General features: G+C 38.7%; 3 protein-coding genes across 3 annotated transcripts in view; 1 reads left to right on the top strand and 2 right to left on the bottom strand.

Annotated features, from left to right (window-relative positions):
• The window catches only part of LOC130214487 (arf-GAP with Rho-GAP domain, ANK repeat and PH domain-containing protein 1), a 40,602-nt gene extending 28,403 nt beyond the window's left edge, over positions 1 to 12,199 (bottom strand). The window contains exons 1-7 of the mRNA XM_056446226.1: positions 12,105 to 12,199; positions 9,632 to 9,729; positions 7,914 to 7,975; positions 5,522 to 5,771; positions 3,651 to 3,755; positions 2,917 to 3,036; positions 960 to 1,020 (exon numbers count right to left, since the gene is read on the bottom strand). Coding sequence (XP_056302201.1) covers positions 960 to 1,020; positions 2,917 to 3,036; positions 3,651 to 3,755; positions 5,522 to 5,771; positions 7,914 to 7,975; positions 9,632 to 9,729 — 696 coding nt within the window. The 5' untranslated portion in view covers positions 12,105 to 12,199. The remainder of the gene's footprint in view (positions 1 to 959; positions 1,021 to 2,916; positions 3,037 to 3,650; positions 3,756 to 5,521; positions 5,772 to 7,913; positions 7,976 to 9,631; positions 9,730 to 12,104) is intronic.
• Positions 12,200 to 15,251: 3,052 nt separating this feature from the next.
• Positions 15,252 to 34,384, bottom strand: oatx (organic anion transporter X). Its single transcript, XM_056447111.1, has 10 exons — positions 33,952 to 34,384; positions 29,691 to 29,794; positions 27,665 to 27,819; positions 27,307 to 27,475; positions 27,018 to 27,141; positions 26,528 to 26,643; positions 25,264 to 25,478; positions 24,837 to 24,945; positions 18,908 to 19,114; positions 15,252 to 16,343 (listed from the first exon to the last, which is right to left on the bottom strand). The coding sequence occupies exons 1-10, from the start codon at positions 34,330 to 34,332 to the stop codon at positions 16,211 to 16,213; spliced, it is 1,713 nt and encodes a 570-aa protein (XP_056303086.1). The 5' UTR covers positions 34,333 to 34,384; the 3' UTR covers positions 15,252 to 16,210.
• Positions 34,385 to 43,570: 9,186 nt separating this feature from the next.
• fgf1b (fibroblast growth factor 1b) lies at positions 43,571 to 47,485 on the top strand. Its single transcript, XM_056446710.1, has 3 exons — positions 43,571 to 43,779; positions 45,175 to 45,278; positions 47,105 to 47,485. The coding sequence occupies exons 1-3, from the start codon at positions 43,611 to 43,613 to the stop codon at positions 47,306 to 47,308; spliced, it is 477 nt and encodes a 158-aa protein (XP_056302685.1). The 5' UTR covers positions 43,571 to 43,610; the 3' UTR covers positions 47,309 to 47,485.
• The last annotated feature ends 24,604 nt before the right edge of the window (positions 47,486 to 72,089 follow it).

Here is a 72,089-nt window from a genome sequence, read left to right as displayed (position 1 = left end):
ATAACTTGACTTCTAGTTGATCATTTGGAAAGAAGGTTGATCTTTCAGATGAATCATCTGTTGATCTGCATCCCAATCATCACAGACACTACAGAAGACCTACTGGAACCCGCATGAACCCAAGATTCTCACGGAAATTAGTCAAGTTTGGTGAAGGAAAAATCATGGTTTGGGGTTACATTCAGTATGGGGGCGTGCGAGAGATTTGCAGAGTGAATGGCAACATCAACAGACTGAGGTATCAAGACATTTGTGCTGCCCATTACATTACAAACCACAGGAGTACTGTTCGTTTTTAAGATATCTACAAGCTAGTGTGCTCCTAAAGAGTGACAAAATTTGGGTTTAGAAGATTTAAAACTGATGTAAACATGTAAAGTTTGCAGTTTGTCCCTTCCGCCTAAATGAATCAACGGCTTTGTTCATGTCACCTCATACTTCAGTTTCTCATCAAATCTTCTGACCAATCAAATGCTCTCTAGTCTCTGACATGCCCCGCCCCCCTTCAAGATGCTTCTCATTTGCCGTTCATTTGATGAGCTTGAGCTCAACCTCTCTCACTAGCAGAGCTGTGATAAAACAAAATGCTATTGGCCGATTTTAAAAGGGGGAGGAGCTACACTACGTCTATCTCAAAGTCTCTTCATGTTTTGGTTGAGATAACATCAAACATCGAATAAAAACGCACATTTTAAAGCACTTCACAGGACCTTTAAAGTTAGAAATACCCATAGCTCTTTTGCATTTTGTAATCTTAATAAAATAAACAATGTTAGAAAGAAATATAGATATTTGGGTTTTATTTATGCATCATTTTTAAATTGACGATAAAACTGTTTTGTAAGTTAGCTATATATTGTAAGAAATACAGTTATCACAACACTCAACAACATCATCGCATATTTTCCCAGTATTGTGCAGCCCTGTTCACTATCGAAGACAAAAGTAAGACAACTCACTGTGCGTTTTTTCCACATTGACATGAGATTCCCATCTAGAGTGGCCCAAAGTACCATGTGCCTACAAAACAATAAAGGTAACAAATCTAGAACTCTCTTTTAGCAACATTTTGTTAGTAATACTCATTTGCTTTACTTGTTTGTTTCTATGTTTGTTTATATAACTGCTATTTTCATTTACAGCACTTCATTTTGCATTGATATTTAATATCTCGTTTAAATACACTATCAACAGCAGCTACGCTAATTATTGTCTTTATCCTCCATTTCCACCTGGAGATACTCATCTCGAGGCCTCTAGAGATTGTGCAGCGCCAATGATGCAATCCAAGACCTGTGAAGAGATTATGTCAATCATAGAGGACTTCTAGAGGTATCCATAATCCTGGACCAGGCCGTATCCCGAGTAGATGCTGTGGTGGCCATGGAGGATTGGAGAGCATGAGACTGATTCCTGAAAGACCCCAGTGACATCTGCATTTATCCCGTGGGCCAGCCTAAACACCCGCCGGTGATCTACTCACACCTGCAGCTTCTCCATGATGGACGTCCAGCATTCTTCAGCCTCCGGTGCCTAGACTGCAGCTCTGCACAGGAAGTTTGGCAAGAGGAGAAATAGTCGTGCACAATTGAGCCTGGCTCAATTCTCGAGGTTTTTTCCTTCACTTTGGTCAATTGGTGAAGTTTGTTCCTCCACTGTCTCCACTGGCTTGCTTGGTTTGGGACTTGTGGAGCTGCACATCGATGGATTTGCTCTTCAGTGTTTGGACTTTCAGCAGTGAAAATTAAACAACACTGAACTGAGCTAAACTGAACTTCAACTCTGAAAACTGGACTGACATAGATTCAGTTTAATAGAACTTCAATGTTAAGCTGTTTCACACACTCTACATTGTAAAAGCGCTATAGAACTAAACATGAATTGCATTTCTTACTAGATCCTCTCTGTAGTGTTTTAAGGGGTGCCTATCATGCAAAATCAACTTTAGGAAGTTGTTTGGTCAGAAATTTGTATAGTATAGCGTGTCCACAGTCATACCGGAGTGAAATAAACTTTCCTAAAATGTCCTAACATTAAATAGGATCCAAATCTAAGCGATTTTGAGGTCCAACAGTTAGGAGTGCAGTTTTCCCCGCCCACTAATATTGATTGACAGGAGAGGAGCTTATCAACATGTCTAAGTATTAACGCATATAACCACATACGAATGACAGGACTTGCAAAGAAACTGGTACTATAAGATCTGTTCCAACTCTCTGTGCTCAAACCACTCTTCAACACTTAATTTTATAGATGAACTACTCTTTGAGCTATGTAATCACGTAACAGGAGTCTCGCTTTGTGGACATTAAATCAGGTTTATTTTGTACCTTAACTTAGCTATAATGGATCTCTCCACAGCAGCACATTTACCCGTTTGGTGGGCATCCTGCATTTTTAATCAATTTCTCAGTAAATAAAGAGAATATATTGTGTGTGCATTTAAACAAACCAGCTTTATTAAACTGTTTTATCCATTAAAATAAGAGTTTGGTCACAGAACATCTTTAGGAAAGGAAAGTTAATACATTTAAATTCTACTGCAAAAAAAGCTTTAAAACATGTGAGCGCTGGGCATGATGGGACAAGAATGTTCCTGGTTGTTGTTGAATCCCTGCATGTGCAGTAAAACGTGGCTTTGAAAACAACACACAGCATGCTTACAGCATATGACCATTTTGAAAACGATGTAATTCAGCAGAATGTGCACAGAAGATCTAACCAAATCTGTTCAGACTTCAATTGAAGATTTCCAAAACAATCAACTTTTTTTGCTCGCATCAACTATTGACCTTAAAAATAACAACATGAGCTAGCAAGATAAACATTGTAAATTCTGATTTCAAGCAGACTTTAATGTAAAGTCCACTCTTCCCCGAAGCTTTGATTTAAAGGATGATGTAAAAAGCTATTTACTTGCGTCCTTTCCACACGTCAAGCCAGCTGGACTGAGCCACGGCAAACTCACTGCGAGTCTGGTCTGATTTCTGCCCTGATAACGTCTGCTTCTTCCTACTCACACGAATGGTTGCAGCCCTGCAAACAGACAGATCACAAGATTGTCAAACTTTGCAAAGCACTAGGCTATAAAAGAGTTTACACAATGCTACAAATCTAAAACAAATCACTATTTTAAACATACATACATGCATATCCTCGGCTGGGTCAGTTGGCGTTTCTGTGTGGAGTTTGCATGTTCTCCCCATGTTGGCGTGGGTTTCCTCCGGGTGCTCCGGTTTCCCCCACAAGTCCAAACACATGTGGTATAGGTGAATTGGGTAAGCTAAATTGTCCGTAGTGTATGAGTGTGAATGAGTGTGTATGGATGTTTCCCAGTGATGGTTTGCAGCTGGACGGGCATCCGCTGCATAAAACATGTGCTGAATAATGAAGAATATATATATATATATATATATATATATATATATATATATATATATATATATATATATTACTCATTACTTCCTACTCTTGAGTACTGTTAGAAGGGCTACTTTTACTCATACTTTGAGTAGTATTTACAACATATACTTCTATTCTACTTACACTACATCTGTTGGCAAGCAATAGTATTTGACTGTTTTACTACTCATTCCACTACTACACATACTGTACTGTAAAATGAAGTGCAAACATATTCTGGACTGTACCGTGGTTTCTTGGGTCTGTCAGGTTTTTTCTGAAGGCTCTCTGATTGGGGATCTCCATGGATCTCTTCATTGGTCCACTGAACATGCGTCAGCTGATCTGATTTACTATAATGAAGAAAGTAAATCACCCACTGTTAAAAACTGTTGTTACACACTGTTGGGTCAAATATGGACAAACCCATCCGTTGGGTTTAAAGTTTGCATGAACTGAAAGTTGCAGAGACTTTTATTTCGTTATGTTAATGTATTTTAAACTGGACTTTCTTTGCATATTATTTGCTCTTAGTAAATTAATGGTAAGAGGGGCGTGGCTAAAAACAATGACCGCCACTCCAAATATGGATGCAAATGCTCAGATTTGATTGAAGATTACAAAAACAAACTTTTATTTTAGTTCAATTAATAAACTTGCACTGATTAATTGTTAATCTGGTAAACTTGGATTCCACACAGACTTTAAATGTGTGATTAAAATGTAACTGAAAAAATTAACCCAACATTTGGTTTGTCCAAATCTGACCCAACATTAGCCTAATTACGACAAGCAAGAATTTTGAGAGTGCAGTGACTAATGTGCAAATGCTAAATTTAGACACAGTTGAGATGGGAAACAGTAATAATAAACATTGCAATAGTTTATTTTTCTACGATATACACGAGATAAATAAAAATAAAATAAAAGGAGATTTTAGTGTCTTTGAACATGGCATGGTTGTTGGTGCCAGACGGGCTGGTCTGAGTATTTCAGAAACTGCTGATCTACTGGGATTTTCACACACAACCATCTCTAGGGTTTACAGAGAATGGTCAGAAAAAGAGGAAACATCCAGTGAGCGGCAGTTCTGTTGGCGCAAATGCCTTGTTGATGCCAGAGGTCAGAGGAGAATGGCCAGACTGGTTCCAGCTGATAGAAAGGCAACAGTAACTCAAATAACCACTCGATACAACCGAGGTCTGCAGAAGAGCATCTCTGAACACACAACACGTCCAACCTTGAGGCGGATGAGCTACAACAGCAGAAGACCACACCGGGTGCCACTCCTGTCAGCTAAGAACAGGAAACTGAGGCTACAATTCACACAGGCTCACCAAAACTGGACAATAGGAGATTGGAGAAACGTTGCCTGGTCTGAGGAGTCTCCATTTCTGCTGCCACATTCAGATGGTCGGGTCAGAATTTGCCATCAACAACATGAAAGCATGGATCCATCCTGCCTTGTATCAGCTGTTCAGGCTGGTGGTGGTGGTGTAATGGTGTTAGGGATAATTTCTTAGCACACATTGGGTCTATTAGTACCAATTGAGGATCATGTCAACACCACAGCCTACCTGAGTATGGTTGCTGACCATGTCCATCCCTTCATGACCATCTTCTGATGGCTACTTCCAGCAGGATAACGCACCATGTCATAAAGCGTGAATCATCTCAAACTGGTTTCTTGAACATGACAATGAGTTCACTGTACTCAAATGGCCTCCACAGTCACCAGAGCTTAATTCAACTAAGCACCTTTGGGATGTGGTGGAACGGGAGATTCGCATCATGAATGTGCAGCCAACAAATCTGCAGCAACTGCGTGATGCTATCATGTCAATATGGAGCAAAATCTCTGCACAATATTGCCAGTACCTTGTTGAATCTATGCCACAAAGGATTAACGCAGTTCTGAAGGCAAAAGGGGTCCAACCCGTTACTGGTGAGGTGTACCTAATAAAGTGGCCAGTGAATGTATAATTTTCTCTTTTATTATTTCAGGAAATAGGAAAAAAATTCACTGCACTCTATGTTTATCCAACTACGACGACTTCTGCTTCTGAGAAAGCTGCAAATGTAAAAAGGGTCCATCATGCAGCTCTAAATAACACATCACCTTGCTTTCTGTAAGTCGTGTTGGCCTTTACTGAGACGCTGCTGTGTTTTTGGCGAGTCTGAAGCCGCCGGGGAATCATCAGAATCAGCAGATCTCACTGCATCCACTGATAAACCGGAGCTGATGGAGATCGAAGACGGCCAGACTAATGTCTCACTGCTTTTAACATCTAGAAGATCAGGGGGAACAGAAGCGGACGTCGACTGATGAGATGAACCATCAACACTAGCCTCATGTTGGATGTCCGTTTCTGCAAAAAAATAAATGAATAAATTAAATAAATAAAGTCTCACTTAAGGACTCTTTTCACAAGACTGTCATGATGTATTTATGTATGCATGATATCATCTTTGCATCAAATTACAAAAAACCAATTGTTACAGAAAATTGCATTTGTAATGCAGTGTGCATTGGGGACAGGACAGTAAATCTGACATTATTCTCTCTTCTGGCTGCCGTTATCAGTCTCACAATTTTTTTCCTTTCCCTGAAAGTCTTGATAACACCATCGTGCAGTTCTTCTTTTATTATTTCAAGAGTTCACACTTAGCTGATGATTAATTATAAGCTTGTTTGGCATGCTGTCCCGGGAGAGAGCCCTGAGCTCATAAGATCCTCGAGCCCGGGGCTCCCTCCCATTGCAAGGCGAGAGGGAAGTTTGAGCTTAGGTAGATCTCGAGAACCCCCCGCTGTAATAATCAATGAACAGCCAGTGATTGCTCTTGAGAGATAACCATTTACTAGGGGCATGTCTATAGTGCCGGTTTGGATTAGTCAATTAACTTAAGTTGCATGTTTTTTGGACGGTGGGAGGAAACCGGGGAACCCGGGGGAAACCCACGTGAGCACGGGGAGAAAATGCAAACTCTGCACAGAAATGTCTGCTGGTTTGGTAAAGCCTAGAACCAGAGACATTCTTGCTGTGAGGCAACAGTGCTAAGCACTGGGCCACCGTGTCACCCATCTAGGAAGAAGGAGGAGTAGGGGTGGATGGGGGGATTCTTCAAAACGAAGATAGCGGTGGTACGTAACCCAGGGTATTTGTAGTAGCTTAGGAGTCGTCTGATTGGTGCATTGAGAATTGGATAATGCGGATCCAGCCGCTAGCAATCATAAGCACGTGATCCTCTCGAAATTAGTTCATAACTAAACTTCACTTCAGCAAATAGGATTGTAAATTTGTTGTTCTCCCCCATTTACTGCGCTCTAAGTTCACCAACTATGACGACATCCAATGCTGAGAAACCAGCAAATGTGAAAAGGGTCCATTAGATTACAACCCCAAACAGAAAAGTTGGGACAGAAACACAAATAAAAAAGAAAGTATTGATTTCAATATTTACTTTGACTTGTATGGCAATCGTTTATAATTCAAATGAACATAATGGAGTATATGCACAAAGACTTTTAATTTCAGTCAGTGAGCCCCAGGGCTTCTAATTAATCATCATCCCATGCAAAGTCACCACGTTTAAGAAAAAACAGCGATCTTCACTGCCTGGCTGAGATACGATATAGAGTGGGTATCAGACCAAACAAGAAGCGCTGTATTAAATTCTATTGTTCCACGCCATGTCTTTAAAACATGGAAATTAATTATACCTCAGTATTTTCAAGGAAATGTCTGTGCTAGTCTGCTGCTAATGACGGCGCCTGCGTTTAAATGGTCTTCTGTCTCTTTTTATGCTTTAACAATCAAATAGATGCTTAAGTCCAAGGGCGTTGCTAGACATAAAGCTCTACTGGGGCACAGCACCCCCTCCAAATTATATAGATAGTATAATTATAAATAAATAGCAGTACTATTGTAGTTATCCAATTATTATTCTAAATACATAACAGAAGTGAATCCTAAATGTAACTGGAAAACAATCTTGGTTTCAGCGCCAAGCAGAAGCAATGTGCGTGATGCGCGCGACGGCGTGGGTATGTTTTTTTTTCTGCGCACATGCTCAGTTTGTTCTTAAACTGCATTGCTTTCATCTTCGTTGGTTTGGTTGCACATAGAGAATAACGTCTTTATTCTGGGATTACCACTCTTAATAAATACACTTGCATATAAAGTAAGTTGTATCTCAAAGCATTTACTGGGGCACTGGCGATTTATACTGGGGCACGTGCCCCAGTAAATGAGGTCTAGCGACGCTTAAATAAGTCTATTTAACTGATTGTATTTTAATCACATCACAACATCCATGTTGTAAAAGGAACCTTGTGAAGATGAAAATAGTCACATAAAGCTTTAACCTCAAGTTCATCATTAGCTGAAAAAAACTCGCTGTGCATATAGCCCATTCAAATTTAGATAGTTTTGGCCTATTTTAAGCACCATAGCTTCCATATTGAATTGATTCTGTTAATTGACAAGAAAAAAACACTTAAAAAAAAGTACCTTGAGTTTTCATCAGTGTATTGATCTGAACATCAGGAGGAGGCAAAGGACCATCGCCATTTCTGTAAAAGATTTGAGCATAAAATGAGCTTGTTGACTTTGCAATAAAGCTTATTTAATATTAGACACACTCTCTCAACATTTTCTTACATGCTTTTTATTATTTATTACATTGTTGTCATATTATCTGGTCACTTAAAAGTACATAGTAGTGTAAATCTTTGATATAATTATATATTTTGCTTCACAGACATCATTTCTGACTAGGCTTCTGCTGGTCTCAAATTTTCAAGTTGCAATTAATTGGTAAAACTTTTATCACACTTAAAATAAAATAAAATAAATGCAAAATAAAATACAAATTTAAAAGTATAAAATATATAATTCCCGGAAAATAAAACTTCTAGCTGCAATTAATTGTTTTTTATTAATTGCAGCTAGATTAAAACTTTTAATCACATACACATTTGAAATGGAATTAAACTAAATTAACATTAATAAAACAAAACTTAAAATAAGAATATAAAATACAAAATGTAGATAAAATAAAAAATTAAATGCAAGCAAAATAAAATAAAAAAGTATATAATATAAAATATAAATAAAATAGATTTTCTACTTGCAATTAATTGCTAAAACTTGCTACAATTAAAATAAAAAATAAAAAAAATACAAGTAAAATAAAAAACAAAATAAATTAAGAAAATTCCTGTTAATAATTAATAATAATTTATTATAATACATTATAAAATATTTACATAAACAATTATTAAATAAAAATAAAAAAATGAATAAAATACAAATAATAAAAATATAACGTATAAAACACAAATAAAATATTTTGTTTCCATTAAATCCTAAATATTTTATTTACATTTAAAATACATATAAATTAAAATTTAAAACTAAAATAAAATACATTTTCTAGTTGCAATTAATTGCTAAACTTATATCACATTTAACATATAATAAAATACAAATATATAAAATAAAAACAAGTAAAAAATATGAAATACAAAGAAAAATTCTTGTTAAAAATTGCTGTTCACATTCACACATTAAAATAAATTTAAAAAAACGAATTAAATAAGATAATAAAATAAAACCAATAAAAATATAAAATACTAATAAAATAAACAATATAAATAATAATAATAATAATAATAATAATAATAATAATAATAATAATAATAATAATAATAATAATAATAGCATGATATTACATTAAAATAAATCCTCTAGTCGCAATTAAATGGTAAAACTTTTAGCACATTTACGGTATTATCACAAATTTGACCTAAGTTGCAAGAAAAAAGGATTAGTTAATGATCAAAAAATACTTTGTGTATTGCTTTATTGTATTTACATTCTTTGCTCGGAGTAAATAAATGTTTTCAACAAATTAAATTATATTAGGACGATAAAGTTTAATAGCTAACACTTCACAATACATCAAAATAGCCATATTATAGTAATATGTTAAAATTAATAAATAAAAATCTTATTTAAAACTCAAAGCAATACTATTTCGCTTGTTTTAAGGAAAAACGCACTTAATTTTGACTTCTTATTTCTGAAAACAAGACAATATTATATTTGAGTCTAGAAAATGCTTCTTGATTTAAGTAATTGTAGATTTTTGGACAAGAAACGAGACCAATTTTTTTGCAATGCATCACTTTATAGAGAACAAACTGCATATATTTCCTCGGGCTCACCTCTCGATGGAGGGTTGCTGTGGTAAAGATTTCCCAAATAAATACTTTGCTCGGGGCTTTGGCACAGGTACGACATCAGGTGGACCAGGCGCAGACATCTGCAATGTACAAATTATAAATGCTCAAGGTATGAAATATGCTGGAAACGTCAAGAATGCAAACAAGATTATCTGAACATGAACAAGACAAACAAGAATGTGTTGTTCTTTCATCTGTGCAATAATGTGACGCACTTAGCGGACGCTTTTACACTCGTGACTGCACACTTTCTGTCAAAGACAAAAACCACCTGGACATATGAAGTCATGGAAATGATGTGACATTGTATGAATTTGTAGAGTTTGGCAAACCTGGAGATTCAATATTTATCAATAAATCTCCTGATGATTATACTTGTACTGTAAATATACACTCACTGGCCACTTTATTAGGTACACCTTACTAGAACTGGGTTGGACCCCCTTTTGCCTTCAGAACTGCCTTAATTCTTCGTGGTGTAGATTCAAAAAGGTACTGGAAATATTGTGCAGAGATTTTGCTCCATATTGACATGATAGCATCACGCAGTTGCGCAGATTTGTCAGCGACACATCCATGATGAGAATCTCCCGTTCCACCACATCCCAAAGGTGCTCTATTGGATTGAGTTCTGATGTCTGTGGAGGCCATTTGAGTACAGTGAACTCATTGTCATGTTCAAGAAACCAGTCTGAGATGATTCACGCTGATGACATGGTGCGTTATCCTGCTGAAAGTAGCCATCAGAAGATGGTCATAAAGGGATGGACATGGTCAGCAACAATACTCAGGTAGGCTGTGGCGTTGACACGATGCTCAATTGGCACTAATGGACCCAAAGTGACCCGACCATCCGAATGTGACAGCAGAAATGGAGACTCATCAGACCAGGCAACATTTCTCTAATCTTCTATAATCCAGTTTTGGTGAGCCTGTGTGAATTGTAGCCTCAGTTTCCTGTTCTTAGCTGACAGAAGTGGCACCCGGTGTGGTCTTCTGCTGCTGTAGCCCATCCGCCTCAAGGTTGGATGTGTTGTGTGTTCAGAGATGCTCTTCTGCAGACCTCGGTTGTATCGAGTGCTTATTTGAGTTACTGTTGCCTTTCTATCAGATGGAACCAGTCTGGCCATTCTCCTCTGACCTCTGGCATTAACAAGGCATTTGCACCCACAGAACTGGTGCTCACTGGATATTTCCTCTTTTTTTGGACCTTTCTCTGTAAACCCTAGAGATGGTTGTGCGTGAAAATCCTAGTAGATCAGCAATTTCTGAAATACTCAGACCAGCCCGTCTGGCACCAACAACCATGCCACGTTCCAAGTCACTTAAATCCCCTTTCTTCCCCATTCTGTTGCTCAGTTTAAACTGCAGCTGATCATCTTGATCATGTCTACATGCATTGAGTTGCTGCCATGTGATTGGCTGATAAGAAATTTGGGCTAACGAGCAGTTGGACAGGTGTACCTAATAAAGTGGCCGGTGAGTGTTTATTTCTACTAAAAAATATGAAAATACAAAAGCAAATATTTAAAAAATAAGTGTTGCAATTAGCAGGAGAGCAGTGATGTATGAATTTGGTGAAAACACGATGGTAATTATTGACAATAACAATGAAAATTATTTTTTATATTGTTACACATTATTGTGACTATTACACAAATATGCAAAAGCAATTATTTTCACAATGAATCTTGTAGTACAACCAGCAGGTTACAGTAATTTTTTTAGCTATTTTCAATTAATAAAAATATGTAAACATGTAAAGTTATTGAGTATTTCATTTACGTTTGTTCGCGGTTCGCACTTTGCAGACGCTCCCTTCAGGTTTCTTGTCAAAATCAGCGTAATTTCTACTTGTTTCAAGGAAAACCTGTTTATGGCTCGTTTTCTAAACCACTACAAGTGAAAAGAGGACTCCTTTGTGAGGTAAAATACATTTTGCTCGTCTGTATTTATCCGCAAGTGTCGAATCCATGAATAATTTCGTCAACTTTACCGGTTAGTTTAGATTCTTTATGAAAACAACTGGGGTATTGAGGTCAATTTGGTTTTATATTTGCACATCCAGACTTTCACCTTCTTAATATAATTTCAGAAAAGTATTATTTGCTAATTCTAAATAGAGAAATCATATTAGCAGCCAGTGGCTATCAAAGTACAACATTGTTCACAGTTAATTATATAGTGCTAACTTGAAGTTGTAGCGTAAACAATAGAGTCCGTGTCACAAGTTGTGCTCATAACAGTATAAATAATCGCCTTTTACATTCTGCTTTACTATTTATGGGTGACGATAAAAACTTTACCTCAATTCCTGAAGGTAGATGTTTTTGTATTGAATTTCATAAAACAGTTTCACTTCTGTCTGTGAACGAGTTTGGTGAATAACTACTAGCATAATATAAGAAAATGTCGATTACACATGGCGTATCAGTAGGAGAGACTTGTAACTTACCTTCGTGATGATCTTGATGAGGAATGAACAATCAGACACCTTTATTTTTACCTTACCGCGAGATTTACCGGTTGATCCACTCACACATATGAGCATGTGGGTTGGGTTGTAATCAGGTGAACTTAAACCTACTAGACAAGAACTGAATGACAACCACGTGAAAAAGGAAAGTAATAGGCTACTTATTTCATAAACCTTATTTTTGTTTTCCCAACACAAACTAAGTTATTATTAGTAGTATTTATTTTTTACTAATTTAAGTATATTCAACTTAATACAATTAAGTTGTCCCAAATAAAACCCCTCAAGAATTGTGTTGTTTCAGCTCATTTTAAATAAGTACTTTGAACAAGCAGCAAAAATAATGTTTTCAGGGTGTCGGCAGAGTCCTAAAAAGTCTTAAATTTCTAAAACACAATTTTAGGCCTTAACAAGTCTTAAATTCACTAAAATATTGACTTGTAGGCCTTAAATCGTTTTAAATGGGTCTTAATTTTCCAATGTCCATGTAAAAGTACCCAATCAGGCCACAGTCACCAGCAATACATCTCAACCAAACTATTTACAACTCTATTTAACTACACGGTTCCTCACAAAAACATTTTCAGTAACAGTTCTCCTTGTATTTATAGACCATATGTGGTGAGGATGCTGACCTGGACAGACTGTTGTACATTGAGTTTATTGTAGTTTTGAAATCTTGTCAAAGAAACGTTTCATTGAGAAAAAAGTGCATGGTTTGCTTGTTTTGACACATTATTTAAGTATTAAAATAATTAGATTTTTTTTAATGGGGCAAGTAAAAATCCTTAGTGTTTAGTCCTGTATAAGTCTGAAATTTAATTAATAATGGTCTTAAAAATTTATACATTTGATTTGGTAAAACCTGCAGAAATCCTGGTTTTGAGTGTTCATTTTGTGGGCTAAATGTAAACACTTTTCCCCAAGATTTAAAAATGAAATGAAAAATGTGTTTGGAGTCTATTGAGGCATCAACAAACTTAAAAGCAATAAGAACAATGACATAAAGACTTAGACTATATGAAGATCAATGTTGTTTGATAGATTACATTTGTTACATCGAAACCAGAAACCAAACAGATACCATCTTTTTAAATGAGACGTATGCCCACTATAGCTTTGTTTAACACAGCAAACTCAGAGTCAGTTTTTCGCTGCTCAGAATGTAAACCACATCTACCATTAGAGCAACGACAAGGGTAACGAAAAGAGCTTATTTTTCTATATTATTCATATAAATTTTTTATACTTATTTATTTTTGCATCGATTTTTCTATACATATGTATGCGGAAAGTATTGATAGCGCTTCACTTTTTCCACATTTTTATGTTACAGCCTTATTTTAAAATGGATTAAATTCATTTATTTCCTCAACATTCTACACACAATCCCCCATAATGACAATGAGAAAAAAATTGTTTTTTTAATTTATTTAAATTTATTACAAATAAAAAACCTGTAAAATCACATGTACATCAGAATTGACAGCCTTTGCTCAACACTTTGTTGATGCACCTTTGGCAGTGATTACAGCCCTCATGGTTTTTTGAATATGATGCCACAAGCTTGGCACACCTGTCTTTGGGAATTTTTGCCCATTCCTCTTTGCTGTACCTATCAAGCTCTATCAGGTTGGATGGGAAGTGACAGTGTACAGCCATTTTCAGATCTCCCCAGAGATGTTCAATAGGATTTAGGTTTGGGCTCTGGCTGAGCCACTCAAGGACATTCACCGAATTGTTGTGAAGCCACTCCATTGGTATTTTGGCGGTGTGCTTTGGGTCATTGTCCTGCTGGAAGATGAACCGTTGGCCCATTCTGAGGTCAAGAGCACTTTCATTCAGGATGTCTCTGTACATTGCTGCATTCATCTTTCCCTCTATCCTGACTAATCTTGAAGTTCCTGCTGCTGAAAAACATCCCCACAGCATGATGCTGCCACCACCATGCTTCACTGTAGGGATGCTATTAGCCTGGTGATGAGCTGTGCCTGGTTTTCTCCAAACGTAATGCCTGACATTCACTCCAAAGAGTTCAGTTTTAGTCTCATCAGACCAGAGAATTTTGTTTCTAATAGTCTGAGAGTCCAAATTCCAGGCGGGAAGTGGCTTCTGTCTGGCCACTCTACCATACAGGCCTGATTGGTGGATTGCTGCACAGATGGTTGTTCTTTTGTAAGGTTCTCCTCTCTCCACTGGAGCTCAGACAGAGTGACCATCGGGTCATTGCTCACCTCCCTGACTAAGGCCCTTCTCCCCCGATCACTCAGCTTAGATGGCCGGCCAGCTCTAGGAAGAGTCTTGGTGTTTCCAAACATCTTCCACTTACAGATGATGGAGGCCGCTGTGCTCATTGGAACTTTCAGAGTAGCAGAAATATATCTGTAACCTTCCCCAGCCTTGTGCCTCGAGACAGTCCTGTCACGGAGGTCTTCAGACAATTCTTTTGTCTTCATGCTTGCTTTGTGCTTTGACATGCACTGTCAACCCTGGGACCTTTAATAGACAAGTGTATGCCTTCTCAAATCATGTCCAATCAGCTGAATTGACCACAGGTGAATTCCAGTGAAGCTGCTGAAACATCTCAAGAATGATCAGTGGAAACAGAATGGACCTGAGCTCAATTTACAGCTTCATCATAAAGGCTGTCAATACTGATTTACATGTGATTTGTCAGATATCGTTTCTCAATCCTAATATACAACTGTTTCTACAGATACACACTCAGATATCGGTTCAGTACTCGGTATCGGCCGATACCCTAAGTTCAGGTATCGTAATCGCTATTGGGAAGGGAAAAAGTGTATCGGAGCGTTCCTAGCTACATGTAGACCTACTCTTACATTTCAATCAGTTTCATATATTAGCATTATCTAATCATTGGTGCTATATCACACACTTAAATTAACAATGATTGTAAAACCTGATATTTGTCATGCATAGCTAACAAATGCATGCTCGTTTATGTGTTATGAATAAGGATGAATAATGAACAATGGTTTAAATTAACACCAACTTACAACATACACTTGTTCATAAAATGTTGATGATACCTAACTGATGTTAATCAACCTAAACGTGTTGTAAACCAAAATTTATTTACAATTTATATGTCGTACTCATTAATGTTATGATCACATTTTATTTTAAAGGGCACCTATTATGCAAAAAGGATTTTAAGACAGCTGTGTGGCTACAGTGTGTGAATATAAGCAGCTTCTAAAGGTAAACATGAATTAATAGTATTTTTTTTATAATCACACTTGATAAAAACAGCCTGCAGAAACACTTTGATTGACATTCTCCCTTTGGAAAGCCCCGCCCACTGGTGACAATGTCTCTCATTAGCATAGACAGCCCTGAGTGAGAAGCAGCCGTCTGCCATTAGAGTTTTGAATATGCCACTATACTGACACATGGGCATTTGCAGCTCCGCCCTCTTCTGACAGAGCACAGTCTCATTTAAATTTAAAGCGACAGTCACCAAAACGGCATAATTAGTTTCAAAGTCTATATGGGTCCATTTCAGAGCGTTATAAAACATTACCTGTGTGGTATTTTGAGCTTAAACTTCACATACACACTCTAGGGACATCAAAGACTCACTTCTCATCTTGTAAGTAGGGGTATAATAGGTCCCCATTAAGGTACAATTCTTTCTATTAATAAAGCATTACCTATGACTTTTATCTAAATAAACTCCTAATTTGCTGTATATTAATAGCAATTAATTGGGTTTAGAATATGTACTTAAACAAAAGTGTTACTAGTGTTTCACATTAAAAAACTTCTAACCTGAATGCAAATTAAATCGTAACAAGACCAATTTCTGCAATCACGCACTTAATTTAAGGTCCATTCATAGGGATTTCTCAGCATAATAAACATAAGTAAATGTCAAGATCATCCTTATATAACTTATGGAATAAATTTCTCAGATTGCATGTATGATATGTGCAGTACATTATGCATTGTACAACATAATGCATGTACCAAATTACTTGCTTGCAATCCAAATAATAATTATTTCGGGAAGTAAAAACAAAAGATGTGGTCCAGTGTTGTTGCTCTGTTTGATATAATAACTATGAGTTGAGGAGAACTGGATTTGCTTCAGCCGCTGGATGAGGTGTAGTTAAGTTGTTCTCCTCATGTGCTCCTCCAACTTGTTTGATGTCCTGTAAGGCCAGATCGTCAATAGTGTTGTTTTTCTTTTCCCTGTACAAGTCAAATTGAACAACACAGTGTCAATCAGATTTCACAAATCAATTCCATTCCACTTTTTGAAGTCAGTCACAAACTTCTTTAATTGTTCCCTTGGGGAAATCCCCAACAACCACTTTGATTTAACATTAACCCAACATTACCCAGGGTGTGAATAACAGGAGGGGGGTGAACAAAACAAGAAATATGGTGGGGTCAGCCCTTTAATACTGAGAAGTAGTTCGCTTTGATCTGTATTTTAAATAATAATATTAATAATTAAAATAATAGATATTATAAATACACATTTGACCACCCCTTAAACGGTTCATACCATTGTGAATGCCTAATCACGCCAATCAGTCAATGCAGAAAAATATTCAACAGTCTGAAACTGCAGATCTAGAGGACCTATAGACATTGTACTGTAAGGGCTCGGTGGAACGGTGGAAACTCACTCCACTGAAGACATCCATTAGCCTACATATTTAATTTAGTTTGTTAATCGCAAAGGTTTGGAACTCTAGCAACGCACCAACATTGTGCCTTAACACACCTCCTTTATAGACGAGCACACCCATGAGTCCACAAAGTGGCGCAAATGGATTTGCTATTTAAACAAACGTGAACTTTTTGTTGCGTTGGTCCAAAAATAGCAACAAAGTGTGCCGAACATGTCTTGCACCTTATTGGGCCGGGTGTATGATAGGGCCCTAAGTGTTCAAAAGATATTTTCTTATAAAATAGGAGTTCGTTTATAGCCTAAAAGTAGTCAAATTAGATGCATAGTTTGTATAACTTGACTTACAGGAACTTCTAAAATAGCTAATCAGCTAATCACACGAAATATCCCTCAAAACACTGAAAACTTAAGTACATTTTTTATCACAATATTAGATGCCATTTAAATAAATGCATAAATTTGATTCACTGAAGCTAACATTACTGAAGAAGTTAACCGCCCGATTATCAATGCATAATTTGCACTCTGGACATACCCTCGATCCCTTGAGTTTAACCGATAGAGCGAGGCGGCTTCACATGTGCACTTCTGCACCTTTATGTCCCAGAATGCAATGCAATTTTGATGTCACAACAGTGTAGATTCCAACTCCTCAAGGATTTAGGGCACTTCATTTAAACTCATTCAGATGTTCCACCATTAGTTGACACTTGTGTTACATAGTCAGTGATGTACAGTTGAAGTCAGAATGATTTATCTCTTTATTTTATTTAACTTTTTTAAATATTTCCCAAATGATGTTGAACAGATTCAGGAAATTTTCACAATATGTCTGATAATATTTTTTCTTCTGGAGAAAGTCTCATTTGTTTTATTTTGGCTAGAATAAAAGCAGTTTTTAATTTGTTCAAAATAATTTAAAGGTCAATATTATTAGCCCCCTTTAGCAATATTTGTTTTTGATTGTCTACAGAACAAACCACTGTTATACAATGACTTGCCTAATCACCCTAACTTCCCTAATTAACCTAGTTAAGCCTTTAAATGTCACTTTAAGCTGTATTGAAGTGTCCAATCAAAAATTATTTACTGTCATCATGGACAAGATAAAATAAATCAGTTATTAGGTATGAGTTATTTACTCTATTATGATTACAAATGTGTTGAAGAAATCTTCTTTCTGTTAAACAGAAATTGGGGGAAAAAATAAACAGGGGGGCTAATAATTCTGACCTCAACTGAACATCTGAGAGAATGAGACTGAGGGAAGTTAGCGAGTGAAGGGCATAAAAAATGGACTGTAATGCAGCCCTAGTGAGCTAGTAATCATGTGACATGATTCATAATGAAGTCCGATCATATTTAAAAGAATAGCACACCCAAAAATGAAAATGATGATATTAATTACTCATTCTCATGTCAATTTGCTAAATTATAAGACTTTCATTTCATCTTCTGAGCACGAATTAAGATATTTTAATAAAAAAATCCAAGAACTCTCTTATTTTGCATTTACAGCGCCCTAACATGTTTAAAGAGAAAGTTCACCCAATAAATGATCATTCTGTCATCATTTACTCACCCTTCACTTGTTCAAAACCTATTTGAGTTTCATTGTTCTGTTAAAAAACACAAAAGAAGATATTTTGAAAAATGCTGGTAGCTGGCACCAATTAACTAAAACATTTTTTTTCCTACTATGGAGGTCACTGGGTCAACCAGCATTATTTAGAATCGTATATATGTTCATTAGCGTTCAACAGAAGAAAGAAACTGATAAAGGTTTAAAATCACATGAGGGAGAATACAAGATGAGGTCATTTTCATGTTTGGGTGATCTTTTAAAGACTAGGAAATACCATTATTACAACAGTCATTGTGTCATGAGTGGTGTGTTCATGAGTCATTCATCTGAGTTAATTTGAGCACAAAATTATTCTTGTAGCTTCATAAAATTATGGTTGAGTTTAGATATAATACTGTCCTAGTGATTTTGACATATTTTAATGGAAAAAAAATACATATTGTGCCTTTAAATGTTAAAAATAAATGACGGTCTGCTTTAGAACAACATTTTTGGGTGAAGTATCCTGTTAAAGGGAGATTTTATGTTTACCATTTCTCCTCCACGTCATCAATGGTGTCTGGCAGAGGGATGTTGAGGGTTTCAGGGAGCAAAAATGCTATTAAACCAGCGATGACAGCCGATCCTCCGTATACAATGCTTGGCAGAGCTGGCAGGATATCGTCCAAGATGAGGACAGCAGGGGCAGCCATGGATCCTATTCTGGACATGGTGGAGACAAAACCCAAACCAGTCTGCCTGTGGGACAAACACAAAGACAGGAGGAAAAGCAAATTTGGGGACATTTAGCAAAACACTTTTCTCGATCTTTCTGAAATGCCTTCTTCACTACACCCAATCAGCTCACAGTAGAAAAAATAAGCCATGCCCACTGTTTTCTCATTTAATATTCAGTTTCTCTAGGAACTGCGTTACTTTATGGAAAAAACGGTCGCAGCTTCCGGTTCATGCGGACTTTTTGTTTTAACATAAGGTGAAAACAACCCTTGTAATTTCAGCTTGTGTAAAAACTAAGAGTGGTTCGATTTTCAGTGTTCAGGTAAGAAGAAGATGGACACTACCTGACAAAAGGCTTGTTTTCGAACTACAAATAATAGCTTGACTTCTTGTTGATCCTTTGGAAAAGTGGCAGAAGGTCAATTTTTCCGATGAACCATCTGTTGAACTGGATCCCAATCATCACAAATACTGCAGAAGACCTAAAGGAACCAGCATGAAGCCAAGATTCACACAGAAATCAGTCAAGTTGGTGAAGAAAAAAAATCATGGTTTGGGGATACAATCAGTATGGGGGCGTGTGAGAGATCTGCAGAGTGGATGATCAACATCAACAGCCTGAGGTATCAAGAGATTTGTGCTGCCCATTACATTACAAACCACAGGAGAGGGCAAATTCTCCAGCAGGATAGCGCTCCTCATACTTCAGCCTCCAGATCAAAGCTCCTGAAAGCAAAGAATGTCAAGGAGCTCCAGGATTGGCCAGCCGAGTCACCAGACATGAACATTATTGAGCATGTCTGGGGTAAGATGAAGGAGGAGGCATTGAATATGAATCCAAAGATTAACTCTGGGGCTGTTTTCTCAATATGCGTTCTTCAGCGATCTTGCGTCCTCGTGTTCTCGTATAACGTCATCATCAACTGCCAAAGTTCAGTTCCAATACTCAAGAGCACAGGAACGGAGGATGCGTGAAACTTCCCAGATGTGTTCTTGATAGAGGACGCATGGATGCAGACTTGTACACTGAACTCACTCTAGAGTCCCTGAAGTCATTGCGATTGGAGGTGGGAAGCGCAGCATTTCATATAGACTTACTATTGAAGTTCAGAGATAACTTATTTGTCTCAGGAGTTTCCCTAAATGAAACGGTGAATATAAACATTACCATGAAAGTCTTAATAAAGGAATAAACACATTAAGGGTGTTTATTTGTTAAAATTCATATTAAAATCTGCTTTATATTGTGCAACATATATTTGTAAAGTCTTTATGCATAGCATATATATTGAAAGGGGGAAAAACAATAAATCGTTGTATGAATGCTGTCATGTTGAAATAATTTTCGGTTAAAAACGCGTGAAGGTCATGTGACCATCAGGAAGAACGAGCATCTCATTTCTCACAGGACGCGTTCTCTGTTCTCACGGTCTGCCGAGTATGTTCTTCCGAGGACACCTGGCAAGACCGGTCTACACAAGAACGCAAGTCCGTTCTCTGCGTTCTTGGAATTGAGGAACATCCTGGGAGTCCTGCAAGAAGGCTTTCTTTGCCATTCCAGATGACTTTATTAATCAGTGATTTGAGTCATTGCAGAGATGTATGGATGCAGTCCTCCAAGCTCATGATGGAGTCAGACACAATATTCATTCTGTTTCCACTGCAGCATGACCACATATTCTATACTGGACATTATTGAAGGTTCAGTGACCAGACTTTAGTCTAAGCAAAATCAGACCTTTCAAGGCTTGATCATGTTTTATTTTGGTCAAATAAGCATCATTTAGAGGTCTTTGCTTTTCATATAAGCCACTTCTGATACCAAATGATCAACTAGAAGTCAAGTTATCATTTGTCGTTCCTAAAACTTGGATAGGTGACAAGACTTTAGTCAGGTAGTGTAAAGTCTGTGTGCACTTTTGCCTCTCATTTGATTGAAATCACTAATTAGAGATTAGTTATGTTTAGAAATGTGTTGGGAAAAAATCTCTCCATTAAACAGATATTGAGGAAAAAATATACAAGGGGGCTAATAATTCAGGCGGGCTTATAATCAGACTTTAACTGTGTCAAAAGTTTAAAACACAGAACAAAACCTGAGCTGCAAGAAGCTTAAAAATAGCCCTGCATTTGGCAACAACCTTCTTTCAGTTTGGTTTTACGACCTCAAACCCTGTTTCTCCACTATTAACTCCAAGTTAACTTTCAGATTCGCCTCTTTTATTAAGTGCAACACTTAAAATGTTGTCACCCCCTGTCACCACCCATCAATCCTCCTTTTCTTTTGATGAGTCCTTACAGATCTACATTAGAACGAGAAAGATCTGTGGCCACTTCCTTTTCTTTGTGACTTACACAATAAAAAAGCTTTTCTGAAGACGAGCTTGAGGCATGACGAGCATGAATACTAGTTGTTACTGTAAATGTCTCAACTCTGTGTGAATGCGGCTTTATTAAGTACTGAAAAACAGGACTGACCACAATGGTTTGCTGTCAGGGATATTGGGTGATAGCGCTGTATTTCACAACTGAATTCATGACGTATTGTTAAGAAAAACGGTGTGTGTGTTATCAGCACCATGTCATACAGTGGCTGACTCGAGAGCATAAATAGCTTGAGCACCCTCTGGTGGTGTGAAAATGTTTTACAATCGCTCCAAAAAATGGCTCCTACATTACCCATTGATAGTTGTCAGTAACGTGATCTGTGCGGAGACCTGGCAGGAAAAAAAAACAATGGGCCATAATGGCACCTACATTGGGATCTCCACAAAAAGGCAGCACAATCATATTTACATGCGATTCAAACTACAAATGTTTGGATCACATATCAACAGATTAGAGATATGATCACAAACTGTAAATTGTGGGCACTTGTGATCCATATTCTGCCCCCGCAGCCATTTTTCAGTCATTTAAATGCGTCATATCCCTGTCAGAGCTACAATTCAGTGTTTACATCTATCTTGTGGATATTCCTCAGAGATAGTTATTAGTGACTGTGTTATAGTGCCTAACGCAACCCAGGTAGCAAAGAATTCTGGCCCAGATTTGGCATAAATCTGGCACAGCAGGCATTTATCCGGCACTGGCATACAGCATGTGGGCCAAACTTGGCCCTGGTTTGGCAGAGGTGGCACCGTCTTTAAGGTGGCAAACAATACTCGGGCCAAAAGTAAAATGTAGTATTTGGCCCAGATGTTAATACTTGATATGTGGGCCATGTAAGTTTGGCCTGTCCTGACCCACATTTAAAATACATTTTTATTATTTTAAAATAAAGAAAAAAATTCTACCAATCAGGTCACTTTGAGAAAAAAGCTCACCCATAGCAAGCCTAAAATGCAATGATTTATGGCTTTATCACTTTCATTGCAGTTGTGACACACCAACATATCTGGCCCATTTTAGGCTCAGTTATGGGTTACTAACTTGGCTGAGACTTGGCCCAGATATGGTCCGTGTTTGGCCCTTGTCTGGAAGCCAGATATGGTCCAGTCATGTGCCGTAATTCACTGCGGCATGTGGGCCAAGCAAAAGCTGATTGTGTGGGCCAGAGCTGGGCCAGAGATATTTTGCTATGTGGGAAGTGTCTACTGTTATGTAATGTGATGTGTTTATTTACACAGCGCATTTATCCGTGTATGGCCATACACCCAAAGCGCTTCACAATCATGAGGGGGGTCTTTCCACACCGATGCGACGGCAGCCACAGGACTACAGCACCAGTGCACGCACAATACACCAGCTATCCAATTCAGTGGGTGGGGATGATTGGGAGGCCATGATTCAAACTCTCATTTGGCTCTCGGCGGAGGCAGTCACACTTTTTTTCTCTCTCCCTCCTTTATCTCTCCTGGTTGGCTCCTCTTGTCTCGTCTTATTCTATCTCTGAGGCTCTCCTTACCCTGCTCTCCAAACAAATAAGGAATTACGGATTTGATCAACTGATCTTCTATAAGATCTTCTATAATGATCTTCTCAATGAAAAGTTTGGGTTCAGGGGAACCCACCTGTCCTGCGGGGACATTTGCAGCTGGATATGTGATAGACAGGTGGGAGAAGAGGCGCGTCGTGTGTCACTGGAGGATATTGAAGATATCTATCTATTCTGAACTTTGACCTGGGGTATCGACGATTGATAAAAGCGGTCAGCATGGCTCAAAACCCCACCAAGCTGGCCGGCTGGATCGAAATGCTGGTGAGCAGGGTCATTACAAACCAGTATGTGGCCTTGAAACACAAATTGAAAAACATCGGGGTGAAACTAGCGGCTTTGCAACAAGATTTGGTCAGACCTGGAGACCTGTGACAGACATTAAATATCTGCGAAATAGGCAGATATTGGCCTAAATTTGAAAAAACTGTTCTTCTCTTTCGGCTTCCCTGTGACTCTCCTGCCAGACGGTCTCGGCTGGAGACAAACAACTTCCCCAGGATGGGAAGCAAAGTAGACTCTCTGAAATTCCTGTTCCCTGTTCCAAGGACACCTGTTGAGACTCTACAGGCTTACACACACACAGACACATACACAGCTACAGATGGACAATCACCACCTAGCCCCGCACCCCACATCTTCATGTGCTTTCACCTACCGGTGTGGGTAGGCGGGTCTGTGACCAGTGCTCTCTAGCGGCATGACCAGATGGCTGCCGCCCTCGGACTATATCCACATCCCCTGTTGCGATGTTATGTCTATGTTTATGTGCTTGGTTGCTAGGGCTTTCCCCCCCCCCCCCCTGATCTCACACTGCCCTAATTCAAGGACAATGTGAGAGGGTTTTTTTTGCCTCTCTCTTCCCAGATGTATCTTATTTCCTCTTTCTAAAAGCTACCTCTCGTCTGACCTGTCTTCCCCTGAAATATGTGATGTCGCTGCATGTAAAAGTGTATGTGACAAATAAAGGCTTCATCATCATCATCATGATGGGTAAGGGCCAATGGAGGAAATTTGGCCAGGACACCGGGGTCACACCCCTACTCTTTACAAGCAGTGCCATGGGCCAATAACCACAGAGAGTCAGGATCTCGGTCTACCTTTTCATCTGAAAGACACTGCTCACTGACAGTATATTGTCCCCTTCACTATACTGGGGCGTTAGGACTCAAATAGACTGCAGGTCGAGCGCCCCCTGCTGGCCTCACTAACACCACTTCCAACAGCAACCTAGTTTTCCCATGTGGTCTCCCATCCAGGTACTGACCAGACTCAGCCTTGCTTAGCTTCATTGAGTAACCGGTCGTGGGCTGCAGGGTGGTATGGTTATGGCCATATATATTTGGTGTTGTTGTTGGTTCACTTCAGCTATATATTTATACTTTTACTTTGCATTTCAATGCATACTTTAACTGCACCTGTAACCTGTAAATTAGAGTAGAAACTGTGTAAAAGCAGACAAGCCCACAGACAGTTACAAGTATCATGGATTATTATGGTCAAATGATGCTACCATTCGGCACAAATCCATAAATTTCTGCTTTTCTGGCTGTTCTTTCTCTAAGGGAATCCTGCAGAAACACAGCCTGGTGTGTCTCCTTGTTGTATATAGTAATGCTGTATGTTATTGCACAACAATTATTCTGCTTTTTGGCTAAAAAAGAGGAGAAATCACCCACTTTTATGCCTGCCAGAGTGGCATTCCCCTAATGGTGTGACGACACGTGAAAACTTTTGGTTCAAAATAACTTGTGAGATTTGACTGCTTCAGATAGATTATGTCGTCTATAGTTTGTGTATTCTGACCTGATGACAGTAGGGTAAAGCTCTCCAGTAAACAAGTAGACACAGGTGAAGGAGGCGGATGTGAATCCCTTTCCAAGAACGGCCAGTGCTGTCCTTGTGACCTGCATATCTGCAATGACAATGATATGAAGGTCAGATACTTTTACTGACCCTCATTCGGCAAAATGAATACATCTTTATTCAAGGCACTTGTTCATTTGAGCTACGTTAAATCAAATGCATCAAAACATCAAAAGTTATCACAGAAAAGATCAAGAAACCACAATGCTATTCAAAAGCATTATAAATTCGAATATTCGATACATTGCAGCCTGACGTTTATTTAGCAATCCACGTCATTGCATTAAGTCTATTGTCACAGATAGTTGTATTGTCAGTGGGATCATATACATATACATATAGTCCATATACACAGTCATTATCTAACCTTCAGGAACAAAGATATTGGCAAATATTATAGATGCTGACACCAGGAGACATGTGCCTTGAGTCAAGCGTCGGCCCAGAAAGCTCAGCATCAGAAGAGCCACAAGTTTAGCAGGAAAATCCACTGCCCCGAAGATCACCTGCATCAGATAGATGTTCACCCCGAACTTCTGCAGGTCCATAGCCAGACCATAATATGCAAAGCTAGTTGAAAACCTGTTAAAAAGAAAAATGAGACTTCAATGATTGATTTTTACATAGTTAAAACATTCTGTTAATACAGAGTTATACAAAACACTAGAGCTATAACCACCCCCAGATTTTTGAAGGTTCTGTCAGGACTCGTATATCTCTTTCTTTCATATTAGAAATATTTTAAAAGACCTGGAAAATTCTTCATTTTGGGAAGAAACATTATGTTTCATCTGGGTTTAGACAACTTCATAGGCTCTTATTGTTATATTGTTGTTGCTGCCTTTGACACTATTGACCATATTTATATATGTTTTTAGATAGTCTTTTTGAATATGGTGCCACAAGCTTGGCGCACCTGTCTTTGGGAATTTTTGCCCATTCCTCTTTGCAGTACCTCTCAAGCTCTATTAGGTTGGATGGGGAATAATGGTGTACAGCCATTTTCGCATCTCTCCAGAGCAGTTCAATAGGATTTTGGTCTGGGCTCTAGCTGGGCCACTCAAGGGCATTCACTGAGTTGTTGTGAAGCCATTCCATTGATATTTTGGCGGTGTGCTTTGGGTCATTGTCCTGCTGGAAGATGAACCGTCCTGAGATCAGGAGCACTCTGAAGCAGGTTTTGATTCACGATGGTTCCAAACATCTTCTGCCTTTGGATAATGAAGGCCATGGTGCTCATTGGAACTTTCAGAGCAGCAGAAATGTTTCTGTAACCTCCCCCAGCCTTGTGCCTCGAGACAATTCTGCCTCGGAGGTCTACAGGCAATTCCTTTGTCTTCATGCTTGGTTTGTGCTTTGAGATGCACTGTCAACCCTGGGACCTATATAGATATATATTCAAATCATGTCCAATAAACTAAATTTACCACAAGTGAACTCCAATTAAGCTGCTGAAACATCTCAAGAATGATCAGTGGAAACAGATTGTGCCTGAGCTCAATTTAGAGCTTCACGGCAAAGGCTGTCAATACTTATGTACATTTGATTTTTTAAAGTTTTTATATACTCATTCAGGATTCAATAACTCATTAATTTTAGATTTTTCTCAAACAGTACAAACATATTCTTACCAGACGACCATAAGGCACATGGAGATCTTCCTCATGGTTGGTGTTCTTAGTAAGTCAAAAACAGTGTAAATGCTCTTACTGGACTGAACTTCTTTCTGCATGTGGGACTCCAGCTCCTAAAAATCAGCACATACATCAAGCACATTCACCACCATTTACACCGAGCTTGGAGTGAGTGTTTATTTATTTATAATGGTTTTCAGCATGGGTGCATTAAACTGGCTTTTAACTATTTTGTGAAGTCTTAACTCCAATAAATGTTGCTCTTCTGAATCATGAATCCTGAAAATAACACTGAATACAGTGTCTACTAAAATAATTCAAAGAAAAATGATTTTCAACTAAGAGTTCTCCTAAGTAATAACATCTTAAAACTCAGCATATTAGAATGACCACTGAAAAATCATATGAAAACCCGATCTTATGATGAAACCTAACTATTTTGCATATTGCCAAAATAAATAAATAAATAAATAGACTGGTGAGAAACCTCTAAAGTGATCTTCTCTGTCATCTCAGGCCTGCCGTTAATTTTAGCTACACGGTGGAGAAGCTTCAGCGCCTCTTCAGATCGACCATTCAACACCAGCCAGCGGGCAGATTCAGAAAACCACCTGTGACAGAAACATTACTGCAGTTAAATTTGAATGTTTGCTGCATTGCCTTTGTTTGAATCCACCTAATTATCTCATGTACTTTTTAAACAGCCTTTGAGACTTTTAGAAATGCAGAAATAATCACTTTCAAATGAATGAAGAGTCATTTGAAGAATTCCTCACCAGCTGTACATGAAGAAGATGAAAAATGGAAGACAGACGGCCATTTGTATTTTACGCCAGTCCCGCAGACTGTATGCCACTCCAGCTAGAACCATCTGACCAAACGTGAAGAAGAAAGACGATAAGGTGCCCACCAGAGTCCGAGTCTTAGTGGGTATCCACTCCACCTCTGAGAAAACAAACATTTCAGGCCACCTTTATTTAAATACAACTTCAATTTCTGAAATAGAACAGCTCTGCAGAACATCATTATTCAGCGCAGTTTGCTTCAATGTTGATTCAGATCAGTTCAATAACTTCCAGTGTTCTGCAGTTTATCACTGTCCTATGTTGAATAACAGTGAAGAATGATACTCACTGAGGGAGACGGCATTGAGAATGACTCCAGAGACTGACATTCCTGTCAGGAATCTGAATATGCAGTAGATCACATAAGACGGAGCGAGAGCTGTGAATGTGCCCAAGAGAGCGAGCTGAAAATATGACCAAATCAACAAGGCCTTTCGGCCAAACCTACATGAGAATACAAAAACACAATTAACAGATTCTGAAATTTCCTTCACAAGTTGAAAATGGTAGGGCAAGGTTTTGGTAATTCATTATGATTGTGGTTTGCGGTTCAGATTATCCAATGCCAACCAGAAGAGCAAGGAAGCTTTAATACCTTATTCATCAATGCATGCAAGTTTGTGTTGAAGTTTAAAATGACAAAAAGTCTACAACAGGGGTGCCCAAACTTGGTCCTGGATGGCCAGAGTCCTGCATAGTCTAGATGTAGCTCTGCATAGTTTTGCTCCAACCCTAATCAAACACAGCTGATGCAACTTATCAAGGTGTTCAAGACTTTTTTGAGCTGCGGCCCTCCAGGTATTGAGTTTGAGACCTATGGTTTAGATCCACCCCAATCAGGCACACATGGGCTAGCAAATCAAGCTATTAGTAGGCTTGCTAGAAATGTCCTGGCAGGTGTGTTGAGGCAAGTTAGAGCGAAACTCTACAGGATTCCGACCGGCCCTCCAGGACCAAGTTTGGGCACCCCTGATCTACAAGGTACACATGTAAACCTGAAGGGAAAATTATACTACACCATTGTGTTATTGATATGGAAACAATTTCGCCTGTGTCTAAAACTGGTGTGCAATGCCAATTTTCTTGTAAACTAAGTGGTCAGCTGACTTGCCAGGGGGACAAAACCACAGTCTCTATATCTTGGGTTGGACTTCCATAATTAGCCTAGCACCAGAGACACAAGATCTTTCCTGATGGGACTCAAGAAGGCAACTGCCTACAGATATAAACATATCTACATATCCCTACATATATACTTTACAGATCTCTGTAAAGTAAGGGCTGTTGTTCAGTGGCCAACCTCTGACTCATTTAAGGCACTACTGCAGTTACTGGGGTTTGCCAACTTCAGTCAGATTGCGGGATGTGCATTCTTATGCTTTACTTTCCCACAACCTGAGCCCCTATAAACAGAATTGAGTTATTGCCAGTCAGATTGGCTCTGGGCTAGTGGCATCACTAGTTGGAGGACAACAGACAACACAAATCTGAAAATTCATTACTTGGAAAAACACCAAGCCCAATGCACTCCCCCATCTGTTTGAGCAGGCAAACAGGTTTTGTAATGGTATCTCTGACTGGCACCCCATAATTCTAGCTCCTGGTGTCAACAACTGTCCTGGGTCTAGTATGCCCATAATTCTAAACTAGGCTCTGCTACAGGTGTGTCACATTTTCAATGTTTTGTTGGCTATAAACCTCCTGTGTTTTCTTCACAGGAACTAGACGCTGTGGCTCTATCCTCCTTGGCTTTCTTTCAACAGTGTTGAAGGAGAGGGGACCTGAGGAAGCCTTGGTCAAGGCTAGAAGATGGACCAAAGCAACAGCTGATTATCATGGTAAATGGTTCACTATGTGTGTGGTCAAAGATTATGGCAATCCACCAAAGACCTGCCTATCAGAGTAGCCTTATTAAAGTTAAGGTCCTAAATGGAGGTAGATCAGCTCAAGCTTTCCTCAACACTTGGTTGGGCACACTCAGTATTTCAAGTTTCTATGGTTAAATCTGTGTGTTCTTGTTCACTCTATTCTGGCTCCTCTCATGAACTAACAAGTCAGCAAATGTGTTAGCTGAATGCTTTGTTCACTCTCCAAAATTTTCTACTGCGTTACTAAGCTCTGTCTAACTTCACAAGGTAAGCAACAGATACACAATCATGTGACTTCTTGAAGACTTGATGTCTAATGCGGAGATTATCCATCAAAACAATGATCATACTCACAGTTTACTAAACTATGTACTATGGTCCAAAAGGACTAATCAGAATGATGTGTTGTTCAAAGATGTTGCGAAAACATAGTTAGGGATGACTTACCTGTCTGATAACCCTCCAAATATAATGGCACCTGTCAACACTCCTCCCATGTAAATAGTCTGGCTCATTTGTTTGAGTGGACGAAGGGTACAAACCAAGTCCCACTAAAATAAAAATAAAAACATTACTTTTTAAACATCACACTTGACATTTGCTAGTTGTGCTGGACAAAAAAAGTGGTATTGACGACTCAAATACTTTTCTATTAATAAAGTTTTCATGACCTGTTTGTCATAAATTATATTTCTGGACATTATACTTCTGCCGTATTTCTCCTGCACCTTTAATTTCTTGCACAGAAAGAAGATCAATGTGTGCTTGTTGCTTGTGGCCAAAGCAGCTGTGCAAATCCAACAACCAACAATCAACCTCAGTTGTGCAAACCCAACAATTATCTGGTGTGACCATCATTTGCCTCATGCAGTGTAGCACATCTCCTTCCCATTGCGTCGATCAAGTTGTTGATTGTTGGCTGTGGAATGTTGGACCAATACTCTTCAATGGTTGTGCAAAGTTGCTAGATATTGACAGGAACTGGAACACAAACTGTTTTATATATTGATCCAGAGCATCCTGAACATGCTCAATGGGTGACATGTTCAGTGAGTATGCTGACCCTGCAAGAACTGAGCTTACAGGAATTGCTTACAGATCCTTGCAACATGAGGTGATGTTTGTGGATGAATGGCACAACAATGGGCATCAGAATCTTGTCCCGGTGTCAGCACTGCCATCAATAACATGCAGCTGTGTTCGTTGTCCATAACAGATGCCTGCCCATCCCATAACCCCACTATTACCGTGAGCCACTCTATTCACATGTTGATATTAGCAAATCTCTCACCCACACGATGCCATACTTGTTTGCCATCTATCCAATCAAGTGGGTTACGACAACAAAATTCAGTCAAGTCGAGAGCCCAGTGAAGATGACAAGCATGCAGAAGAGCATCCCTGAGATGGTTTCAGACATTTTGTGCAGAAATCCTTTGGTTTTGCAAACCAATTGTTGCAGCAGCTGTCGGGGTGGCTGATCTTAAATGACCTTGGAGGTGAAGATGCTGGATTTGGAGGTTCTGGGGTGGTGTTGTTAGACATGGTATGCTTTTGTGAGGCCGGTTGGATGTACTGCCAAATTTTCTGAAATACCTTTGGAGAGCTTATGGTAGAGAAACAAACCATCTGTGGACATTTCTGCAGTCAGCACAATTGAACGCTCCTACAAAACTTGTGACATCTGTGGCATTATGGCATGCAAGTAGGTATCGCTGCAGCCCGAAGTGGGAGGGATTACACCACAAGTAGGTTGGGTTTAGAGCTGGGATAGGTGTAGACATTAATAAAACACAGCAGGTTACGGTAAGGTTGGGTTTAGGGTTGAGGTACAGTAGGTGTAGACGTTAATAAAACATCAGGTTACTGTGAGGTTGGGTTTAGCGTTGCGCTAGGTGTAGACGTTAATAAAACACATCAGGTTACTGTGAGGTTGGGTTTAGCGTTGTGGTAGGTGTAGACGTTAATAAAACACATCAGGTTACTGTGAGGTTGGGTTTAGCGTTGTGGTAGGTGTAGACGTTAATAAAACACATCAGGTTACTGTGAGGTTGGGTTTAGCGTTGTGGTAGGTGTAGATGTTAATAAAACACATTAGGTTGCTGTGAGGTTGGGTTTAGGGTTTGTGGTGGGTGTAGATGTTAATAAAACACAACAGGTTACTGTGAGGTTGGATTTAGGGTTGAGGTAGGTGTAAACATTCATAAAACACAATAGGTTGGACTCTGTGTCACATATAAGAATTAAATAAATGAAAACTCCAAGAGGTTTGTACAGCACACTTGGAGCTCAAGTACCAGCCACTTGGAGATGGGTCCGTTTATACCTTTCTCAAGGCGTGTGACAAAACTGTTTTAGAGTGGCCTTTTACTGTGGCCAGCCTAAGGCACACCTGTGCAATAATCATGCTATCCCTGCTGAAAAATCCAGCTTAAACCAGCCTAGGCTGGTTGGCTGGTTTTAGCTGGTCAACCAGCCTGGTTTAAGAGGGGTTTTGGCCATTTCCAGGCTGGTTTCCAGTCATTTCCAGCCTGGTCTTAGCTGGTCAGGCTGGAAAATGACCAGCTAAATCCAGCTAAAACCAGCTTGACCAGCCAAAACCAGCTATGTCCAGCTTAAACCAGGCTGGTCAAGCTGGTTTTAGCTGGATTTAGCTGGTCATTTTCCAGCCTGACCATCTAAGACCAGGCTGGAAATGACTGGAAACCAGCCTGGAAATGGCCAAAACCCCTCTTAAACCAGGCTGGTTGACCAGCTAAAACCAGCCAACCAGCCTAGGCTGGTTTAAGCTGGATTTTTCAGTAGGGATCTAATTAGCATCTTGATATTCCACACCTGTGAGGTGGATGGACTACCTCAGCAAAGACAAAGTTCTCACTATGGATGCCTTCACACGTGGTTTCAATTGCCTGGACTGAACCCGAATTTAATTGTCCACCCTTGCCACCATCTCAGCTGGTTTGTGTTACATCGTCTTTTTTCCTTCTGAGCCCCAGTACACTTGCGTCATCAAGCTGCAGTTTTGTGTACAGCTGTTGCTAGGTGATAGCCATGAAAGCAATGGGCTAAAATGGAGACGTCCACATATCACAGTCATTCTGCATTTAATGAATCTTTTGGTTTTGTTACCAAAACCAAGCTGGCAAAATGGAGACAAGCAAACTTTATTAATTTTTGCATTGGGTCAGTCTTGCTTGTCACCAAGGTAGGTGATGCACAGACACACACACACATGAATGAATGAATGAAAACTAAAGTTTGTTGTACAGTTGGAGGTTCACTTCCGTTATTTGGTCAGATTGCATTCATATTAGAAGTGAACCGTACCAGAGTTCGCACGAACCGTACCCCAGACCACCTCTTTCAGGCAGACTCGGGTACGGTTCACGGGTGCGCACCAGAGTTCAGAAGACACAATCACACTAGCAAACGCACCTGGGTGCAGACCAAAAGTGCTAGTATGAAAGCAACCTGACACAGATTTAGACAAATGTTGAATGAACAATATTTCTGAAAAATAGTAAAAAGTTTTATATTTTTAAATTCACCTCATAAAAAAAGAGAACAAAAACAAAAGTGTTGCATTTATGTTTCTGTTGAGTGTAGAATGGAAATGCATTCACTTTCACAATTATGGTGAATGAAATGCATTTCAAGTGGACATGACCTTTTAGTTCTTAAACTACGAATTGCCCTTTTTTTAGGACGTTTTTTTCTACCAATTCAATAAATCAATGCCACTAGTCAACCTTAATGTCTGTCTGCTTCATTTAACAATATATATAATATACATTTAGGCCACACTTTATTTTGATGGTCCGTTTGTTGAATTTTGCTGGTGAAAAACCCATCCATAAGTAAATTTTGACAGAGCAAGAGGCAGTGTTTTTACTATTAGGCAGAAGTAGGCAATTTCTTTGCCAAAAATCTGAGTATTCCCTACCCCTCTACAAAAAAATTAATAAATAAAAATAATAATAATATAAATTCAAATTAGGGCAACTCAGTGGCGCAGTAGGTAGTGCTGTTGCCTCACAGCAAGAAGGTCGCTGGTTCGAGCCTTGGCTAGGTCAGTTGGCGATTCTGTGTGTGGAGTTTGCATGTTCTCCCTGTGTTTGCGTGGGTTTCCTCCGGGTGCTCCGGTTTCCCCCACAGTCCAAAGACATGCGGTACAGGTGAATTGGGTAGGCTAAATTGTCCGTAGTGTATGTGTGTGCGAATGAGTGTATATGGGTTTCCCAGTGATGGGTTGCGGCTGGAAGGGCATCCGCTGCGTAAAACATATGCTGGATAAGTTGGCGGTTCATTCCACTGTGGCGACCCCAGATTAATAAAGGGACTAAGCTGAAAAGAAAATGAATGAATAAATAAAAAAATAAAAAAACCCTAAGGATTTTCAGTTTTAGCACATGCCTGTCAAAAGAGTTGTGCAAGGCTCTGATGTCCATTATATATAATAAGTCAACATCCGGTTGTCAATTATTCCTTCCTTGCTTGAATTAAACTGCCTCAAAAGCTATTAAAGTTATTAAAATGAAACACATTTTAATAGTTACAGCATCTCTATACTCACAATGGAAAAACTTATTTACATATAAGTAGCATATTTACAGTCAATGTCATCTATTAAATGAGTAAATACTATTACACTAAAATGGTTGGTTGTTTAATTAAGAGGTCTTTATAATGCAGAGCTAAAATGACTTACTTCTGACACTATAGATGAGATGAATTCAGACTTGTCGTATGTCCAGCCATCGGCACAATCCTCTGTTTGCAGTTCCGTCGCATTTCCATGACTCAGTTTGTCTGTGATTAAATGCCACTGAGTATCTTTGTACCGGGAGCATTTGGACAGTGTTAAGGAGGAATCCAGCGGGATGAATGCACGCAGGAGTGTTGTGGTGCTGTCATTCATTGCAGTCGTTACATTGGGTATGCGACAATGATGCTCCGGCACACCAGCAGTAAAGTTATTCAGTAAATTCTGGCTAGCCATTAGAAGACCTGGGATGGAGAGCAGAGTGACATGAATCATCTGAAAGCGTCCAAACCCGCCAACTTCATCCAAAAGATCCGCAAATCCCATTCTGACCCAAGGTTTCCTGTATATTTGTAAGAATGATCCTTTTCAGAGTGACAGCTCAGGACGACTGAACTTTTGACTTTACACACACACACAATGAATGATCAATTTTGGGGTTAAAGTTTGCCGAAAGAACTGATATTTGAACGCGATCATTATTCCAAACAAAACTGTACAAACAGTTGAAGGGACCAGAAAGTCACCCCCTCCATGACACACACACACACAGAGCACAATAATGAAATTTTAATCTGATTAAAATGCCCGCACTGGAATTTTCATAAAGAGCTTGTGCAGGACAAATGACCTTGTGGAAACCCATTGACAAATTAAGCCAACGACTATATGAATAAGACAATGTTATGTAAGTTGTGCTTTTAATAATATTTGGCAAACTTATTTAATACTGTTTGCAGGAGAAACTTGTTTCGTTGAAGCCAAAAATACTTTTTTTGGACTAAAATGGTGACTTTTTGGAACCGAGTTACCTAGTTTTCAACCATTAAGTGTTCTTTGTTTTCTTCCTCTGCAAGCGTAAAGTCTTAACCTTTGCATGGCTTTGCAAAGCAGTGGAAAACTTGACAAAAGTTTTGAGACATTTACTTTTACATGCACATGAACTTTATTGCCATATCAATCTTAATCTATAGGAATTAATACGACTTTGGCCACCATTTTATTTCTCTAACAGGTTCAACTCATTTGGGAAATTTCAACAAGATTTAGTAGTGTGTTTATGGGAATTTTTTTAAGCTCTTCTAGAAAGATGTTCAGTTGGGTTGAGGTCAGGACATTCCAGTTCTTCCACACCAAACTCACTCATCCATGTCCTTATGGAGTTTGCTTTGTGCACTGGTGTGCAGTCATTCTGGACCTGAAATCCCCATCTCCAAACTGTTCCCACAAAGTTGGGAGCATGAAATTCCAGAATGTCCTGGAAGCATTACGGGTTTTGTCCGCCAGAGTCTAAGCTACTAGAAGACTTAGTAGTGTGTTTATGGAAATTTTTGATGCTCTTCTAGAAAGGTGTTTAGTTGGGTTGAGGTCAGGACTCTGTGCAGGCCAGTCCAGTTCCTCCACACCAAACTCACTCATCTATGTTTTTAAAGAGTTTGCTTTGTGCACCGGTGTGGAGTCATGCAGGAACTGAAGTCCCCATCTCAAAACTGTTCCCACAAAGTTGGGAGCATGAAAACCCAAAGTCCAAAATGTCCAGGAAGCATCAAGGGTTTTTGTCCGCTAGAGTCCAAGCTACTAGAAGACTTAGTAGTGTGTTTATGGGAATTTTTTAAAGCTCTTTTAGAAAGATGTTCAGTTGGGTTCAGGTCAGTCCAATTCCTCCAAACCAAACTCACTCATCCATGTCCTTATGGAGTTTGCTTTGTGCACATGTGTGCAGTCATTCTAGACCTGAAATCCCCATCTCCAAAATGTTCCCACAAAGTTGGGAGCATGAAATTCCAGAATGTCCTGGAAGCATTAAGGGTTTTGTCCGCCAGAGTCTACTAGAAGATTTAGTAGTGTGTTTGTGGAAATTTTTGATGCTCTTCTAGAAAGGTGTTTAGTAGAGTTGAGGTCAGGACTCTGTGCAGGCCATTCCAGTTCTTCCACACCAAACTCACTCATTCATGTCCTTATGGAGTTTGCTTTGTGCACCGGTGTGCAGTCATTCTGGACCTGAAATCCCCATCTCCAAACTGTTCCCACTAAGTTGGGAGCATGAAAATCCAAAGTCCAAAATGTCCTGGAAGCATTAAGGGTTTTGTCCGCCAGAGTCTAAGCTACTAGAAGACTTAGTAGTGTGTTTATGGGAATTTTTGATGCTCTTCTAGAAAGGTGTTTAGTTGGGTTGAGGTCAGGACTCTGTGCAGGCCAGTCCACACCAAACTCACTCATTTATGTTTTTAAAGAGTTTGCTTTGTGCACCGGTGTGCAGTCATGCAGGAACTGAAGTCCCCATCTCAAAACTGTTCCCACAAAGTTGGGAGCATGAAAATCCAGTGTCCAAAATGTCCTGGAAGCATCAAGGGTTTTGTCCGCTAGAGTCCAAGCTACTACAAGATTTAGTAGTGTGTTTATGGGAGTTTTTGATGCTCTTTTAGAAAGGTGTTCAGTTGGGTTGAGGTCAAGACTCTGGGTTTAAAGGTTTTGTTCACTGGAGTCTAAGCCTGACCCCTGAAAAACAAGCCCATACCATAATTACGCCTCCACCAAATTGTACACATGGCACAATGCAGTCAGAGAAAGACTACTGGACACCACCAAACTCAGACTCATCCATCAGATTGGCAGTCTGGCATGATTAGTCACTGGAGATATAGTACATTCGCTGCTCTGGAGTCAGTAGAGCAATCAGTGATCATGGAATATTTAGTAGTGAGGAAATTTCCCAAATGGACTTATTGCAGTGGGGCTTATGTTTGAAACAGCAATACGCATAATATGTATTAGATAATTTTTACAAAACCACTAGTAGCTGACAGCCTGCTCCCATTTAAATGACACTGGAGTTCTGCCTGCTAGCACGTTTATGGGAAATTAGTCCTGTGTTGCAAGAAACCTGGTCAATGCAGACATCTAACCCCAATCCTACCTCTAAACCCAACCCTCACAGGAAACATTCTGTATATCTTACATGTTGAAAATAATTAATTCTGTGTTAGATAAGAGCTGTTTTCCTCAATGGGACCGAAAAAAAAAAAAATAGAAAATGTCCCCATAGGTCAGACATGGGTAAACTTGATCCTCGAGGGCTGGTGTCCCTGCAGAGTTTTGCTCCAACACTAATCAAACACACCTGAACACCCTAATTAGTGTCTTCAAGATCACTAGAAAGCTACAAGCAGGTGTGTTTGATTAGGGTTGGAGCAAAACTATGCAGGGACACCGGCCCTCCAGGATCGAGTTTGCCCATCCCTGCCATAGGTTCATAATGGACTGGTTTTGCTATACTTGTGGGGACATTTGGTCCCCACAATATAAGGGATGATCTGGAGCCCTCAACCACCACACAAGGTGCATGGACAAAATGTGAATATAAAGAACTCCAGCAACACTTGTATAGCAAAAAGAAAATGGAGATATTTTTATGAAATAAAATGGATAGCAACATGTTTCAGCTTAAAGTGCTTCCCCACAATGTAAGAAATACACAATACAGGATCATTAATATGTTCAAATGAGCAGATTAAAACAGTTAACACATTAAACAGTCACAGGTTTTACTGCTTTACATCAGCTCTGTATTCAAAACTTGAATGAAATTAATAAATAAACCGAGCCACATGAGGAAGTCCTCTTAAATCCCCCACATTCAGCTGACGCTTCTGAACAGCAGCACTGTGTTTCTTATATTGCCTGTCGAAAGGCTTATGAACACTTGTAGAACAGTTAAGTTATGAAATATATGTAAGAGGCTTATATAAAGATGCACAAGTGTTATTAACTAAAGCACAGAAAATTCCTTCATCGTTCTTGAAGGCTCGGACAGACTGTATTTTACAAAACATTAAATAAAATTACAATTCAGTCATCTGTTTAATGTTGCAATAAAAATGTTCTTGTTTACCTAAATTAATTAAATGTACATGTATTTCATTATTGATTTAAATAATGGCATTTGCATAAAAATGTTGGGTTTATACAGACAAAGTAGTCAGAAGGATGCATTAAAGAGCACCTATGGTAAAAAATCTACTTTTCAAGCTGTTTGGACAGCCATATGTGCATGTATGGTGTATAGAGCGTCATATTGGGGTGATATAAGCACACCCAGTGCTTTTTTTTTCAATTTAGCAACATAAAAAATGGTGGACCAATTGGAGCGGTTTTCAGACCGACCGCAACTTTACGTAGGAGAGCGGTCCCCCCGCCCACCAATATTGATTGACAGGCGCGTCATCATATCCTCAGTTTGTTGATTCACGTCCGCCATTTTCAGCGTGAGTGGAAGCGATATCACTAAAGGAACACCCCAGCTCTATTTTTAGATGCAAGGCTCATTGGGCTCAACACAAGATCAATATTCTCCACATTATCGCTCTAATCGGAATTATTGGTTGTATCTTTAGGTAGGTTTGCAAACATGTGCACTTCTCATTGAGTCTACCTTATACTTCAGCCGTTTGCATTTCTCGTGATCCCAGAAGCTCCCTGTGATCTTAACTAGCATGCGTTTTAGAATTCTAAACATCGGTTTCTATCAGGGTACACTCAAGTCGACGGCTGGGCGCCGCGGACCGCTGCAGAAACCCATGTTTAGAATTAAAAAATGCGTGGCGCGACGATTCGGGACACTTCATGTATCTGCCGCGACACAGAGAGTGTCTGGTGTGCCGTGTCGCGGCTTTGAGCGGCGCATCCGGTACCTCAGTCAAAGTTAATTCACTGTGCGTGGTTATTAGTTTCTGTGTACAAGCTCGGCACTTGAAACTAGCACACAGTTGGCTGTAAAACTGTACAAAGACACAAATGATTTTGTACCCTCTGCTTGGTCTGTGTCCGAGTCGTATATGTACGACTGAATGCTGATCCTCTCACTCCTGCTCGTTCTCTCAGTCTGCCTGTCAGTCTCTGTTGCAAATGCAGAGCGGGTGAGCTCATGGCCCCGCCCCCTTGTTACGTTGGCGGGAAGCCGAAACTAATTTACATGTGAAGCAACACACCCCTAAATCAGCGAACTGTGGACACGCCCCCAACATGACACTTTTTAACACATTATAATAAACAAATCTGAATTGTGTTTTAAACTGAACCTAAACTGGCACACTCAGAACAACCATAATATTAATATAAATCATAAAAAAGAGGTAAACTATGTGCCCTTTAAACTGACAGTAAACATTTTACTAAATGAATTAATGTTCTTTTAAACATTAAGCTATTAAGTTATTTAAACATTTAAGCTATTTTTTTTAATAAAAGAAATAAAAAAAGTTTTACACATTGTTTAAACTAAATAGTGTATGCTTTAAATTGGTAAGTTCACTCAAATTAAGTCATTTCAACTTACATTACAATAAAGTAAATGTATAAAAACTACTTATATCTGTCATCTCTAGTAATATAGTAATTGATGTATTTAATTGAACTTAACTAACGTTTTTGAGTATCCAACACTCATTTCATAATAAATAAAACAATATGTCCAGAGTAACTTTTACTAACAGTTGTGTTTATTAACATTGATGAACGCACTATGGACTAACACGAGCAAAAACAGAATCTTTAAGCCTTTAAAAATGTGATGTTCATTACAAGTTCATGTTTTAAAATACATAAACAATAATATAACCTTAACAAACAAGACCGTATTACCAATATATTGGCATCTGCAGGTTTAGTAACAACACATTTATACCCTTACTGCATTAAAGCTAAGGTAAAACTGGGTGCGTAAACAAATGTTGCGTGGATGATGCGTGGACATAAATATAGCACGTCCCGAAATGAACTGCAGTTCACTGTCTGGGCAAGATGAGGTCACGGATAAATGCAGGTCATGACCAGAAGTTGTCACACAGGCACATCATAGGCCCACGGCTGCAGACAGATGATTATGATTGTTATTTATTGCCCTGGAAAAAAAAACCTTGAAATATTTTATGGCTTTTTATTCTCTATTTTTCATCTATATTAAAGGGCACCTATTATGGCGAAATCACTATTTTAAGGGGTTAAAACACAGCTGTGTGGCAGCAGTGTGTGAATATAACCAGTTACTCATGGTAAAAATCAATTAATGCTTTTTTTTATAATCACACTTGATTAAAACAGTCTGCAGAAACACTTTGATTGACAATCTCCCTTTGTACTTGTCATCAGAGGGGGAAAGCCCCGCCCACTTGCGACCACCTCTCCCTCATTAGCATAAAGAGCCTGGAAGTAAGAAGCAGCCGTTCGCCATTTGAGTGTTTGAGCTGCTGAAGATAATGTCAGCGACTAAGAGGATTATAGATGTGGAGTTTTAGATGAAGCACAAATGAATAGTGTATAGTCTCTATAAACTGGCACACAGGCATTTATAGCTCCGCCCATCTTTTAAAAAGAGCACAATCTCATTTGAATTTAAAGCGAAAGTCACCAACACTTCACAATTAGGATCAAAGCCTAAAAGGGTCAGTTTCAGAGAGTTATAAACCTTATTTGTGTGGTATTTTGTGCTGAAACTTCACACACACTCTAGGTACACCAGAGACTTATTTGACATCTTGTAAAAGGGGCATAATAGGTCCCCTTTAAGCTATTTCAGCCTGATCTCACGAGAAAACGTAAGTATTTTACGTTTTGTCAGTTTAGTGGCTAATTCGTATGAATTCATACGAGTTCAGTTATAAATTGTACGATTTTAAAAGGAGGCGTGGCACCTAACCCCACCCCTAAACCCAACCATCATTGGGGGATGAGCAAATCGTACTAAATTGTACGAATTAGATCATACGAATTCATACGAATTAGCCACTAAATCAAAAAGTTACGAACTGCCGTGAGATTGTGTTGGGTTATTTCAACACAACCTACATCATAAAAGGTGATATAGAAATTAAGATGATTGGATCATTCTTCAACAGACTTATGGCTCATTTACACCGAACAAATCTTTGCTTCAAAAAATGCGAGATGCAACTGTAAATAGAAACTTGCAATGGTTGTCCTGCCTCCAAGTTCTTCTGATTGGTCCACTGCTATGGAAATGGCATTGATGAACAGCTGAATGTAAAAGTTGAAGTTCTTTTATTCATTCATTTTCTTTTCAGCGTAGTCCCTTTATTAATCCGGGGTCGTCACAGCGGAATGAACCGCCAACTTATCCAGCACAGGTTTTACGCAGTGGATGCCCTTCCCATCACTGGAAAACACCCATACACTCTCATTCACACACATACAATTTAGCTTACTCAATTCACCAATAGCGCATGTGTTTGGACTTGTGGGGGAAACCGGAGCACCCGGAGGAAACCCACGACCTTGCTGTTAGGCGAACGTGCTACCCACTGTGCCACCGCGTCCTTTTAAAGTTCCTTTAAAAGCGTCCAAAAAAAAACACTGCACTTGTTGTACTATTTATAACAACAGGAGGTGACCCATAGTAAATGTCATGATGAAGCAGTAGTAAGGAGCTGCTAAATGAATGAATTTAACTATATATAAAACCAATAAGTTGTGCATAATTTTGGAGGACACTCGTGAAAATGTTTACTTTTAACACAGTTGTTTAAATTATTAATTTAGGCAACGTTTTATGAAGCTAACTGCGTACTTAACGCAAAACCTTTTATAGAATAAAAAGAAAAAAATAATCTACTGTTGGACAGCCTGTCCACAAAAAATATACACAGTGTTGCCAACTTAGCGACTTTATCGCTTTATTTAGCGACTTTTTAGACCCCCCAGCGACAAATTTTCAGAAAAGCGACTAGCGACAAATCTAGCGACTTTTTTGTATGTTACTGGACATTTTTATAGACTGTCTTTTGTCGATACTGTACGGTCCCTTCTCTTCTCAAAGATCTGCGGGTGATGCCGTCGGCCCCTCCCGTGCCTCAGAGCACTGATAGGCAGCCCAGTCCTCCTACAGCAGCCTCTCTCACCCGCAGCCTAGAGCAGATCACCCCTCTGCGTACTGACAGCAAATGATTTAGCACCGGCAGTGTGAGGTATTTCCATGGTACAGTCAAACCGATCTGCTTCTCCTTTATTTTAACAATTTAATTAGACTTTTTATTCTTTTCTTGTTCACAATCACAGATATTTTAGTGACACTTTAGTGGAGTTTATTACATCTGAAAGATTACTGCAAATTCACCACACATCCATACTGATATACTGTATTCAAACAGCAATAAATTTAGTTAAATTGACATGTTTATATAAAGCGTAGTGCAAATATAAATTCCGCTTTATTAACCATAGGCTGTTAAACAAACAGAATTGGTAGAGCGTGATGACGTCAATAATATGCAAATTGACGTATGACGTAATCTAGCGACTTCTAGCGCCTTTTCATTGAAAATAGTTGGCAACGGTGAATATGCATTGTTTTCCATCAGAGCTTCAAAAGAAAAGCTAAAGGACTTCACATCAGGTGGTTGTTTTGGATTTTTAAAGGTGTTGCACGTGTAAATTCCCCTAGCTCGACCAGACTTGGCTCCAAATCATTCATTTCGGATGCTGAGCCATGAACAAAGTTACAAAAAAAAAAAAAGTTGAGCACTCCACCAGAAGAAATCATGTAGCATGCACCCAAAACAAACCTCCGCCAACATTAAGACGATGTTACTGCGCACCCAAGCTAATTAGCGGATGCATTAAGTATAAACCAGGTTTTAACAGTAACACGTCAAACACGTGTTTACATTGAAAAAACAGTGGAAAAGTGGCGCATTGGAAGTGAAAAATCCACACAGTGGGCCACAACTTAACCTTGAGATCCAAAATCCAAATGGGAAAGTTTTGTTTCAGAGCTTCAGTGAGACCGAATTTCAGCTCTGAAACAAAGTCACGTTAGTCTGTAATGTGGGCTTTAATTAGCAGCTCATTGAGGGACATCGCTCACACCGGCTGCTGTCTGACACTAAGACTCTATTTTCAATAAGCACAGTGTCTCTATGGTGCCTGGAAAACATAGAGTGTTAGCTGAATACATTCCTGTACTGTTTGTTCTCCATCACATCTCCGAGAGCTTTCCAAATTCATTCACTTTCCTTCGGCTCAGTCTCTTTTTTTCATCAAGTTCGCCACAGTGGAATGAACCGACAAGTATTCCAGTATATGTTTTTCTCAGCGGATGCCCTTCCAGCTGCAACCCAGTACTGGGAAACACCCATACACTCTAGCATTAACACTACTGCCAATTTAGTTTACCCAGTTGCCCTATAGCGCATGAACTTTGGGAGACTGGAGCACTCAGAGCAAACCCACGCGAACACTGGGAGAACATGCAAACTCCACACAGAAATGTAAACTGATCAGCGATATATAGGTTATGATCATTTTTTAAAGGGAAATAAAATAATAACTATAAAATTCCAAGTAATTCAATTAACCACAACACATTCTAATGACATACTGCACAAATTGTAAAACTCCTTTAGAATCGAAATAATTGCCATAATTATGTTTCAAAATAGCAGAACCTTTCTGGCTGTTTATAATAAGTCTGTGTGAAGGAGTTTGCATGACACAAGCTCGTTATAAGTGCTGGCTGAGCTCGGAAGACTGAACCATTTCAGCCGTGGGGGTGTTCAAGATCACAGCGCCTCTCAGAGCAGCAAAAAAGCGCGATGACAGAGGGGGATTTTGCCGCTTTAGCGCTGCTGTCCTCCACCACAGACAACAGAGACACAAAACACAACTCTCTAATAAAACTCTACTGCAGAAATGGAGGATTTCATCTCCGGATCCTACCCAGCGGGACGGTGGACGCGAGCCGACAAGACAACGATATTCACAGTCAGTATTGACATTTGAAATTGAGGTAAAGTTAGTTTATATATTCCCACATTCGGACTTTCTCCTTAATATTATAACTTAACAAAAATATTTCTATATATTATAAGTAGTAAAACCGTATTAGCAGCCAATGACTATTAAGGCACAACACAGTCCACAATTAAATAGCGTTAATGTTGTTTTTAAGTCAACATAGCGTATTTACATGTGATTTCAGACTGAATATTTAAAGTACCATGGTAAACAATATAGGGATCATGTCACAAGTGGTCACTGAACGAATGTGGGAATATAAAACCAACTTTACCTCAATCCATTTGAACTTTGAAGCCATTTATAAAATGAGATTCTCACGTGTAGGCTAAACAAAGAGCAAGATGTAATGAATGATATCAGTATTACCCTATTAATGACTTGGATTGGTTGTCTCTATGAAATGATGGTGTATATGCAATGTAAACGCTCAGATGAAAAGTAATTTAGTGTTTTTAAACCATACTATAGTAAGTACTTAGGGCATCTAAGTACTGTTTTGAACCATGCTACCTTTTCCTTCACCAAACTTGACTGATTTCTCTGAGAATCTTGGGTTCATGCTGGTTCCAGTAGGTCTTCTGCAGGATCTGTGATGATTGGGATGCAGTTCAACAGAGGATTCATCTGAAAAATCGACCTTCTGCCACTTTTCCAAATGATCAAGTTATTACTTGTTGCTCTTAAAACTGGGATCGATGACGAGATGTTTGTCAGGTCGTGTATAGTTTTACTGTATATGTAACACTTTGTTAATGAACGCTATGCCATAGCTACTGCAGTATTAACTATAGTGAACTGATGAACTGTAATAAATACTGTAGGTTAGTGTAGTATCGTATTCCCTAGTAGAAACTAGTATTGTTTTTTTTTTTGTTGTCGTGTTACTATAGCAATTATAGTTTTTATTATAAATTACTGTAGTAAATTTTTATATGGGTATGCATTAATTACAACAACCATTATGATAATAATGATGAATATACTAAAGTAATTGACAGTGTTTTATAGCAATATACCATAGTAAAGTGTATTTACTGCATATATTATATAATTTACAACACTTTCGTTGTGACTACTACACCATACAGTAGAGTGAACTAATAGACTGTAACAAATACTGTAGTATACTTTAGGTTTTACTACTGTTAACTGTGGTGTTTTGTAGTATAATATACTCTATAGTTCTACACAACTACAATATTTGGTCATTTGTTTTCTATAGCTAGCTATATAATCACCACAACAAACCGATTTGAGTACTTTACCATAGTATGGTTCAAAAACATACTGTTCACTGTATATTTACTATAGTAGTTTTCAATACTGATAAATAAGTATTATAGTGTTGTTGTATGACAGCTCTTTTGAAGATAAAAGCCGTGAAAGCAGGAGTTGTGGCTATCAGAGGTCATGAGACGGGACTTTACCTTGCAATGGATAAATGTGGAAGACTTTATGGCACTGTGAGTTTATATATATTTGGATAACACTATTTTACAGTCCTGTTTCACATGTATCATAGTGATTAAAATAACTGTGAAATGACCTACCCCTGACCCTAACCTTAACCCGTTTAGTTTCCTTAGAAAATTCGCTACTTTCTTAATTAAGCACACATACAGTGCAACCTGTATTTGTTCAATATTAATATGTGGCGCTGCACCACTAAACCAGTCATAAATGTGTATTATTTTTAAATGGAGATTTCTATCTCCTGAAACCTGAATAAATTATGATGAAATATTGTTCATTCATTTTTTTTTTTTTGGCTTAGTCCCTTTATTAACCAGGGGTAGCCACAGTGGAATTAACCGTCAGCTTATCCAGCATATATTTTATGCAACGGATGCCCTTCCAGCTGCAACCCTTTGCTGGGAAACTCCCATACACTCTCATTCACACACACACACACACACACACACACACATACTATGGACGATTTAGCTTACCTAATTCAGCGCATGTGTTTGGATTATTATTATTATTATTTATTATTATTATTAATACTTATAATAGTAATTATTATTATTATTATTATATAATATTGTTAATAATGCTTATTAATCTTCATTACTATATATGCACACATATCGCACTGCCGGCCGGCCATGCATTCTATCTAGACTTTACCGTATGTCTGCGGTCTGGAGGTAATATAAAGTGGATGACGACAACATTGCCATTGCCAACATTGTAAGATATGTAAACTTGGCATTGCAAGAAGTGGAAAGGAAAAGGCAACATTTAACATGACAAACCTGATAAAACACCTCAAAAACAAACGTAGAACCTCGATTTGAAATGCAGTCTCGCCACTATTTCACCTAGAAAGGTCTGGTAGCCCCTTATAAGAAGATTTCTGACAAACTACTTGACCTTTTATAAGATTTACCCCATGTTTCGTTCAACACAGACATACGGAGTTAGATAAAATCTTCATTGTCTCTACTAAGCCTTTATATATTTTAGAAGTATCGGATCGGGATTCGGTATTGGTAGATACTCAAAATCAAATGACTCAAGGGCAAAAAAACCTGATCGGGACATCCCTACAAAAATCTCTTTTATAAGGGGTTTAAACAAGGTTGTGTGGCAGCAGTGTGTGACTACAGCCAGCCTCTAATAGTAAACATCTATTAATTTTATTGTTTTATGATCAGGTGACGCAGTGGCGCAGTAGGTATTGCTGTCGCCTCACAGCAAGAAGGTCGCTGGTTCGAGCCTCGGCTGGGTCAGTTGGCGTTTCTGTGTGGAGTTTGCGTGCTCCATGAATTGGGTAGGCTAAATTGTCTGTATTGTATGAGCGTGTGTGGATGTTTCCCAGAGATGGGTTGTGGCTGGAAGGACATCTGCTGCTTAAAAACGTGTTGGATAAGTTGGCGGTTCATTCTGCTGTGGCGACCCCGGATTAATAAAGGGAATAAGCCAAAATGAATGAATGAAAGCCCCGCCCACTAGTGACCATCTCTCCCTCATTAGCATAATATGTTAGTCTTGATTTTGAATCTGCCACTATGCTGACACACAGACATTTGTAGCTCCGCCCTCTTTGAAAATCTAATTTGAATTTAAAGCAACAGTACCAAAACAACACAATTAGGAATCAAAGCCTGTAAGGGTCAGTTTCAGAGAGTTGTTAAACATTATTTGTGTGATATATTGAGCTGAAACTTCACATAAACACTATAGGGACATCAGAGACTTATTTTAGATCTTGTTAAAAGGGGCATAATAGGACCTCTTTAAACTGCAGCTGTTCTTGTAAATGATGTGCTGATCCTTGTGTCAGGCTGTGCTGAACGAAGAGTGTTTCTTCATTGAGAAGATGGAGGAGAATCACTACAACACGTACCGTTCTCAGAGATATCAGGACAACGGAGACTGGTTTGTGGGCATCAGAAAGACCGGACGGACAAAAAACGGCTCCAGAACACACAAGGGCCAAAATGCAGTCTACTTCCTACCGATTCCAGTGGATGGCAGCATACAGTAACATTCAGCTCTTCCATTTAACACAAGAACAATCAAGACTTGTAAATACCAAACATAAATGTGGAGACAATGCTTAGTTAGCTGTCTTATATATTCATGTGAAATAGCTTATTAGGAAGTAGTTCATTATTATGTTTATGAATATATATGTATTATATATACAGTTGAAGTCAGAATTATTCACCCTCCCGAGATTTTTTAAATATATAAATATTTCCCAAATGATGTTGAACAGATTCAGGAAATTTTCACAGTATTTCCTATAATATTTTTTCTTCTGAAGAAAATCTTATTTGTTTTATTTTGGCTAGAATAAAAGCCAATATTTAAGGTCAATATTATTAGCCCCTTTAAGCTTTATTTGTTTTGGATTGTCTACAGAAAAAAACACTGTTATACAATGACTTGCCTAATTACCCTAACTTTACCCTAATTAACCTAATTAAGCCGTTAAATGTCACTTTAAGCTGAATACTAGTGTCTTGAAGAATATCTGGTCTAATATTATTTACTGTCATCATGGCAAAGATAAAATAAATCAGTTATTAGAGATGAGTTATTAAAACTATTATGATTAGAAACGTGTTGAAGAAAATCTACTGTCCATTAAACAGAAATTGGGGAAAACATATACAGGGGGGCTAATAATTCAACTCTATGTGTACTTTTTTGTACATGTGAAGGAAAAGAAAGATTTTCCAATATTACAAACATTTGAAATAATTGGAGATTTTGTAAACAGAAATGTGTTTAATTAAAACATCCATACCTATGCAAATGTAAACATAGCCTACTGTATAACTGCACATATGCTGTATAATTAGGCTGTACATACAGATTAAATTATATCTCACAAAACCTGTTAAAAATGGTGGCTCAGTGGTTAGCACTGTCCCCTCACAGCTAGAAGGTCGCTGGTTCAAGTCCCAACTGGATCAGTTGGTGTTTCTGTGTGGAGTTTGCCTGTTCTCCGGTTTCCCCCACAGTCCAAACACATGCGCTGTAGGGGAATTGAATAAACTAAATTGCCCGTAGTGATTGAGTGTGTATGGGTGTTTCCCAGTACTGGGTTGCAGCTGGAAGGGCATCCGCTGCATAAAACATAATGCGGATAATTTGGTTCATTCCACTGTAGCAACCCCTGATGAATAAAGGGACTAAGCCGAATAAATGAGGAAAGGGTAGTGCTGTTGGTGGCTGTCTTTGAGAAGTGTGATAACAGCACAGTTTTGGAAATGCTACTAAATATTCCTGCTCGTTGCAACCCACCTTTACGTGTGTTTTTCTTCCCACAAGCAATTACAGTGTTTTAGTAGGAGTAAAAATACAAACTGAACTAAGGCAAAAAAACAACTTTGGCCTGAGGTAATTATGCATAACAATTAAACCTTGTTTATTGTTTCTCATATCTGCCTTTGCAACTTCATTCATTAATTTTTCTTCGGCTTAGTCATTCATCAGGGGTCGCCACAGCGGAATGACCCGTCAACTATTCCAGCATATGTTTTACACAGCAGATGCCCCTCCAGCTGCAACCCAGTACTGGGAAATATTCACACGCACTCACTACGGCCAATTTAGTTTATCAATTCCCCTATAGCGCATGTGATTTGACTTGTGGGGGAAACCGAAGCACCCGGAGGAAACCCACGCCAACACAGGGAGAACGTGCAAACTCCACACAGAAACACCAACTGACCCAGCCAGGACTCGAACCAGTGGCATTCTTGCTGTGAGGCGACCGTGCTAACCACTGAGCCACTGTGTCACCCGTCTTTGCAACTTATTACTTTTAGATTACTGTCAGATTACTTTTTAGGTAACTTCAGTATTACATTACACTGGGATTTTCCAAATTGGGATTAATGTAACAAACGCAGTGTGAATCTTAGTTAAATCATACAAATGTAAAATACTGAATACAGATTACATAATAAAATTGTATTTAGTAATCAAGATTACTCGTTTTAGGTGATTACAGATTACTTTGGGATTACTAGTGGGATTGTGAGTTGATAAACAGCTACTCATTTAAATCATACAAGTTTAAGAATATATATATATATATATATATATATATATATATATATATATATATATATATATATATATATATATATATATATATATATATATATATATATATTTCAACATGCAAAGATTAAATATAGAAATATTTATATTCTTTTTAATTTCTCTATACATTTGAATGTGATAGTAACAATGTATGAAACAAATATTTATTTTATATATATATATATATGAAAGTGATTTGTTTCCTACATGGTCAAATTGCTTGAGATTTCTTTTTTCTTTTTCTTTTTTTTTTTACAAATTGAGAAAAACATAGATTGAAAATTAATTTATCTTAAATTTACTTGGCCATTTTATTGTGCATATTCAAATCTAAATGATAGGATGCACAGCAAGAACTTTAGAAGAATAAAAGAATTCACTAGAAAAAATAAATGATGATTAATTTTCTACTGTGTCAACAAAATGTAAGCATATAATTAATAAAATGTGCAGATTAAAAAAAAACTTTTTTTATCAATTAAATTTGTATTTTTTTCTTTATTTCGCTGAGAAAATGTAGTTTTAGTTAAGAATAACAATGAATTCTTTATTAAATGTTTTATGAAAAGCTTTAACTTTAAGAAATTTGTGTTTGAAGACCAATAACTCATTAAATTGTGTCCCTGACAGCACTCAAAGCTAATTTAATTTATATTTATTTTTTTTATTTAATTTTTATATTAACATGTATTTATTTAAATTTGTGTATTTATTTAAATGTATTTTTCCAACTGGTTTTTATTAATATTTTTCAATTAATTTATTTTAATTAATTAATCTATTAAATTAAATTAATTATTTATTAAAATTTGCATTTATTTTTAATGATAACATAAAATAAATAACTGAATTAAATAAATCACTAAATATTATGTATCATGAAAATGCTTGTTGATCGTAATTGCTTCTCTTAAAACTGAAAAATCTTACCATTAAACTAAATATTAATGAATATAACAATATTTTAAAGGTTAACTCTAGAAAATCAGCTGTAGTATTGCAGATGGCGGGAACGTGTCGAATATATCGACCATATTTGAAGTGTAACGGTCATTCCCCCCAGCAGATGGCGGGAACGTGTCAGGTGTAGAATTGAAGTGTAACTGTCATTTCCCTCAGCAGATGGCGGCAACGCATATTACTTTTCAACGGTCTTGTCAGGAAAATGGCAGCAGACCGCACGTTTCTGCCTTTAACCTCAGAATACGTTAGTGAGCGTTTCTTGTAAGAGTTTCAGTGTATATAAATGATTTCCAGGTTTCTAACTGCTGTTTAGTATATAGGCAGAATACATATGGTACCTCTTTTACACAGGGGCAAATGGAGACCTCCTTCAGTAGAGTTGAATGATGAAATACAATTAATCAATATAAGAACTGTTTAATTAATGATATCTGCAAAGTTTACGACAGACACACACGTTATTCACAAACAAACAGATGTACATTTCACAATCCACACACACAATCACAAGGGTGTTTTCATACACACACAAACAAATGAGGAGTCAATCACACACATAGCCACACATAATTGAGCAGACACACACACACACACACACACACACACACACACACGAGACAAAAACACAAACATATAAACAACTGAGAATACATGCATAGAACCCCCCCCCACACACACACACACACACACTCGCACAAGAGAGCAAGTACATAGGCTACACACACACACACACACACACACACACATAAATGAGTAAACACACATATACAAACTCTCACACAGTCAAATGAATAACAAAACACACACACAAATTCACACGCGTGTACAAATGAACGACCAAACACACACACACACACACACACACACACACATGAACAGACCCACAAATACGCAATACGCACACACACAAACTTACATGCACAACTGAACAAGCACATACACACACACACACACACACACACACACAAGTGAGTAAACACGTATACAAACTCGCTCTCTTTCTCACACACACACACACACACACATACGCACAAATGAAAACACACACACAAACAAACAAGCACACACACACATACTCACATGCACAAATTAACACACCCACAAATACTCACACACGCACACACAGGAACACAAACTCACACACAAACAAGCACACACATGCACAAATAAACACACCCACAAATACTCACACACGCACACACATGAAGACAAACATACACACAAACAAGCACACACATGCACAATTGAACACACCCACAAACACACACAAGCATGTACGCGCACACACACACTCACACAAACAAATGAGCAGACACAAACACGCTCACAAGCGAGTAAACAGACACAAAAATGAGTAAACACACACATACACAAACTCAAACACACGCTCAGATGAACAAGCACACACACACACACAAACACGCACACATGCTCAAATGAACACACCCACAAACACTCACACACACCAACACAAGCATATACACACACACATAGGCAAACCCACACCCACGCACAAATGAACACACACACATGCTCACACACACTCAAACATGCACACACACAGACACACACTGCTCTCTGGCCTCCAGTCTTTGGGGCCAGGGCTGGAGCAGGAAGGGAGCCATTGACTGTAAACTGAACAAGCAACAGCTTCCTCTGGGACCCCCAGAGCACAAACACAGCCAGGAGAGCAGCATTATAAAGCACTCTGACAGACCCCTGTCACTGCGCAAGACAAATCCTGCAAACACTGGACAAACTCGCCGTCATTACCTCAAACACACACACACACTCTCTCTCTTTGACAGACATACACACACGTTGGTATTGGTGGTTTATGGGGACTCTCTATAGACATTCATTCATTTTCTTTCAGCTTAGTCCCTTTATTAATCTGGGGTCGCCACAGTGGAATGAACCACCAACTTATCCAGCATATGTTTTACGCAGCGGATTCCCTTCCAGATGCAACCCATCACTGGGAAACACCCATACACTTCCATCCACACTCATACACTACAAACAATTTTAGCTCACCCAATTTACCTATACCACGTTTTTTGGACTTGTGGGGGAAACCGGAGCACCCGGAGGTAACCAACATGGGGAGAACATGCAAACTCCACATTCCGACTGACCCAGCCAAAGTTCGAACCAATGATCTTCTTGCTGTGAGGCGATCGTGCTATCCTCTGCGCCACCGTGCTGCCTTCTCTATAGACATAATTTACTGTATTTTTTTATACAGTAAAATCCACTTATTATATGGCCTTACCCCACCCGACCCCTGAACCCAACCCTCAAAGCAAACCTGTGGCAAATTATGAATGTGAAAACACCATGTTGAGTATGATTTTTGAGTAATGAAGGCATGTCCTCATAAATCAAATTAGTACAACTAGGTCATACCATGTCATTATACACATTTCTGTCCTTGTAAACCACCAAAACCAGCACACACACACACTCTCTTTCTCTATATGAAACGTGGGGACATTCCGTAGGGTTCCATTGATTCTACGAATGGTACGAACGATATTTTCTAATGCCCCTCCCCCAACCTTACACCTACGGCTGATTTATATTTCTGCGTCAAGCGCACGTGTGTGGTCTGGCGCAGAATTCCCATGGTCGCGTAGGCCTCGCGGTGGGTGACGCCATCTCTGAGGCGCATCTCTCAAACAATGTAACTATACATCGCAACAGCGCATAGCGCAAGCTCTGTGATTGGTCGGCTTGGAAAGTGTATCGAGTGTAGGCGGTGCTGAGAGCCACGAGCTCGATAAAGCGAGTGTTTACATATGTCGAGTCCCGTGAAGGAGCTCCAGATGGAGACGTTTGTTTTGTGTTTACCTTATGATTAAAGTCGATGCACGTCCGCCGGTTCCCGCCTCTGAATGAGCGAGTTTATCTACTTGTACATTAAGGTAGTGTTCATGCAACCCCGGCGGTTCTAGGCCACCCAACCCACTCCGAGCTGGTATCAAACCGGCGATCTTCCGCATGAGAGTCGGTTGCTCTAACAAGAGGCTAAAGACCATGACAATGTGGTAAAATCTGAAAGTGTGGTAAAAATCAGGTGAGGGATTTTCTTTTTCTGGATTGCTTTTTAAAACTGTAAGTTGGGTTTAGGGAAGGGGGTGATCGGGTCATTTGGCGCTTTTAAAAATATTATTGGTTGGGTTTAGGGAAGGAGGAGGGTGGGTCAGTTGATCGGTCGGTCAGTCAGTCAGCCGGTCAGTCAGTCGACAGCGACCTCTGGTGGATTTATGCAAGAACAGCAGGAGCGAATGGCACTCACGAGAGAAATTTGAGATCTGAAAAAGCGTACACAGCAGGCTCTGGTGGATTCGAAAAAACTGCAAAAAATAAGTTAAAAAAAAGCTTTCTGAAAAAATGGGGACGTCAACAATGTCCTCATAATTCACCATCTCCTTTTAATACCTGTTTTATATCAGTGTCATTAAATTTTAAATAGTTGTACACCCAACTTAAGGAATACAAGATAGACATACACAAACATACTTGTACAGCTATCTTTATGGGGACTTTCCATAGACGTAATGGTTTTTTTATACTGTACAGACTGTGTTCTATACTCCCATCTTAACCCTACACCTAAACCAATCCTCACAGGAGATAATCTACAATTTTATATGTTCAGAATACTTCATTCTGTCTGATTTATGAGCCATTTTCCTGATGGGACCAAAAACAATGTCCCCACAAGGTCAAAATTTACTGGTATTGCTGTACTTGTGGGGACATGTGGTACACCCAACTTAAGGAATACAAGATAGACACACAAACAAACTTGTACAACTATCTTTATGGGGACTTTGCATAGATGTAGTAGTTTTTATACTGTACAGACTGTTGGTTCTATACTCCTATCTTAACCCTACACCTAAACCAACCCTCACAGGAGACAATCTGCAATTTTATATGTTCAGAATACTTAATTCTGTCTAAATTATGAGCTGTTTTTCTAATAGGAGCATAAAAAATGTCCTCATGAGGTCAAAATTGACTGGTATTGCTATACTTGGGACGTCAACAATGTCCTCATAATTCACCATCTCCTTTTAATACCTGTTTTATATCAGTGTCATTAAATTTTAAATAGTTGTACTCCCAACTTAAGGAATACAAGGTAGACACACACAAACACACTTGTACAACTATCTTTATGGGGACTTTCCATAGAGGTAATAGTTTTATACTGTAGACTGCATACCACTACCATAACCCTACACCTAAACCAACCCTCACAGGAGACAATCTACAATTCTATGTTCAGAATACTTCATTCTGTCTGATTTATGAGCTATTTTTCTGATGGGGACCAAAAAATGTCCCTACAACATCAAAATGTACTGGTATTGCTATACTTGTGGGGACATTTAGTACACTCAACTTAAGGAATACAAGGTGGAAGTACTAGTTTTTATACTGTACAGACTGTCTGTTCAAACCTTAACCCTACACCTAAATCAATCCTCACTGGAGACAATCTGCAATTTAATATGTTCAGGATACTTATTTAGGGTCCAAGTAATGTCCCTATGAGGTCAACATTTACTGGTAATGCTATACTTGTGGGGACATTTGGTACACCTAACTTAAGAACGCAAGGTAAGCACACACACTTGTACAGCTATCTTCATTTGGACCTCCCATAGACGTAATGTTTTGTTTTTTATACTGTACAGATTGTGTGTCCTATACGCTTGCCTCAACCCTACACCTAAACCAACCCTCTGCATTTTTACATCTTCAAAATACTCCATTCTGTGTGATTTATGAGCGATTTTGACCAAAAATGTCCCCACAAGTTGATGATTTACTGGTATTGCTATACTTGTGGAGACATTTGTGTCCCACAACCTAAGAAATACAATGTAGACACACACATTTACTCCTCTACCCCACCGTTGTTCAGAAAGAGGGTCTGCATGCCGGTCAGCTGATCCCACTGTAATTAAAGTCTGCTTTCCATCTGCTCAAGCACTTTGCGACGACGTCTCGAGCGGCTGCGAAAACTATGAGTCTAAAGGGGGAGGACTTGAAGAGGACGGAGAAAGAAAGGGGGTGGGATGGAGAATTCCTGACGCATGCTTGTGGTAGGGCCTCGGAGAACGCAGAATCAGGATCCAGGGCCTCCAAAACTGTAGATCTGTGGATGCATTCTCCACATAAACCAATAAAGTACACACGAAATCAAAACTAACATTGATAGATTTGTGGTGAACAATTTATCTATGCATGTCATTAAGAAAAAAAAAAATAGTTTGGCCTCGTAATCTTTAATCTTCCTGTTTGTTTTCAGTTAAATTCCCAGATAAGGTCTGTCTGAGGTACTGGGCGTGGCCATAGATATTTAAATTAGATGTCGCCTGCGCAATTGTTGTCTATTGGATGGAATGCGCCAATGAAGCCGCCATCTTGTTAACGTGGAAACGTTCGTCATCGTGGTCAACTCCTCTCTGCATCTTAAGTCCACCCACGTACATGGCGAGCCACTGGACAAACTGGTCACGGTTTAAAAGCCGTCTATTCTCTCCCCTGCCGACAGCAGCTTTACTTCGGCCAGCCCATCTCGGATATGCCGTTGGATTCAATCTCTCCATCGCAGTTAAAACATGATATTTAAAACATCTTGTGTATATCTAACGGCCAGTTGTTGATCTTTTAAATGTATTATTTGTTCTCAGGTGTATTAATTTGGCAGTATTATTTTGTCACGTTTTATAATTGTCTCATTAATTACTGTTGTACTTTGTTTACCAATCTGCTTATCTTTATTTCCTATTGTGTACATCTTGTACTTGTATGTCCATTGTAGTAGTTTATTAAATCTGATAATCATAAACAAGTCTGTCTATAATAAGCCATTTCACTTCACATTTGATTTAAGGAGATTTATGTTAACATTAAAATTAAATGAAACAATCTTAAATCAAAAATATGAATTTATTATATTAATTATAAGGCCATGTTTTATATAATTTAATAATTTAATGTTAATATACAGTTTTTTTTGTGCATTTCCTTGACAATTCATGACATGAATGAACGTTTCATACATGTTGACTTGCTCCTTTTTTCACACAAGTGATTGTACATTAGTTTGGACCTTAATTGGCCCAAACATGGACCTTTTGACAGTTGGGAGCATATTTGTACCTTTTGTACCCTTAAATCAGGGGCGTAGATTTTGGGTTGACGGAGGTGGCATGTCCCCACCAATATCCACCGACCATAGAAATGTCCCTAAAATTGTATCCACTTAAAAAAAAAATGACACTGTCAACATTAACCCAGTCCTCCCGCCCCCAAAACGCAAATGGACATTTTGATTGGCTGTGCCTTTCCCAGCTATCATGTGAGGCTGTGGCTGCCCAAGCAGCATTAAATGCAGGGGATTGTTTTTATCCTGTGCTAGAGTATGGTGTGTTGGGTGACACACAAGTGACGGCAGCAAAAAAGGTGGACATAAGGTGCTTTCATCAACCAAAGTGTGTCACATACTGTAAACGCAAGTTTGCTACTGAATGAGTCCATCAAGATAATGCCGTTACTAATGCATAGTGTATCGCTATATAGCAGACTGATATAGCCTGAATAATACGCCCTGAAAACTACAGAATAAACCGCTAACGTTATGATCCCGGCCAGTTCTCCTAATCTCTCAGAGTAGCGTGTCCAATTTCAGTTGAAACTATTTGTCAGAAGAAATACAGCCTGTGTATAGGCAGAATACTGATATATGAGACTTGCACTATGGCTAAAATAAACTGAAGTCTCTCTTTATTAGTTAATAAACTTTATTTTCATTACACTATCATGCCTGTAGTCAGCTTATTAAAGGGGCTATTTTGTTTCTGAAAAGCTGAACCTTTCTGCAGTTATTCGTCTTATTTTCTATTTAATTATGAGGTATAAATATTGCATTTTAGTGACATTTTAAGAACTCTGCTGGGTTATCTTGTCGGATGGTTATCATAACCACGCTTTTTGATGTACCAAAAAAATTTTGTCAAATTGCTTACCACAGTATTTTAAGTGTGCATTAAATATAATAATAATAACAAACTGGCCAGAACATTCAACTTTCCTCTGTCAGAATTTGGCCATTTGATTAAAAAGAAAAATTATTCATAATAATAATCCAATTTTTTGTCTTTTAAACCACCCAAACCCCCCTTGGCTACGGGCCTAAAAGTTAAGAATTTGTACGAAAAGAGGGTTAATTATTAATATATTTTAATAGCAGTTAAATAAATAATAGCAGTATATATATTTACATGTATTGTTTGATTCAGCCGTCCCCACCAATGTCAAGTGCAAACCTACGCCCTTGCCTTAAATGGTACATATAAGTACCTTAAGGTGCTACTTTGAACCATTAAGGGTACAACTTCACCATTTGTACCCCAAGTGTTCACAAATGGACCCCATCCATACCCTTTTTTCTGACAGTGTAAGCGTGAAAAGGAGTAGCGTCATACCACCCTGCAGGGGTGCCGCTAGGGGATGGTAAGTTAGGACGATTCTAAGGGCCCATACATTTAGGAGGTCCCCACACATTGTCAACTGCTTTTATTCTAGCTGGAATAAAACTAATAGGACTTTCTCCGGAAGAAAAAATACTATCGTAAATACTGTGAAAATATCCTTGCTCCGTCAAACATCATTCGCGAAACATTTTGAGAAACGATCACCCCTAGTATTTCTTTAGCTAACTGAACTCTCTAACCACAGTAACTGGCTTCTCAGCATAAAAGAAATCATGATTACCATAACATGCTCAATTTGACCTAGTTTCATGCCAAAAATAAAGCTCTTCAGCACACATCTCACAGGAGGGCAGTTCAGATGAGATCGCTCTCTCTCTCTCTCTCTCTGACGGCCACTTAATTATCGAAGCTAATGTCAATATCCTATTTCCTCAGGATGTATTACAGCTCATCAAAAAAAATGGGACGGGGATAAAAGATTGCGATATTCCGTTCACACTCTCCTGCCAAGAGCCGCTATAATCAGGAAGTATTGAAGACTTCCTGTACTTCTGGATGGAGATGTACTGTAATAGCTTGTGTTGTGTCACATCCTGGAAATATTGACCTTTATATTGACGTACACAGCCATTGGAATCTTTTTGGCTTGAGACTTCCGCTCTCATTCACTTCCATTGATTTCTAGACGTTACAAACCGCTCGTTGTGCTTCTTGATGTTGCACACTTATGTTTTCTTGTTATACTTTTCTACTGTTTATGTAGAGTTGAAGTCAGAATTTTTAGCCCCCCCTCAATTATAAGCCCCCCTCTAATATTTTTCCCAATTTCTGTTTAACAGAATGAAGATTTTCTCAACACATTTCTAATCATTATAGTTTTAATAACTCATTTCTAATAACTGATTTCCTTTATCTTTTCCATGATGACAGCACTTAATATTAGACTAGATATTATTCAAGACACTAGTATACAGCTTAAAGTGACATTTAAAGGCTTAACTAGGTTAATTAGGCTAAAGTTAGGATAATTAGACATTTCTTTGTATAACAGTGGTTTATTCTGTAGTCCAGGGGTGCTCAACCCTGTTCCTCGAGATCTACCTTCCTACCAGAGCTGGCGCCAGAACATAAACAACGAGGGCACACAACATCCAACTAGGAGGCACACAATCAGAAACCATAATATAATAGCCAAAACAGTGCAACGCTGTACAACAACTGATACAGATCAGCTCATACTGTTAGCCCATTTCCCATAAATTGAACAAGAAAGATCAAAGAATAATTAATCTATAGACGAATTACCGGTTTAAATACATTCAGGATGCGTGCGCAGCGAGGTTACAGAAAATAACAGGGAGCGGTAGCATTTACAGCGAGGGAATGACATCCCTTTCGGTAAAGAGTTTGTTGTTGTATTAGAAATAAGTTATATTGATTGCTTATTATATATATTATTTACATAATGCTTTCAGCTTATTATAACAGCTCGTCACCCAGTGATAAGGTCCATTTGCGACAGCACCCTCCCAATGGATATTGGATAAGACGAAATGGCCGAACATCCAGTCCCAAATATACAATCTCATTGAAGCTCCAATTGTTTTTACAAGAGAGAAGTTAAAGGCCTACAAGTCTTTGGATGCCTACAATATTGTTTTGTGTGGTCATGAGCAAGAAATAATGCTCCATGATGACCAGATTCAAAACTTTGTAGTGGTAAAAACTGAGGTTCTGCCTAGCCAAAGACAAGGAAAGAAGTGTACATTTGCGATAGCACCCTCCCAATGAATATTGGATAAGACGAAATGGCCAAGCATCCAGCTCCAAATATACAACTATCTCACTGAAACTCCAAGCGTTTTTACAAGAGAGAAGTTAAAGGCCTACAAGTCTTTGGATGCCTACAGTTTAGTTCTGTGTGGTCATGTGCAAGAAATAATGCTCAATGATCACCAGATTCAACACTTTGTAGTGCTAAAAACTGAGATTCTGCCTAGCCAAAGACAAGGAAAGAAGACGGAGCTACAAGGCCTGGGTAATCATCAACAAGCAAAACAACTGCATTCTGACAGCGAACTGCACCTGTACGGCAGGGTGTGTGAACGTTCATGTTTACATTTCATTCTGAGAATTCAGTGTCCGCAGTTTAATTCACCATTTTAAACTGTTTTCAGCTCTTATGATGGCTGTTAACCAAAGACGTCTGCGGTTGGCATTAAAAGCAGTGTGGTGTACGGTAAAATTTAAATTTTCGATTTTTGGACTTTCGATTTTGGCATACTACCTCACAACATGACGTGTTTGCTACTGCAACCGGTATGCGCGGTTGAACCTGTGTGACATCATAGGTTGGTAATTCCCCTATTACCAGCAAAACAGGTTGATTTTTATTAGATGTAATATTGTTGTAATATCCAAGTCCAACACAATCTAACGGCAATTCGTAACTTTTTGATTTAGTGGCTAATTCGTACAATTTAGTACGATTTGCTCATCCCCCAGTGACGTTTGGGTTTAGGGGTGGGGTTAGGTGCCACGCCTCCTTTTTAAAATTGTATAAATTCGTACGACTGAACTCGCACAAATCCGTACGAATTAGCCACTAAACTGACAAAACGTAAAATACTTACGTTTTCTCGTGAGATCAGGCTGGGTTGACAGTATTTCTCACAAACTTTACATGTGATCTGCTTCCTTCATGTCTGTCACTGTGCTGTTTATCCAACACAATCTCACGGCAATTCGTAACTTTTTGATTTAGTGGTTAATTCGTATGAATTCGTACGATGTAATTCGTACATTTTCATACGATTTGCTCATCCCCCAATGACGGTTGGGTTTAGGGGTGGGGTTAGGTGCCACGCCTCCTTTTTAAAATCGTACAATTTCGTAAGACTGAACTCGTACGAATTTGTACGAATTAGCCACTAAACTGACAAAACGTAAAATACCTACGTTTTCTTGTGAGATCAGGCTGGTTTATCTGACTCAGCCCAAGTGGAGATTGAAGCACACTCTGACAGGCATGTGGGAACCAGCATTAAAGGCACAGTCCTCAAAAACAGCTACAATATATTCATAGCAGACAATTCTAATATTCAGAATGGTATAATAAACAATCTGATGGGTGTTTTGAGCTAAAAACAATACAGACACATTCTGGAGACACAAAAGACTCATTTTAAATCTTGAAAAGAGGCTAAAATAGGTGCCTTTTAAAGGGGCTAATAATATTGACCTTAAAATGGTTCATGAAAAATTAAAAACTGCTTTTATTGTAGATAAAATAAAACAAATAAGACTTTCTCCAGAAGAAAAAACATTATAGGAAATACTGTGAAAATTCCTGAATCGGTTAAACATCAATTAGGCATTACTTGAAAACAATTCACAGGAGGGCTATAATTGTGTATAATAATTGTGACTTCAACTGAAATAAAACATAAAATCTTATATGCTATTGTTCTTTACATTAAAAAGAAAATAAAAACCACATCCTGGAAATACAGAGAAGGCTTCCTGCCGGGAGCTGTTTCTGTGACGCACAAAGGCTCGCTACAGCTGCCATGCATTTGTTATCGTAACACACTGTGCTCATCTTCAGATATTTCAGAGAGCGTGAGGCTGTTTTTAGCTCTTTCCGTCCGTCAGCAGGTCAGTTGTGTGCATAAGAATGGGAGGTGTGATAAATGAGAATGTGCTGGGATTCTGCCTGTTATGGAAATCTCACTGATGTCTCACAGGAAGAGGAAAAAGGTGAGCGGTGAATCGGACTGTCAGCGCGTCAGATGTACTGTCAACTCACTTCTGTGGAATTTACACACATCATGGGAAAAAAATGGTTCATTGCAAACGGTTGCAAACAATTTAAATGGGCTGAGTTTAAACAAATGAAGTTGAACATTACTACATTTAGTTTGTTTGAATTCAGCCCATATATACTGTCAACACTGGCTCATTGTGAAAACATACCTCTGTATACATTTCTGGAGAGCGCGAATTATGTAGCCAGAGGTACGCATGTCTGCATTTTGTCTATAAAACGAACGCTACGGGGCGATATGACACCACCGATGGCTTCTGTTTGTTTTCACGCTTCCAGCTGACCGCTTACCTCCATGTGGACGACTTTTCCGTTGTTACCAGTTTGCCCAGTAGCTTGCAGCATATCTCGGTGGACATGACTTGACTGTGATGACGGAATTCGAGTCTGGCAAAGAACGGTTCCCGAAAGTGGTGGTGGGCAAATGTGTCGAAGTGATTTAGTGGAGCGGTGAGAGTTCCTGTCTCGCATGCAGAGATAATGGGTTTGAATCCAGAGTGATGCAGCTATAGACATTAGTTTTTAAATGCTCTGTTTTTATAACGTGTTTTGTTTTAACATTGATCTGACATCCCAGTAAACAATTTGGGCTCTATTTTAACAATCTAAAGCGCATGGCGTAAAAGCATTAAGGCCGTGTTTGAATGCACTTTTGCTGTTTTAAGCATGGTAAAATATGGTCTGCGCCCCGGCGCATGGTCTAACAGGGTTGTGCTTATTCTCTTAATGAGTTCTGGGTGTGTTTTGAGCATAACGTTCATTAAACCAATCAGAGTTTCTTCTCCTATTCCCTTTAAGAGTCAGTTGTGTCGCTCCATGGCGCATTTGCTATTTATATGGCGGACTTTAAGTGTAAAAACTGAACGCTTCACTAGCGAGAAAACAGTTAAACAGAGCATCAGCAGCGCGAGGATAAAGAACGAGCCTCCTCCATTCAGCCTCTTTACTTTCTCTTTACTTTACTTTTACTCTTTACTCCTTTACTTTAGTGGAGTGAGGAAACGTGACCATTTGGTCAATAATGCGGTCTATTTCAGTTCCTCATAATAGCAACACGCCAACAATGCACCTTAACACACCTCCTTTATAGGCCAGCACACCCATGAGTCCACAGTGTGACACAAATGTATTTGCTGTTTAAACAACGTTGCTCAAAACGTGAACATTAGAGTTTCACTGGTCTGAAAATAGCAACAAATCGTGCCAAACACGTCTTGCACCTTATTGCGCAGGGTGTATGATAGGGCCCATTGTGAATAAATGTCTTGTTCTGGTCATAAAAAAATAAACGTTAATAAAATATATCAAGTCACAATTTCTAAGCATTTGTGCAAGTCAAGATTCAAACTTCAAACTGGACATTTGCAGCAAACTTACTCTGTGCCCACACACAGTCCACGAGGCTACATGAGATAGAGGGTTTTCCTGACCCTGTCAATCACACACAGATTCGCCAGGTCTCAAAACACTTCTGAAATGTCCGATGCTTTGAATCACTTTAGTCACGTGACTTTGGATGGTTGGGGTGTTTTGGATCATGCTTCGGTGCAGTGTTTCAAAACACTTGTGCTTCAGGATCTCGACACTGTGACGAAACGCCAGTTTCACGTCAGTCATCCCTACCAAAAAGCAGGTAAAACAAAAGCCCCAAAAAATAAAATAAACAAGTGAATAACAGGGTGAGAACGTGGTAAGATCTGACAATGTGCTAAAAAATCAGGCAGTCACAAGGGCTTTACTTTTTCTGGATTGCTTCTGAAAACACTGTCGGTTGGGTTTAAGGAAGCGGGTCAGTCGATCGGTCAATCAGTCAGTCGATAGCGGCCTCTGGTGGATTTAAGCAAGAACAACAGGCGTGAATGGAACTCACGAGAGAAACTCACGAGAGAAATTTGAGATCTGAAAAAGCATACACAGCACCCACTGGTGAATTCGTGAAAGCAAAAACTGCAAAAAAACGTAGCTCCTGGGATGTATTTTTCGCTCTTCAGAAATGTATACAAGGGTACATATCCATAATGAGCCAGGGTTGTTTTTTCGATTGTCTACAGAACAAACCACTGTTATACAATGACTTGCCTAATTGCCCTAACTTTAATCTAATTAACCTAGTTAAGCCTTTAAATGTCACTTTAAGCTGAATACTAGTGTCTTGAAGAATATCTAGTCTAATATTATTTACTATCATCATGACAAAGAGAAAATAAATCAGTTATTAGAGATGAGTTATTAAAACTATTACAGGAGGGCTAATAATTCTGACTTCAGTTGTATATGGAAGAAGATAAAGTGGCTAAAATGAGTACACATCGTGATTTTTTTATGGTAAATATATTTCTAAAGAAGCTGTTGACATGAGATGCCCTTCCAGCTGCAACCCAGTTCTGGGAAACACCTATTCACACACACACTCATACATTACGGGCAATTTAGTTCATCAATTCACCTGTACCGCATGTCTTTGTAATGTGGGGGAAACCGGAGCACCCAGAGGAAACCCACGCCAACACATGCAAACTCCACGCAGAAATGCCAACTGGCCCAGCCGGTACTCGAACCAGAGACCTTCTTGCTGTGAGGAGGCTAAAATGGTACCCTAAAATAAAACATCGTTTATAAGGCAGCACACCTTTTTTCCCACATAAAAGCACATCCAGCCCATCATCTGTATATCCATTAAGATGTTGTTGGTTTAACATCTATCATCGCTTCCCTTTTCCTTTTCCAGCCATTCTCCAGACTGAATCCCTTTGGAATTAAAATAGCCACCGTCTAATTTAACAACAAACACACAGCTCTGAGTCGCGACTCTATTTATGGTGAATGCCTCGCATACCAAGTATATCTCAGACATCGACTTCCTGTTACGATGTCATGACACACACACACACACATACCCTTGTACAACTATCATTATGGGGACTTCTAAACGGTTACTAGAAGGGATACAGCTGCAGACAGAAGTTAACATTTATGTTATTTATTAAATTACCCATTCTGTTCTGTTTTATTAACACCTACCCCACCCCAACCCTCACAGTAATGTAAAAACTGTAATATTATTAATATTATTGATTAAACTACCCATTAAATAGTATTTTATTAACGTCTTCCCATACCCCAACTCTCATATTAATCTAGAGAAATAAAATAAATCACAGAAGACTTTCTCCAGAAGAAAAAATATTATAGGAAATACTGTGAAAATGCTCCATTATATTTCAGCTATTATATATTAAAACATAAATAAACACTGCACAGGAGGCCGAATAATTTTGACTTTTCCTTTTCTCTCTGGAATGAAAATGCCGGATTGTGAATCGCACAATAAAACAAAGAAGAAGAGCGGGAAACGAAATGTTTGCTTAGTTCCTTCTTTCAGCTTCTTTTGCGTTTGGTTTTTCTGCAGGCGAAGGAGGATTTCTAATCAGAGGCCCTTTTTTAGCCGCTGAAAGGAGCAGTGCTACGGTAGACTAGAGAAGAACAGCAGCCGATCACACATCACTGACTGCTTTTTTTTCTGTGCATGTGGGTGAAAGTTTGCGAGGAGCAGAAGCACAAATTCTGTCCGGTTAAGTCTTTAAATCACACACTCCATTGACTGCAGATATTCTCATGAGAGGAACACTGCGCTTTAAAGCTAGGGGAGAGCGGGGACGAAAGTACCATTTTTCATATAAAGCTATTTTTAAAATATAATGTTTTAGACAGAAATATAGTTCGTAAATAAACGTTAAGATCAGTTGGATTTTGGTTGCCATACCTCACAAATAAATGTCAGTATTTGACGTCAGTATGATGTTGGTTTAAGATGTTGGCCCGATGTTATATGCCACACAACCTAAAATCAACCAAATATCAACGTCTAATAATATTGCAGCTTGACATTGTGTGGACGTTACCACTATGACGTCTATAAGACGTTGGGTTTTGGTAGCCATGCCTGATGAATAAATGTCAGTATTTGACATCCATATGATGTCGGTTTAAGATGTTGGCTTGTCGTTGAATTTAACACAACCTAAAATCAACCAAATATCAACGTCTAATGATGTTACAGCTTGACGTTGTGTGGACGTTACCACTATGACGTCTATCAGATGTTGGATTTCGGTTGCCATACCTGATGAATAAATGCCAGTATTTGACGTAGATATGATGTTGGATTAAGATGGCTCGACGTTGGATTCCACACAACCTAAAATCAACCAAATATCAACATCTAATGGTGTTACAGCTTGGCGTTGTGTGGACGTTACCACTATGACGTCTATCAGATGTTGGATACTGGTTGCCATACCTGATGAATGTCAGTATGTGACGTCAATATGACTTTTGTAAAAGATGTTGGCTTGACGTTGGCTTCAACACAACCTAAAATCAACCAAATATCAACATCTAATGATGTTGCAGCTTGACGTTGCGTGGACGTTACCACTCTGACATCTATCAGACGTTGGATTTTTGGTTATCATACCTGAGGAATAAATTTTAGTATTTGATAACAGTATGATGTTGGTGGAAGATGTTGGCTTGACATTGGATTCAACACAACCTAAAATCAACCAAATATTAATGTGTAATGATGTTACAGCTTGACATTGTGTGGACATTAACCCTATGACATCTATCAGACTTTAGATTTTGGTTGCCATAACTGACGAATAAATGTCAAAATTTGATGCCAATATGACGTTGATTTTAGATGTTGGCTCGATGTTGGATTCAACACAACCTAAAATCAACCTAAAATCAACATCTAATGATGTTACAGCTTGACGTTGTGTGGACGTTACCACTATGACGTCTATCAGAAGTTGGATACTGGTTGCCATACCTAATGAATGTCAGTATTTTATGTCAATATGACTTTGGTATAAGATGTTGGTTCAACGTTGGCTTCAACACAACCTAAAATCAACCAAATATCAACATCCAATGATGTTACAGCTTGACATTGTGTGGACGTTACCACTATGATGTCTATCAGATGTTGGATACTGGTTGCCATACCTGATGAATGAATGTCAGTATTTGACGTCAATATGACTTTGGTATAAGATGTTGGTTCAACGTTGGCTTCAACACAACCTAAAATCAACCAAACATCAATGTCTAATGATGTTACAGCTTGACGTTGTGTGGACGTTACCACTATGACGTCTATCAGATGTTGGATTTCGGTTACCATACCTGATGAATAAATGCCAGTATTTGACGTAGATATGACGTTGGATTAAGATGTTTGCTCGAAGTTGGATTCAACACAACCTAAAATCAACGAAATATCAACATCTAATGATGTTGCAGCTTGACGTTGTGTGGACGTTACCACTATGACGTCTATCAGATGTTGGATACTGGTTGCCATACCTGATGAATGAATGTCAGTATTTGACGTTAATATGACTTTGGTATAAGATGTTGGCTCGACGTTGGCTACAACACAACCTAAAATCAACCAAATATCAATGTCTAATGATGTTACAGCTTGACGTTGTGTGGACCATACCACTCTGACATCTATCAGACGTTGGATTTTGGTTGTCATACCTGACGAATAAATGTTAGTATTTGATATCAGTATGATGTTGGTGGAAGATGTTGGCTTGACATTGCATTTAACACAACCTAAAATCAACCAAATATCAACGTCTAATGATGTTACAGCTTGACGTTGTGTGGACGTTACCACTATGACGTCTATCAGATGTTGTATTTCGGTTGCCATACCTGACAAATAAATTCCAGTATTTGACGTAGATATGATATTGGAATAAGTTGGCTCGACGTTGGATTCAACACAACCTAAAATCAACCAAATATCACCGTCTAATGATGTTACAGCTTGACGTTGTGTGGACGTTACCACTATGAAGTCTATTAGACAGTATTTGACATCAATATGATGTTGGTTTAAGATGTTGGCTCAATATTGGATTCAACACAAACTAAAATCAAACAAATATAACGTCAATTACTGGCATTTATTCATCAGGTATGGCAACCGAAATCCAACATCTGATAGACGTCATAGTGGTAACATCCACACAATGTCAAGCTGTAACATCATTAGACATTGATATTTGGTTGATTTTAGGTTGTGTTGAAGCCAACGACAAGCCAACATTTTATTCCAACGTCATATTGACATCAAATACTGACATTTATTTATCAGGTATGGCAACCAAAATCCAACGTCTGATAGACGTCATAGTGGTAACGTCCACACAATGTCAAGCTGTAACATCATTAGACGTTGATATTTGGTTGATTTTAGGTTGTGTTGAAGCCAACGTCGAGCCAACATCTTTTACAAAAGTCATATTGACATCAAATACTGACATTTATTTATCAGGTATGGCAACCAAAATTCAACGTCTGAAAGACGTCATTTGACGTCATGATTGGATGTCAAAATAATATTGCTCTTAGACACTGGTGACCTAAATCTAACCTAATATTGAGCAAAATAATCTGCCAGTAAGGTAAAAAATCCAATAATTTCAAACTAAAGTCCAATGGCAGATTATTTTTGCTTTTTTAAAGTAAAAAAATACTTAATTGTGACTTATTATTTCTAAAACCAAGACAATATTTTGTATTACTTGTCTAGAAAATACTTCTTGATTTAAGAATTTTTAGATATTTGAATAAAAAAACAGACACAAAGCATTTTTTGACATTATTGGGAGAAAAAAACACTATTTTCACCAATAATGGTGTTTGTCAAACGCATCAAATATTCAAAGTTTTAAATAACCCAAACATGTAGCTGTTTTTCCGGCGAGAGCATTTTTTTTTTTTGCTCGTTCCTCATGTTTTCCTTGGTGTAAATTACATGACGGAGCACATCCTGATCTTTTAAAGCAAGCCTTCAAGACAGTAATCTGTTACAGGAAAGAGATACTTGGCGCAGGACAGCTTGCTGACAGACACATGCAGACTCACGTTTCCGCACCATAAATGGGGAAATATCGCTTTACGCTATTAAAACGACTCGGGTTTTCACCTGACTGCGACAAAAAGGAATTGTTATTCTGCTTTAATCGCATGAATTGACTGAGTAGAATGAGAGAAATGTGTGTCACACAAATGGCCATTCACACCGGCTGTTGGGCTCAAAGAAAACACCAAATATTATTTGCGAATACATTTTGCTTCTGTATTGTGATGTATGAAACGGGATATTCAGTGAGAGGAAAGTAGGATGGGAAAGTGACTGTAGCTCGTAGTTATGATGAATTTTGCACCCTGTGAGTTAGGATTACATACAGTTATAGGCAAAATTATTCACCCTCCTGCATGTGATTTTTTTTCTTTCTTTCTCAAATATTTCCCCAATGATGTTTAACAGAGCAAGAAATTTTTCACAGTATTTCCTATAATATTTTTTCTTCTGGAGAAAGTCTTATTTGTTTTATTTCGGCTAGATTAAAAGCAGTTTTAATTTTTTAAATCCATTTTAGGTCAATATTATTAGCCTATTTAAGCTATATTTGTTTTGGATTGTCTGCAGAACAAACCACTGATATACAATGACTTGCCTAATTACCCTAATTAATCCCTTACTCATCTCGGGGGGCTTTTTCAGTTTAATCATGACAATCTGCATTAGTATAATGCTATTATTATTAGCAGTATTATTTATTATATATATATTTATATCTGCTTTAATAAACACAAGTGTAGATTTGTCCACCTGTGGGGTTTTGGAGACGTCTGCATCACCATATGGGGCATCAGAACAGGACGTGTGTTTGGATATAACTCAGTGTTTTGACCACACTTCATTATTATTGTTTATTTATTCCTTTGCTTGAGATTAGAACTGAATTTAGAAATAGTTTTGACACAAATCCTTGAGCTTAACAAACTAAATTAAATATGTGGGCTAATGGATGTGTTCAGTGGAGTGAGTCTCCACCGTTTCCTCACTCCACTAAAGTAAAGGAGTAAAGTAAAGAGCAACAGTAAAGTTAAGAGAAAGTAAAGAGGCTGAATGGAGGAGGCTGGTTCTTTATCCTCGCGCTGCAGATGCTCTGTTTAACTGTTTTCTCGCTAGTGAAGCGTTCAGTTTTTACTCTTACAAAGTCCGCCATGTAAATAGCAAATGCGCCATGGTGCGACACAACTGACTCTTAAAGGGAATGAGAGATGAGACTCTGATTGGTTTAATGAACGTTATGCTCAAAACACACCCAGAACTCATTATGAGGATAAGCACAACCCTGTTAGACCATGCGCTGAAATTAGCGAAAGTGGATGGGAAATGCCCTAATGTGCGCCCTGAGCTTTAGACTTTGCGCCTAGATCCTTAAAATAGAGTCCTTAAAGACAACAAAGCATGCATGCATTTTCATTCATACATACTCGAGTGTTTCTGTGTGCTTAAGTGTGTGTACATGTGAGTGTGTGTGTGTGTGTCTGTATGTGTTTTTGCGTCAGTGAGTGTATGATTACTCTGTATGTTTGCATGTCTGAGTGCATGTGTGTGCGCGAATGAGGCTGTTTTTCTGTATGTGTGTGTTTGAGAGTGCTTGAGTACTTCTGTGTGTGTATGTGTGAGTTTTTGTGTGTCTGTGTGTGTATGTTTGTTTCTGTATGTTTGTAAGTCTCTGTGTGCATGAGTGTTTGCGTGTAAGTGCATGTGTTTGTTTCTCTCTTTGTGTGTGTGCATGTGTGAGTCCGTGAGTGTATGTTTTGTCTTTTATTTTGTATGTCGCTGTGTGCATGAGTGCGTGTGTGTGCATGTGTGTGTGCGTGGAGGTTTCCCCAGCGTGGCCCTCAGCGTCTCCAGTTTCCCTCATCCCCAGCAGGAAGCGGAGGCATGACATCACCCTTATCAGCCGCTGTGAGAGACAGATGGATTACAGCGCAGGAAGAGGAAGGCTGCAGATTGCTTTACATTTTTTACATTACAAAGGTGTTTTACATTAGTCATGACACACACGCAGCGCAGTCCTACGTTTATAAATCACATTTATAAGGGGTTTAAACACAGTTGTGTGTCATCAGTGTGTGAATATATCCAGTTTCTAATTGTAAACATGTATTAATTGTGTTGTTTATAATCAGACTTGATTAAAAAGAGTCTGCAGAAACACTTTGATTGACATTCTCCCTTTGTAGGTGTAATCAGAGGGGGAAAGCCCCGCCCACTAGTGACATCATCTCTCCCTCATTAGCATAAACAGCAGCCCTGAGTGGGAAGCAGCTGTCCGCCATTAGAGTGTTTGAACTGCTGAAGATGTCAGCATAGACTAAGAGGATTATAGATGTGGTTTTAGATGAAGCACAAGCAGTCTCCATTCTTCTGCACACATTTTTAGTTTTTCACACAGATAACCTTAATCCTGTTTTGAATCTGCCACTATGCTGACACATAGGCCTCTGTAGCTCCGCCCTCTTCAAAAAGAGAGCACAATCTCATTTGAATTTAAAGCGACAGTCGCCAAAACAGCACAGTTAGGATCAAAGCCTATAAGGGTCAGTTTCAGAGAGTTGTAACACATTATTTGTGTGATATTTTGGGTTGAAACTTCACACACACACTCTTGGGACAGCAGACACTTATTTTACATCTTGTAAAAAGGGGCATAATAGGTCCCCTTTTAAGGGTGTAGCTTGTGTTCATTTTCTCCGTAGATGTTATTGCTCATGAGTCAGTTAACATTAGAGCTGATTTATTAATGAAGGTTCTTATTATTATCCCCCTCCCCCACCCCTTATCTTCAAATACACACCACAACACATAAAAACCCCAAAACATTATCAATTCTGAGTGTGCCTCACACCGGTGAGTGGGCTTGACAAACCACCTGTAAAAAACACTTTAACTGACACTCGCACCAGTTTTGCAGAATTGCGCCACTTTCCTACAATCACTTCATATATATATATGCGTACTTTTATTTAAAATTTGGGTTGGGTGAATAGTACACCACCTTTTTTTTAGGACTACACCACTGCTTGAGATGTTTCAGCAGCTTCATTGGAGTTCACCTGTGGTCAATTCAGCTGATTGGACATGATCTGAAAAGGCATACACCTGTCTATATATAGTCCCAGGGTTGACAGTGCATGTCAAAGCACAAAGCAAGCATGAAGACAAAGGAATTGTCTGTAGACCTCCGAGACAGGATTGTCTTGAGGTACAAGGCTGGGGAAGGTTACAGAAACATTTCTGCTGCTCTGAAAGGTCCAATGAGCACAGCAGCCTCCATCATCCATAAGTGGAAGATGTTTGGAGCCACCAGGACTCTTCCTAGAGCTGGCCGGCCATCTAAGCTGAGTGATCAAGGGAGAAGGGCCTTAGTCAGGGAGGTGATCAATAACCCGATCGTCACTCTGTCTGAGCTCCAGCGTTCTTCTGTGGAGAGAGGAGAACCTTACAG

This window comes from Danio aesculapii, chromosome 21 (genome assembly GCF_903798145.1).
Source record: "Danio aesculapii chromosome 21, fDanAes4.1, whole genome shotgun sequence".
In the NCBI taxonomy this organism is placed as follows: Eukaryota; Metazoa; Chordata; class Actinopteri; order Cypriniformes; family Danionidae; genus Danio; species Danio aesculapii.
This window is presented reverse-complemented; position numbering and strand designations above follow the sequence as displayed.

What these genes read in the sequence shown, in the direction of transcription:
- oatx (XM_056447111.1), bottom strand. Translation starts at nt 34,332, where the DNA reads ATGGGATTTGCGGATCTTTTGGATGAAGTTGGCGGGTTTGGACGCTTT. An exon ending in ATCTTCTTCATGTACAGCTG is followed by an intron (nt 27,142 to 27,306) that starts GTGAGGAATTCT and finishes TTTCTGTCACAG; the next exon opens with GTGGTTTTCTGAATCTGCCC. An exon ending in CTTTACCCTACTGTCATCAG is followed by an intron (nt 19,115 to 24,836) that starts GTCAGAATACAC and finishes TTTGTCCCACAG; the next exon opens with GCAGACTGGTTTGGGTTTTG.
- fgf1b (XM_056446710.1), top strand. Translation starts at nt 43,611, where the DNA reads ATGACAGAGGGGGATTTTGCCGCTTTAGCGCTGCTGTCCTCCACCACA. An exon ending in ACAAGACAACGATATTCACA is followed by an intron (nt 43,780 to 45,174) that starts GTCAGTATTGAC and finishes GTTGTATGACAG; the next exon opens with CTCTTTTGAAGATAAAAGCC. An exon ending in GTGGAAGACTTTATGGCACT is followed by an intron (nt 45,279 to 47,104) that starts GTGAGTTTATAT and finishes TCCTTGTGTCAG; the next exon opens with GCTGTGCTGAACGAAGAGTG.